Source organism: Sturnira hondurensis, unplaced genomic scaffold, assembly GCF_014824575.4.
Source record: "Sturnira hondurensis isolate 20B ecotype Veracruz unplaced genomic scaffold, ASM1482457v3 Scaffold0009719, whole genome shotgun sequence".
NCBI classification, from domain to species: domain Eukaryota; kingdom Metazoa; phylum Chordata; class Mammalia; order Chiroptera; family Phyllostomidae; genus Sturnira; species Sturnira hondurensis.
In genome coordinates, this window is record NW_028082350.1 from 13,269,803 (window position 1) to 13,335,300 (window position 65,498).

The 65,498-nt window shown below is 47.2% G+C and overlaps 2 protein-coding genes across 5 annotated transcripts; one reads left to right on the forward strand and one right to left on the reverse strand.

The window, feature by feature from the left end:
• Positions 1-273: 273 nt before the first annotated feature.
• Positions 274-15,940, reverse strand: SLC25A15 (solute carrier family 25 member 15). 4 transcript variants are annotated; one of them, XM_037057604.1, is made up of 8 exons: positions 13,366-13,377; positions 13,262-13,265; positions 11,041-11,165; positions 5,838-6,096; positions 5,341-5,478; positions 4,215-4,384; positions 3,124-3,282; positions 274-2,104 (listed from the first exon to the last, which is right to left on the reverse strand). In XM_037057604.1, the coding sequence occupies exons 3-8, from the start codon at positions 11,093-11,095 to the stop codon at positions 1,980-1,982; spliced, it is 906 nt and encodes a 301-aa protein (XP_036913499.1). In that variant the 5' UTR covers positions 11,096-11,165; positions 13,262-13,265; positions 13,366-13,377; the 3' UTR covers positions 274-1,979. The 4 variants fall into 4 exon arrangements, with proteins under 4 accessions (XP_036913499.1, XP_036913500.1, XP_036913498.1 ...); XM_037057605.1 differs by lacking the exons at positions 13,262-13,265; positions 13,366-13,377 and adding an exon at positions 15,917-15,940; XM_037057603.1 differs by lacking the exons at positions 13,262-13,265; positions 13,366-13,377 and adding an exon at positions 13,766-13,917.
• Positions 15,941-22,893: 6,953 nt separating this feature from the next.
• On the forward strand, positions 22,894-51,581 carry MRPS31 (mitochondrial ribosomal protein S31). The gene is made up of 7 exons (XM_037057602.1): positions 22,894-23,107; positions 25,161-25,445; positions 30,541-30,699; positions 33,099-33,239; positions 38,335-38,408; positions 42,974-43,117; positions 51,171-51,581. Exons 1-7 carry the CDS (start codon positions 22,980-22,982, stop codon positions 51,398-51,400), a joined length of 1,161 nt encoding a protein of 386 aa, XP_036913497.1. The 5' UTR covers positions 22,894-22,979; the 3' UTR covers positions 51,401-51,581.
• Positions 51,582-65,498: the final 13,917 nt, after the last annotated feature.

Consider the following 65,498-nt stretch of genomic DNA (forward strand, 5'->3'; position numbering starts at 1 on the left):
CTTTGTTGGGACCCAACGTGATTCTTTGAGCACAAGAGACTTACATCAGAATGTATTGGGATGGTACTGGTTTTCTTAAACAGACTTTACTAACCTGGGTGGAATAGAATTATCTAAAACTTAATAGCAAGAAGTTTTACCTATATGAAAAAACAGAATGGCAGCCGGCCAAATCCGACACATTGCCTCCGCAGCCTGGTGGAGGGAGACAGAACTTCCAGTGAGCAGACCACCATAACTGCAGTGCATGCAAAGAACTCCTCGTATACTCAAACATTAGGCAAATAATTTAATGATATAGAACACCAGAATTTCTCTAAACACAGTATTTCAAGTTATTCTATTTTTGTCTGGAGTACAGATCTGAAATGGTACAAATTAGATGCAAATACCGAGCCATGAGTTACACAGAATGACAAGTCGCCTCCCTCCCACCCCTCTGCCCTGCCTCAGGGAAGACACTTCGTTAACCCTTTGCGGGCAGACACAGGAGGTCCGCTGCTGCCAACTGTGCTGAGATGGGCGGCGGGCACCAGGCGGGGGGACCGCGGGCCGAGGCAGTTGGCTTCCTGCCGGAAGCCGGTCTCATTTCCTACTTTGCTTCATTTCTAGCCTGTGTGGATGAAGAACCACTTGGGGATGTAGCCCATCCCCCAGCCCTGGCGTCCATGGAATGAGGGTTTCTGATGTTGTGTTAGCACACATGCGGCACAGCTTTACTCAGGGTTACTGTTCTTGTTTCTCTGCATACGAAGTCACACCGCATCTACAGTCATCATTACAACTCACTGAGGGCCAGGACCGAGTGCAAGAGGCCCCATACTGTGAGAAGCATGATGAAGGAGTTAGGGACCCCCAAGGGAAGCTTGAGAGTGGGTCAGCCCTGACGTGACTCTTGGTGGCAGGCACGCACTATGTCTGGTTTGGTTCTGCGGGGAGGACTCCACCCACGAGCACTGCCGCTCCGTCACCAGACAGGGGACAAGGGCTGCTCTTGGCTTTGGCACTCGACTCCCTGGGTGGGTTTCCAACTGGTGGAGGCAATGAGTGAGTGATCCCCAGGGGCCCAACGGAATGCTCTGGCGTCCCGCCCAGGCCAGGACCCAGAGACAGAAGCCAAGGGCTGGTGTCGGCCGCAAGGTCTTCATAGAGCACAGCAGTGTGGCCCCTCTCGCCAGGCCCTTCCTTAACCGAGAGCCAGGCTGAGGAGAAGCTCTTTGGAGAGAAGGAAGCTGGCACAGGTAAAGGCCATGGGGCTTCGTGAGCCTGATGCCCGGGCCACAGCCCAACGGTATGTCAGAGAGCCGAAGAGGACCCCACCCAGAAAGTGAACGGCACAGTTTTGACAGCAGCGCTTCTTGGAAAAATCCAGGAGGCCTCCTCTGAAACGGGAATCAGAAACACAGAAGCTGCGTCAGGATGCAGGTACAGTCATCTCTTTAAAATCCAGCTAGCTATTTTGGTTTGCAAGCACCACAGGAACCCTTTTAAAATTTTTCACCACTTGATATAGAGCACATATGTGTTAGGCATATCAGAAGAGAGACCCTACATCTAGAAGGGATAATCATGGATAAACATCCTCATGAAACGCAGCTGCCTCTGGGTTTTTCTGGTGTGATCCGAGACTAAGCAGGAAACGAAACTGTGCCTCGTTCACGACACACAGCACCCAAACTGCGTGTGCGTGTCCAGTCGTGCAAAACCCCGACGCAGCTGTACTTATCTTTGCGGGTTAGGTACAGAGGCCAGACTCACCCCTAGGCCCTACCACGGACAAGAGCAGCAACTTTTCTATCTCAGTACAATTACGGGCAGAAATTAAATGGAAGTTTAACATTTAGGGCAAAGGAATGGAAGGCAACAACAGAACGCTCTGAAATCAAAACAACTGCACGTGGGTCGGGTACTCCAGGCGGCCCTGAGACGAACTGCAGTCCTCGAACACCTGGCCCCGGGTCTGGGCTCGCCAGGACGCTTCAGTCTGCGTCGAACTGGCTCATCATCAACTTCCTGCTGTACTCGTAGGCCAGGAACAGCGCCCCATTGGCCGGGAACGCTCGGATCATGGTGGGCTTCAGTCCAGAGTATAAGGCCAGTATCCCTAGGAGACAAGAGAGCGAGCGAACGCTGAGACCCCCTCCTTGGAGATGCCCCTCGAAGCTGCAGTTCCAAGTCCATACAGCGGCATCAAAGACCAACACGTGATGAGAGGGCTTGTGTCCACATCTCCCTGGACCGATGGGCTGAAACAGGCCACAGGAAACCAGGCAGTGTCAGGTCTCCGAGCAAAGCGGGTTGATGCTCAGCCAACACGCCCCCATCACGGCTTCTCCCACGAGGCACGGGGCCGGCGGGGTGCGCACACTGAAGTCAGAGACTGATTCTAATGTCAGTGTTGCCTGGGTGGTTAGGAAGCTCCCATCAGACAAGGGAGGTGGAAGAGCTCTGTAAAATTACGCAGGGAACGTAAACTTAAAGAAGGGTTAGTACAGCATTAGTAAGGTGCAAGGGGTCTGTGTTCTATTGGGGGCGCCGCACATGGAACGGTTTCTGCGCGCTCTTACGGTGCGCTCTCCTTCAAAACCAAGACAGAGCCTTCACAGCTCTCCACGCACTAGCAGCATGCAACGGACTTATAGGAACAGTACGTAGAAATCTTCGTCCTCCCACCCAACTCCAAAAACTGATAGGAAGTCACCTTCAGAAGTTGCTGAGTGCATTTTAATTCCTGCAGTCTCAGGACTGGGGATGTTGCCCACTCATTTAAACCCCTCGGGGTTCACTGAGGGTCACCCTCGGAAAAGACCCTTGTGACATAAAACCAGTGCTGCTAACGTCAAAACCTCTGTCCCCTTCAACAATACCCAGATTTCACGAAGTCCCTCCAGGCTCTTTAGAACTCAGAATCCTCACAGGTACCTGGCCCAGGGGTTAGGAATAGGAACTTTAAATGTTCTCAAGAACGATAAAAGCAAGCTAAAAAAGGGGTTGGAAACAGTGCACAGCCGGTGGCAGAAATGCCACAGAGACAGGGCCCGGGGCAGCACCACCCTCTGCCCGAGTGGAGCAACACGACCCACTGCCGCGTACACATGCCCCTGGTGCCGGCGGCGGACTCACCTTCGTTTTTCACGATGCTTATGCAGGTTCCAATAAATCCCCCCTGTTTTCCAGACATGGACAGAACTTGAATTCTAGACTTAATACAATCCACTGGGTAAACAGCAAGCCAGAGGCAGGCGCCACCAACTCCGCCACTCAACATCAGAGGGACAGGGCCTGGAGAAGAACATTGGCAAACGGCTGGTGAGACGATGCTGAAGGTCGAGGTAGTGGCTGCCGCCCGGTGCAGGTAAAAAGGCGAATGCCGGGGAGCACAGTCCTCTGAGGCACGCGTCAGAGCCTGAAGAGCACACGCCCACGCCCGTGTGGTGTGGTGCGCTGGTCAGCCCCACATCCCCGTCCTTGTCAGGACAGGAAGCCTTAGGGAGGGTTGCATACGGGTTGGTCACTGTGGCACCGTGGCCCTCTGGCCCCTAAGCAGTAGCAATGCCCTCCCAGGAGGAATGACACTACTACCACTGAAACACAGGTCGTCTTCCACGTTCTCACTCTCAAGTAGTTAAACATTTCACAGCCCAGCAGCCCCGACTCTTTCTTTACGAGGAAACCCAAGTTGTCCCATTAAACACAACAGTTAAGCCCGGGAACTTGACTAACCCCAGAATAGGTTAAGGAGAAAGTGATCCCCTGTGTGTGTGCCCAGCCTTGCTCGTTGTGTCCAGCAGGGAAACAGAACAAAGCTGGAGAGAACTATAAAAGTCCACTGCTCTCGAAACACTAGCAAGCTTTATCACCAAGTTTTAAGCTTATTGCGAGATGATTTATAGGTGATGTCCCCATTATGGCTGCTTTCCCACAGGGAAAGGAATTTCTGTATTTCCTCCCCCCTAAAATGGAGCCAGAACAAATTAACGGATGTTATTCCAGTGCAGAAGTTCGGGACATGGGGCTTCAGCCTGTCCTGAGACCATGACCAAGCCCGGGGACACCCAGCCAGCGCCAGCGCCACCCAGAGGAAGGCGCTTGCAATTGACGCGTTGCTTCCCAGGGTCCGGAAACCCCAGCACCAGGAGAGACGCACAGAACCGGAACCGAGCGACCACACCATGGGACGGCGGACACCCGCACACCCGATGCGAGCACGTTACCTAGTTCATCTTTTGATCTCCCTGATGCAAAAAACGATCGGCTCAGCTCATAGCCTCCGAAAAATAAGAAATAGCCCGGTACTTCTCGGAGTAAAGTGCTTGAGAGTCCATGGTAGAAGCCCAAGGGGCCGTCCTTTTTGAGGATGCTCTTCACGACAGACCAGACCGTGCTGGGAGGGACAGGGAGAGAGAGTGTTGAAGACCGCGAGGCCCCCCAGGCACCGGCCAGCGAGCCCTTCCAGCTGCAGGGAGGAAGCAGCTGACTCTAGGGAACAGAGATGCGGGGAACAAAAGGCTTCTGTGGGAAGGACGTATCCGGAGAAGCACAGATACAAATGTTTCGTATTAAGTCGTATCACCTAAACTATTCTGTAGGAGAGAAATTTTGTTAAAATGGTTAACACATTTTTTAGAAGACCTATCATCAACCACGTAAAAGAGCTAATACCCGTTTTTTCGACAGTGAGTAAGTTCAATCACAACAAAGAGTAACCAAATGCGGCAAAAATACATGGTATTCCACTGGCCCAGCCCCTTACGTAGCAAACACCCAATGGTAATGGGGAAAAGGGATTGAGGTGGAGAGTGATTTGGTCCTTGAAAAGAACTAGGCTTAGGAGGGTGTCCACGGGTCTTCAGAACTTGGGCCCAGACGGACGGGGGGTGGGGGTGGGGGTGGTTAAATGTAGTCACCGCTAGGACCCAGGCTGATCAGCCAGAACACCTATGTGGATCCCGGGAACGAGCATCAAAGAGTCACCTCCGGGTCCAAATGAGCCCTCGTGAAGGCTTAGCTCTCGGTCCCAAAGCTGCCAGCCATGTGCCTCCCAACACAGCTGGGGACCATGCCTTATCCATGCAGGCCAAAAGGGTGTAACCCTGGGCTTCTCCACTGCTGGGGTGTCACACGTCTGTCTGTCAGGTGGGATGGTAGGTTCAACATCACAGACAGTCCGTTCAGAAAACCATCCTCCAACTGGCGGGGGAAATGTTTTGGAAATGCCACAGTTTGCAGTAGATACATCTGCTTCACTGTCGACTACTTAGTTTTAGTACACTATAAAATTACAAAATGCTCAACACGCTAAGGCAGCAAGACCCACTGCCGGTGCCCGGGGACGCTTACTTCTGGCTGCTGGCAATCTTCCCCGACGTCTCCATCTCGTACATGGTCTGCAGCCGGCACTTCACCAGCTCCGTGGGGCAGAGCACCAGCGCGGCGAATGCAGAGGCGAAGGAACCCGCAGCCGCGTTCTGCAGGTCGCTGAAAGGACACAGCACGGGAGCGCGCGGATGAAAGGAGAGACTTCCAAGACTCTCCACTGGCCGACAAAGTAGAACCTACAGCTCGGGCCACACGTGGCACCTGTGGCTTTTGTCCAGCACTTGCGCCCACGTCCAAAGAGTGCTCCCACAGCATGCCAACCCTGGGGGGGCTCCCCCTCCACAGAGGGCCCACCCTCCCTCAACACGAGGCGAACGTGCATCCCGATCGAGCCACAAGGTGTTCATCATCATCGTCAGAAAGAAAGGGGTTCTTTTTAAGAAAGGAAACACTCTTCTTCACAACAGATCACGTGGATTTTGTGACCAGTGGAACAAGTGCCAGCGTCCCCGACTCACCTGAGCTTGGCCTGCTTGTCCAGACCCGCCACCTTCCGCACCGCCTGCTGGCAGAACCCATAGCACAGGAAGAGGACCGAGTTCTCGGCGATGTTGGCGATGAGCGCGGGGCCAGTCCCCTTGTAGAAGCCCTGGAAGCCCACCTGGGAGTAGGTCTTCAGGCAGCAGTCGGTGAGGCCCCTGTACAGGTCGGGGAACGTCTGCATCTTCACCTTCATGGTGTCGAAGGGCTGCCCGGTCAGCACACACGCTGTGCCCCCTGCAAACGGGACAGGAATCTTCTGTAGCGAGTGTCCGCAGCCACTTTAGGGCGCCACTTGACGCCCTAAATGGGGGCCCGGGGGCCTGCCCCAGCACGGAGGCTCTGCTTCAGCTTGTTCTCACCTCTCACTCCCTCCAACCTGCTAACCCCCTCAGGAAACAACCCGTGTGCCTGGCTCCCGGATCCAGCCCTGATGGGGCCACACGGTGGAGGGATGTCTGTGTGCTCCACAGGCAAGGCCACCGGATACAAAGTGGTGGCCTGTGCTCAGCAGCACTAGCAAGTGGGTCGGAGGGGTCGGGGCTGGAAGCCTGGCTTGGCTGTGAGGTCCTTGACATGTGATGGAACTTCCTGGAAGGCTTAACACAGGGGCTGCCACTGAGGTTCCTGCGTGAGCTATCAAAGGACCGGGAGGGAAATCAGGGGAGAGTCCCTCCCTTCTCTTGGCCTAATGCCTCCAGGTGCTGAGGACTAGCAGGACGATAACCGGCAACAGATAAAGAAAACGGAGTGGCTGATTAACCCCCAGGAGTTATAAATAGCTGACCGTATAGAAAAGTCACTCTTTGGACCCTGCCAATATGTAATTTGTCAACAGATAGGGAGTGAACTGAGATGTGTCTTTGTTTAGCAAAAACCACACATTTACTTGCTTTTACACTGTAAAAGTATCAAATACAGCAAATCTAAATTGCATTAGAGGACTTCAAGAGAAATTCTGCACGTAAGGAAAAGACAGACCTGAAACGACCCTACTCTATCCCCAGATGCTGGGCAGGGTCTGCCTTTTGGGGGCTGCCACTGGCTAATGTTTCCACCTCCCCTTGGGCCTGCAAGGCCACTGCGTCTGGGCAGTCCCCTGGTCATGCCAGGAACTGCAACCACTGGATGAGGTTACGAAAGCCCAGTCCGAATTGAAGAGAAAGGTTACGTGATGTATTTAAGAAACAAATGCACAGGCACAGACAGCGGTATGAAGGGTCACGAGGGAAACGGCGGCAGAGGCCGGAGAGCGTGAGGGAGGCCCAACAGGAGACCAGACTGTGGGTGGTGAGCGCACACGGCAACATGAAGGTGGTGTTCATAGAATCACATATCCAAAACCCCCATGAGGTCATTAACCAAGGTCATCCCAGTGTGCTTCTTAAAAATTTAAGAAATACAATTTCATAACTTCAACACTGTACATAGTGACTCCAACTCAGTTGTGGAAGGCAGAGATAGGGGAGGAGCTGCTAGGAATAATTCCAAGTTAATCATTAGCAAAGAAACGGACATTTCCAAAGAGTCTGAGCTGTTTGATCTCTTCTTTGAAGCAATCGCAAGTATGAGCTTCGTGGTCTTCCTAATACTGTTTGTTTCTGGTAGGAGAGCGGTAATACATGTCTGCTTTGTCTTATCAAATTACCCCCAATTCTGAACTGGTGGAATGTGATTTAGTAACACACTGTTGTAATTAGAGTTATTCTCTCCCGGGTACTGGTGGGCTGGAATAAAATACTACTGTACTTCTGTCAAAATACTTAAATTATTCCAAAAGAAGAGGTGAAGGTCAGAATTTTTAAAGTTGGTACGTAATTTAGACAACTTAGATGCAGACACACCGAATAAAGCATTTAATTTGGAGCATTACTATTTTAACTGGAAGTTTTCCCTATTTTAACACAACCATCCCGAATGGTTCAGATATGGCAGGTTACTATGATGTGCATTTGTTGCCTATCTGTAAGAGTTACATTTCTACCAAGAAGAGGGTAGGAGGCTAATGAATTTTCAGATGCCGGCTATGATTCTCTCCTTCCCTCCCGGGAGGTGAGCCAATTTCACAGGTAACTGACCACACACAAAGGAGACTGCCCAGGCTCCAGGGGGTGACAACTATTCTGAATTGCAGCACCAACCCCCGGGGGCCAGCAGGACCTCAGGCACCTACCAGTTAAGGAAGCTATCATTCATTTACAGGAATTAACTATTTCTCCATTTGCTTGGAGCTCAGACCTCTGATCACCTCATGTCCTTACCCACATGGAAACAGCCTTTGCCTTCCCCTGAGCCGTCAGGGCTGGCCCCTCATTTGACTCTGCCAGACTGGCACTCAAACCGGGTTGTACTCTCCACCTCACCGGGCTCGCTGCTGTGGATTTTCCGTGTTTGGTGTAGTCATGTCAGCAAATGACAAGGTGCTTGGGAAATCTACTGGGCACAGATGGTGTCGGCGGGGAAGGCCAGCTCACAGGGCGGGCAGAGCTGAAAATCGGGAAGCTGACCCTCATCCCGAATTACCTGGTGCACCGCACAGAGGCGAGGAGCTCAGCCCCCTCTGGAGGCAGCCGATAAACGTTCAGCCGAGCCACCCAGAGAGCTGTCTCCTTTTCAAAATACTCCCCCGGAGGAGGCTTTTTCTTGGTTCTTCACCGTGGCATTGGAGAGGAGACACTTTAACGATCTAAAATGCCACATTCCCCGATGGTGCCAGTTAAACACTGCAGTGGAGCAGCCACAGTGGGAGAGCACGTTTTATCCATCTTAACCGACGGCCGGGCTACCATAGGCTTCCGCTTAGTGAGGTCGAACCTCTGAGATGCAGGCCGCCAGGGTCCAGTCATGGTCCAGTTACCCATCTTCTCCAGCCCCTGCCCCATCCTGGCTGCCTGGGGCTCCCCAGCCTCTCCCGGACTCTCCCCTACAGTAGCTGCAGGCTCACAGTGATGGCTTTCCGGTAGACGACCCGGACTGAAAATCTCCTTGGTGGAGAGGTTTGCTTAAAAGAAAAAGGAGAGCCCTGGCCGGTGTAGCTCAGTGGATTGAGCGCGGGCTGCGAACCAAAGGGTCGCCAGTTCGATTCCCAGTCAGGGCACATGCCTGGGTTGCAGACCAGGTCCCCACTGGGGGCCATGTAGAAGGCAACCATACATTGATGTTTCTCTGACTCTCTCCCTCCCTTTCCTTGTCTAAAAATAAATAAAATCTTTTAAAAAATTAAAAAATAAAGTCTAAAAAAAAAAGAGAAAGGAGAGACACAGAAGAACCCGTGGATCTTGCACCCACATCACCTCAGGCCTCAAGTGGTCCATACAAGCCCTGTCCTTAGGTAGGCTGTGTCCCCAAAACCCTCGGGGGCCCCTGCTTCAGGCCAGCAGGAAAATCCCAAGGCCTAACCGCTTCCCCATGCAGAGAGCTGGGCAGCGAAGGCTCCAAACTAAGCCCCCTCCAGGGTTGCTGTTGGCCCCTTGAATTGTAGTAAAACCAAAAGGACGTCAGAGCGAGTCAAGGGATGCAGCAGCCTGGGTCTCGGCCTGGTGTTCGCCCCATCAAGCTGTGTGAACTTGAACAAAGCCCCCTGGGCCTCTTTTCCTCGCGTGTTCTCTGCAGGCCCTTCCAGCTCATCGTGGGAGGACTGAGACCCCCCCCACCCAGGAAGGACGGCCACTCCACCAGGAACTCCTCTGCTCAGGGCCCGAGGACCCCTACACACAGAGCACAGACCCCTTGCCGAGGAGCCCGGTGTTCTCGGAAGTCAGGCCACCTGGGGCCGTGCTGCCGCTGAGCCGGGTGAGCCTGTGTCTCCAGGGCAGGAGACAGGTACCAGGAAAAGCCCACGTCAGCTCAGATAAGAGCCTCATACATGTTCACAGTACTGCAAATGGCAGTGGCCGTGACACCCAATAGCACCACTACAATCTACAGCTTTAAGATGCATCGTAACTTACAACTGTGGGGCACAGACCCCTCCCTGGGAAAAGATGAGCTTTTCAACTCTATCACAGCAGGTCTGACATCTCTGATAGACTGAAGGACATCTAATCCCAAAGGCTGAGAACCTCTCATGCAGTGGAATGTCTGCCGACTGCCGAGACCCAATGGTCCCATTCGGGGCAGGCAGTGAAGTGGGGTGTGGGGCCTGAGGGGCTGCAGCTGGATTCCACAGCAGGGTGAGGGGCTGGCATACAGCGGGCAAAGGCTGTGGGGCGGAAACCAGGACCCCTTCGTTTCCCCTGCTCCTTGGGTGGGACACGCCTGTGGTCTCTGACTGGGAGCTGGCACCTGTGCCCTGCACTCCTGATAAGCCTCTGCAATGTGCTATCTCTAGCCTTCTGCATTAGCTCACCTTGGCCGACCTTCAGTTCATGGGGAAATACACTTTTTTCCCTGTGAACCCCAATTTCTTTTTTACAATGAAGCGAATGACAAGATGAGAGTAGGTGGCTGTCTGAATGTACTTGCTCTGTTGACCCACAAGCTCCCATGGCCTAAGAGGACACAGGAATCTGGAGAATGAGTTACCAGCCACCCACTTCCTGTGCTGACCTTTGCATCAGGCTGAGCAAAGGTCATCTTTCTGGAGAGTGGCTTGTCTGTCACAAGCTGTGCCCGGGAGCACTTACTTGTGCCCTGTGGGGCCAAAGTCTAGGCTGGGGCCAGGGCCCGGGCCACCACGCCCTGGCAAATCCTAGGGCCTCACATTAATGACCTTTCAGGGCTTTAAGATCCAATGAATGGCAGTCTCATTTACCAAAGACATTTCTAAAGGGGGTCCTCCTTTCTTTTCCTGACAGTAGTAAGGATAGTACCGGGATTCCCTGGAGAGATGGCATGGCGTTATTTTTACACAATGAGAGCTCTGAAGACTGCCAGGTTTGAGGAATCTGTCACTTGCATGTCCCAGTCATGTGACACCAGGTGACACAGGGGAAGGGACCTCCACTCTGAGGTGCGATGTTTCCCAGCCCTGACCTGGGGAGCTCCCCACCCTGCTCCCCAACGCACAGTTCTGCCGCGGTGGGAATGACGCTGCCTTCCGCTGTGCGGGGAACTCCGTCTTACACTTGCGCTCCCGAGCCTTGTTCTGAGTTAAGGCATGATGACTTGCACCACGCTTCGCTCCGACTCACGTGTGGAGAGTGCCTGCGGCAGAGCGGACGGAGCTTTCTCTGGGATTACCTGCGGCCCCAGCCGTGAGGTCGATGGTTGCTTGGATGGCAGGGTTGGACTTCATGTTTGCCCACTCCTCTGCTGGGCTCCGTCGCAGGCAACGCTCTGAAGCTTATGACAGCCACCTCATGTCCCTGGGTAGAGGCAAGAGTTCACCATCAGCCAGGCCTCTGCAGCCTCCCTGTCTCCAGGCCTGATGCCTGAACCCGAACTTGTGGGGGCTGAGACATCAGCTCCACTAGGCTCCAAAGGGGGCGGGCTCAAGATGCCAGCACAGCTTCTGATTGGCCTGTCTCTTTAACCCTCCCACTACCCCCTCACCAACAGTGCCCAGACCCAAAACCTTCCTTGTGTATCAATGCTACAGCCACTGGTGTGAGGCCCTTCATTCCGACCATCCCCAAACCCTTGGAAACAAACGCCAGAAGGGTGAGCCTGCCACAGACGTCCGAAGGCACATCCAACGAGCTTTCCAGGGGCCCGAGTGGGACCATCGCTCCAGCAGGCTCAGCTCTAAACGCAGACAGGGCCAGGGCTGAGTCCGCTAGAGAAGGCCACAAAACGACCGGTGTGGAAAAAACAGGAGGCCACCAGTGGCACAGGCCTGGGTCTGAGTGCCTACCGTCTCTGCCGCCAGCAGGGGGGCCCCCGTGGGCCCCCGAGATGGGAGTCCGCATCTATACAATGGCGAATAATGAAAGCATTATCGTTGTAATACCAGGGCAATCACAGATAGCCCTGGGGGTCAGATATGTTAGGGAATGGTGTCCATCACAAGTTCTTAGTAGAAAAACTGCAAAGCACAGCACCAAAAACACCGGTTGTGGTCATCACAGTCCCCCCCTCCCCACCCCCGGCCCTCTCCCAGAGCTTCTCTGCCATCAGGTGCACCTGAAGCACCTGGGGACCTTGTTGAAGGGCAGTCTGACTGGCAGGCTCAGGTGGCACCAGAAATGCTGCCGGTCTTCACAAGCCGATGAAGCCTGACCCCCCACCATGCTTTGAGAAGCAGCTCCCGCCCCACCGCAGCCCCGATTTGCTTGGTAAGAACCACCTGGGGCACCTGTTACGTGTCTAAATAATTAGGCCCCTCTCCTGGAAATCCTGATTCAGTGCAAACACCAGAGCCTACTCCTCTACCTTGGCCAAAAATCAACGACTGCTGAGGCATGGACTTCACAGAGACTACAAAGAGGAAGGGCGGCCCATTAACAGAGAGCACAGGCAGCAAACGCAAGGGCCATGGGCCGGATCTGGCCTTCCACCTTGTTTTATCTGGCCCAGCACCTCGTTTCTACCTGGGAGGCAGTGCCAAGTTCTTGCTTAACTGTTAAGTAGTTACGTTTATACAGTCTTAAAGTGACACTTGGCCCTTTGAAGGCAACTGCAAGGCTGCTGTGGCCCCCATGACAATCCGCTTGGCACCCCTGACAAGTTGCCAATGACCAGACATCAAGAATCTAACTTTCTTAAAAGAAAAAGTTAAAACCAGAACCATCCAAAACACAGTACTTGAGTACTTAAAGCCACCAAGTTGAAAACCCAAGACAAGGATTTTGCCTTGTGGACAGGCCTGGGCTGGCAGTGCCAGCCACGGAGGCGGTGGCTGTCCAGGATCTGGGGACTGGTGGGAGGTCCTGATCTACTGTCCCCCTTTTCCAGGTGGAAAAACTGAGGCCAGAGGAAGATGGACGGAGGTTGTGCCTCACGGAGGAGACACAAGGACAGGATACAGCCCGTGTGGCCTCTCAGCGCCTTCTTGCCTTCTTGCCTTCTGAAACGGGCATTTCTTTCTCAGCAGGGCGCAGTAGGTCCTACCATGCCATCCAGCGAACCCAACCCCTTTAGGTAAGCCGAACTTACACACATCAAATCCTACAAACTATTTGTAGAATTATTAGGGCAGTCAATAGTGATGGGAACTAACACACTAACTCATGAAGTTTGGGCTATTGATTCAAATAACGCGCAGCTCTGGATTGATGGAGACAATTGGCGTGGGGGATTCGACAGCCTTCAGTACCACCTGGAATCTAAAAAGCGAGCCCTCTCAGGATCCCTTTACCCCCCTTTAAAACAACACCAGGGTCCACTTCAGGAGACGCAACAGCGCTGACCACACAGCTCAGTGGTTCCCTAGGGAAATGAATTTCTCCGAAGGGAGAATCCGAGGAGGCCGCGTTCCACAGCAAGGTTCCACCTCCAGGGGAAACCTGGCCCAGCAGACGGCCGCCCTCCAGCAGCGACTGGAGCTGGGGCACAAGGGCGCTTGGACGCACACTGGCCGCGCCGCTAAGCGGCCAACGTGGCGCTCCTGTCCGCAAGCCTCGGCACCCTCGTCCGCAGGAGGAGCAGCTTAAGGACAAGACTTCCAACTTTGTCTGCCGAGCTCTGAACGCTCTCGAGCTCTGCCCAGCAACCCGCCGGAGTCTCCCATTCATCAGCGCCTCGGTCCGTCCCAGTGAACGGTCCCGAGGGCGCGGAGCCCCGAGGCCACATGACACGACCTAGGGCAAAGGAGGGCAACACTGGCCAGCAGGTGACCCCTGCGGGGAGGGGGCCGCGCACCGTGACAGAGTGTCCACCGAACCCGGACCAGCAAGCGGGCGGGGGGCACCCTTGCGTCCCCGGGCACGTGTGCTGTGCACTGTCGCCTCCCTGGCTGCCCCGGTAGGTCGCCCGCCCCCGGCCCCCTGCTGCCCGCCCGCTTGCACCAGGCCGGGGCTGCGCTCACCGCCGCCCGGCTGCGTCCTGCTCAGGCTCCGGCCTCCTGAAGTCGCCTCGGCCTCGGCCACGGGGGTGGCCGCTCCACCCCAACGTGGGCCACGGGCCGGCCTCCACCCCGCCCCCGAGCGGGACAGCCCCGGGGCGGGCGGCTCTCGGGGCTCCGAGCGGCGGGCGGGAGGGCGGAGTCGGCCCGGGAGGCGGAAGTGGGCGGTGCACTCAGCCGCATAGGCCGCGGGGCGGACGGGCACCGTGCGCCCGGGGTTCACGGCCGTCTGGGGTTCACGGCCGTCCGGGGTTCCTGGGGCCCTCCGGGAGGCTCCGCTGCAGGAGACCAAAGAGCCAGGGCTGGCGTCCGGGTCAGGAGGACCGACAGAAGGAAGTCCTTAGGCCGGTTCACCCGGCTGGGACTTGGGGCTCCCGAGCTTCACTTAAGTTATAATCGAGTGCGTAGTTACTGGAAAGGAAGTGATGAAAAAAAATCGCTATTGCTGGTAAAAAAAAAAAAATTTAAATAAAAAAGAATCCCAAACAGTGCCCATTCTGCCTTGCCCAAGGAAACCCTTTTCCACTGATGAAAACGGTAACCCCGAGTCAGCCTCTGATCTTTTAGGCCGGTTCAGTGGCTCTCTGGAAGTTCACAAAAAAGCGCGACTGGAGGAATCTGTGGTGCACCTGGAGTAAAGCAGTTTTCTCCAGGGACTCAGGGCACAGCTAACACCTCCTCACTGTCTGTAGTGAGATTGGACTGCTTTGGTTCGAGCTTCGTTCCTACTTAAGGTTTTCTTCCTTAAAACACGGCATCAATCCCCTCTGACAACTTTCTGCCCTGTGTGTGGTGTTGGACTATTGCCGATGTAAGAGTGATGTTTGGTGTGGGCCAGTGACTTAAATACTTACCTGCAGCACATCTGGGCACCCTCGTGAGAAACGGGGGCTCACATCAAAAGGGCCTAAGACTGTCATCCAGAGAGCAGCACTGGAGAACCCAAGCTTCTGGAACAACATGTAATCACAGAAACAAGCCAGGGGTGTTCTGAGGACTTGCCCGAAGCCACATGTAACACAACAAGTGGGGGGCAGGCCCAGGAGTGTAACCTCACTGTCGCAGTGACCTGGAGGACCTGACCTGGCCTGCCAAAGGAATGGCCGGACCCGGATCTGCTACAGACTGGAAGGAGCTCTGGACTTGGAGCCAGGAAGCTTTCATAAACATCTCCATGCGACCTCTAGTGAGCCATGGTCATCATGGGTGAAAGCCCTGGTCATCGCTGAGTGCCTCTCCTTCAAACCTCCTGCCCTGGCTGTGACTCACCAGGGGCTGCTTGTGACCACAGATTGCTGCTGCTGCTGCCGCCTCTGCGGAGCCCGTCTTACACTTTGCTTGCCTCCTTTTAGACCCACCCTCTTCTACCCTCACAAGGGCTGTTCCAAACCATCTTCGCTTCCCCAGGACTTCTACATTTCTTCTCTTTCTCACCTTTCCTTAACAACCTTTAGCTTCAATTTATTCTGTAAGAAGCAAGCAGGAAAATTTCCTGCAAAAATTTAACCCCTATTCTACAGAGGTTGCCTTTTTTTTTAAAGGGGGGGGGGGTGGGAAGGGAGGGAGAAACAGAGGGACACACTGATATTAGAGAGAAATATTTATTGGTTGCTTCTCATTCGCTTCCTGACCTGGGGCCAAATCTGGGACCAAACCCCCAACCTGGGACCAATCCAGGACCAAACCTGGATTTTAACTAATCCACGCATGTGCCCTAGGACTGGGGATTGAACCAGTGACCTATTGCTTTGTGAGACAAGGCCCAGCCCACTGAGCCACACCAGTCAGGGCCTCTGCTTTCGTTTTGGCTTGCTGTCCTACGAATGATGCTGGCAAAGAAGCAAGCTCAGAAGGGTCAAGCCACTTGCCTTGTGCTGTACGGGTGCTAAGGGAAGAGTTGGCTCATCCAAGTTCTTTCCCCTTCCAGGTCTTGTTCAGTTTTAGTTTTTCAACAAAGTTCATGTTCTTAACCACTGTGCTACACAGTAATACCTTCCAGAAGGCTTCCTCTTAAAAAGCAAGAAGGTCAAAGGAAATAGAAGTTCTGGCTCCCGGAAGAGATCTTCCTCCACATACCATTTTATAAAATCACCTCAGCAGCCTAACATCACTCACAGCAGTGGCTCTTTCCTTCGGGACTAGGGAGGCACGGGTACAGATGTCAGAAAGCTCACGCTCTTGCAAGGGCTCGGAGAACAGACTGGCTGGCACTGTGCAAGTGTCCGTGCAAACCGTGGCCTCAGGGCCATTCCCCAGGAATCTGCTGTCCTCTGGAGAATGGAATTTTAGAGTAATCACTGCTTTCCATGTGCGTAGGTGAAATAGTATTTTGGTCACACAGCTAACAAGTCAATGCCCTGACCTCTTTGCTCCAGGTAGCTGTTTCCTGCACTTGGAATTGCACAATCCAGGGTCATCGGTGCTCCTGGCTCTGTGATAAAGGGGCAGGTGTGACGTAGGACAGAGGTAAGGGGGCAGAGTGGCTACATGGAAGAGAGAGCCTTCGCTCTTGCAATGGAATTTCACAAGGCACTGGTTAATGATACTAAGAGGGGACCTCATTTCATCCCTGGAAGGGTTTGGCCCTGACGCCAGGATGTGTCTTAACAAAGTATTGATTGGAATTGCCAATAATTAAAAAACATAAATTCTATCTGATTCAAGGGTACTTTTAATTAAAGAGGAGGAACAATACTTTGATTACACAATTTTAACTCCCATCAATTATTCTTGGCAGCCAATGTAACTTTCCTTGACAACTCCCTCAAATCCTCTGGAACCAGAGTTTGTATTGTATTAGAAGTAAACAGAGATTTGGATGCTTGTCTTTGTGAAATAAGGGGGTAATCTGTGTCCCATGAAAGAGTTGGTAGGACAGTGTTTGAGAGGGGGGCAATTTCTGTTCCTTTTCCAGCCTTGTTGAGCAGTAACTGACATACCTCACTGTATCAAGTTAAAGGCATACAGCGTGAAGGTTTGATTTAGATAGTTGTGAAATGATCACCGCAGTGGGTTCAGCTAACCGCCATCTGTTCACATGGATACAATCAAAAGGAAAAAAAAGAAGACACCTTTTCCCCTCATGAGAGGTTTATTTGGACGTACTCTTTGACCAGCTGTCTTCTGTTATACAGCAGTGTTGGCTACAGCCGTCATGTTGTATGTTACATTGCTAGTCTTTACTCATCTCACAACTGAAGTCGGTACCTTCTGACTACTTTTTTTTTCTTTTTGGCCTAGTGATAGGGGTGGGGTGGGGCTCAGGGTTTGCAGCATGAGTGACAGCTTAGCAGGGAGATCCTGGCCTGATTCCCAATCTCCCAACGCCAAGCCCTGCAGGTCTGGAAAAGTCTGGAAAACAGTAATGTGGTGCGGAGGTAGTGAGCTGTGTGTACACTTAGGAAACTGGGCTACATTGGTAATGGTGACTATGGCTGGACTTGAGAATTGCATGTGGAGATTATTTTTACCGTATTATTACTTTTGAATGTCTCAATGGCTGCCTGGCTATATTCTTAAAGGTCCAGTTTAGCAGGTTTGGAGAGGGACCTGGGTATTTGTATTTTTGTGATGTTTTATACAAAAATTATCAGGGGTATCTTGCTCTGTGTTCTTAGACACTCAGCCATTTAGAAAGTGCTATTGGAAAGTTGATCATTCTGAGCAAGCACAGACTGATGTATGTAGCTAGCTGTTTTGCATGGTGGAAATGTAGCTCACCCTCCACGTGGAAAACCAGTGGGGAGTGAGTGGCACACAGGACTATGCCCACAGTGAGGTCTTCCCGTGGGGAATAAGGCCTGCATTGTACCTAGACTACTATGAGACTTGCTTTTGCTAAAACTCCCCTCACCCTGAATTGAGGCAGCAAGGGCTTAATGCAGCTTCCTAAAATCTGAGCTAAACTTCCCAAGTATGGAGTGTGACAGGTTCAACCACTTTTCCCGCTGGTCTACAACATCCTTCTCTTTGAAGTAATTAGCAACATTCTTTCATTTGTTATCTGTAAAAGGTAGTCCCTTGCAGTGAACCTGTGCACAGTAAATGAAGACTACCCTCCATGTAATGTACCCAGAAAAGCAATAAAAGCCTGTCCAGGCAGGGACTGGCTCGCTGGCCCTCTTGCCCTCTCAGAGAGTGGCCATGCTGTCCCTTTTTCTCCACAGGACTTCTGTAGTCTGTGTGTATTTGTTCTCTAGCAGCCACAACATACACAGATCCTGCCGGTCAGGATCCGCCACAGATGTAATGACTAAATAAAATACAAAAATAAAGGGATGTATCCATTCTTTGGAAAGCCCAGCATATTTGAGGCAAGAGAGCCTAAAGATTAGCACAAGCCCTGGCAACGGGTGCCAGAGGGGGGAATCCCAGCACCCCATCTTCCTGCTCGCTGAATAGAGTAAGTGTTCTGGACTGAGAATGGGGGGAAAGGGCGGTTCTACCAACCGATGCTCTAAGTACCATCCTGGCTGCGACCCGCCACCTTCAGTGTCTCTGCTTCACAGCAGCTATTTTTATGCTTCTACCTCTATGGGCCACGTGCTAACCCTCTCCTTATAGCAGGATTCTTTCTCTCTTGCTGCACACGGAATGCTAAAACATGGCATTCCCTCCATCCCCAAGCGAAGATCCATCAGGAAACATTTCTATTCCAAGCCTTGTACCATGTATACCCTTAGAATTTGGAGGTTAAAAGCAAAGCCTGATTACGCAAGTGGCATGCACTGCAGGGAGGAAAGACGGTCCACTGTGAATTACAGAGGCATTTGGGGGGTGGAAGAGCAACAGGGAAAGGGCACATGGCCCGGCCCAGAAAGCCAAGAAGGGCATCCGGAAGAGGTGATGGCTGCGTCTTCAAGTGGGAGTAGGAGTTCTGGAGGAGGGAACCAACGTTACAATCTCAAGGAGGGAAGGCAGTGTGGCCAAGTCAGGCACATGGCAGTGATTCAGTGCAGGGCAGGAGGTTGAATAGGGAAGGCTGGTGAAGGAGCAGGCTGATCTGTGGGGGCAGGGGTGGGATGGGGTGCACAGACCTTCCCCAGAGTGTTGACTTCATGCACAGGGCGGTAGAGGGAGCCATTGAATGAAGGAGACTTTCTTTGAGAGGAGAAAACAAAAACTTGTGCAACAGCACCACCTAATGGAATACAAAAGAAAAACCTTGACTTACCAACCTGTTAGATTGTTAAAAGCAAAACAGTACTTGAAGATCTCAATATATTAAATGTCCAGGCAAAGAAAGACTCTGTCAAGAGCAATAAATAAAATAACCAAGGTAAGAAGGGACTTCAAAAAGATTAAAAATCTCCAGAAAATAAATGTAAAGACATGGAAGACTGTGAATTAAGTGGCAGAACATTCAACTTTGCAGCGCTGTAAAAAAAAACAAAACTCAGTGAGATACAAGAAAACTCAGAAAAGCAGTTTAATGAGCTCAGAAACCAACAAACTAAAGGAGGACTTTACCAATGGGATTTAAACTACAAAAAAAAATCTGGAGCTGAAGAATTCAATAAATGAGACAAAGAATGAACTAGCAAGCTTAGGAAATAGAAAGGACCAGATGGAGGAGAGAGTTGGTGACACTGATGATAAAGCTCCAGGAATGACTCAGTGGAAGATGAGAGGGAATTGAGAGTAAAAGGTGAATGAAAGAACTATGAGGATTATCTATTTAAAAAGAGCAATATAAGGATATTGGATATATCAGGAGAAAAAAGAGTGGAAGAAAGAATGAGAGAACTTATTTGCACAAATAAGTGATGAGAACGCCCCAAAACAAAAATACAGAACTGAGACACATACCATAAAAAAGAGGAAACAGAGGGGGAAAAATTGTACAATACCACAAAAACTAAAATAGTAGGCAAACATAAGGCATGGGGACACAGAGCAACCAGAAAACAAAAAACAAAACCGCTACAGGACGTCCTCATATATCAATAACTACACTAAGTGTAAATGGACTAATCTCCTAATTACAAGGCCCAGAGTAATGGGATGGGTTAAAAATCAAGACCCAGCTACCCCTTGTTATATAGGGAGATGCACCCCAACTACAGAGACAGACACAGACTCGCAGTAAGGGGGCAGAAGACGATGTGCCAAGCAAATGGTCCCAGAGAAGCGTGGGTGTGGCCAGGGTTATGTCGGACCAAGTAGGTTTCAAGATAAATAAGAGACAAAGATTCACATTTTGTAATTATGAAGGAGACAATTCATGAAGACATAACACTTCATATATATAAACATCCACCCTGGATCTGTGTGTGCACACACACACACACACACACACACACACATACCTAAAGGGAGACACTGACAAAAATGCAATTATAGTAGGGGTACTAAATACCCCGTGGATAGCACTGCATAGGCTACCTAAACAGAAACAGCCTTAAATGACACATTAGACCAAATGGACATAACTGGTATTTACAGAGCTTTCCATCCCCGAAGTGAGCATTCTTCTCCAGTGCACATGGAACGTTCTCCAGGGGAGACCACACGTTGGGACACAAAACTAGTCTCAATAAACATAAGAAGACTGAAGTCATACCAAGCATAATTTTCTTTCTCTCTTTTTTTCCCTTAGGAGTCCTAGACCCACACCAGGCCCCCAGCCCAGGGTTCCTAGGCCAAGAAGATAAGTTCCCACAACTTCCGGCTGCAAAAACCAGCAGGGATTGAGTTGGTGGAAGAAACTTCTGGAGCCCCAAGCACTTCCTCTTAAAGAACTCACACATGAACTCACCTGCTCAGATTCACTCCCTCTGAGCTCCAGCACCAAGGTAGCTGCTTGAAAGGCATCAGTGGCATAAAGGGAGGAACTGAAGTGTCTGGCATCAAGGTGAGCAGAGGCCAGTGTCCCTTTGCTAAACCCATGCCCCACCGAGCCGGCAAGCCGGTGCCAAGTCTGAGACTCTGTCAACCTGGCTAACACTGTTTGACCCACCTTGGAGATCCCCAGAGACTCTGCCCCACCCAACTTACGGGCCCACCTCAGCTGCTTTTCCAACTGAATGGCTGGTCTTGGCTCAAGCTTCACAACTTCCTAAATCCTCCCAAATGAGCAACAGCCAGCCTCAGTGAGTCCCAGGCCCATCACTAGCAGCAGCCAGCCTAGATTCACACCTTGGCTTTGCCTGAGAATCTCCAAGCCCAGCACCCATGTTTTCAATCATAATAAAATGAAATAAGAAGAAAGCTGGAAAAACCACAAATATGTGCAGATTAAACAACATCTACTGAACAATGACTGGGTCAAAAAAAACAAATAAAAGGAGAAATCAAAAGATACATAGAGACAAATGAAAATGACAACCCAACACATCAAAGTTCGGGGGATGCAGCAAAAGCAATCCAAAGACGTTCACAGCATTGCAAGCCTACCTCAAGAAACAAGAAAAATCTCAAATAAACAATCTAACATTTCATCTTAAAGAACTAGAAGAAGTCCCAGTAAGGGCATATGCCTGGGTTGCAGGCCAGTTCCCAGCAGCGGCCAGTTCCCAGCAGGGCATGCATGAGAAGCAACCATACACTGATATTTCTCTCCCTCTCTCCTTCCCTTCTAAAGATAATAAAATTTTTTTAAAAAGAACTAGAAAAAGAAGAACAAATGAAGCCCTCAGGCAGTAGAAAGGAAATAGTAAAAATTATAATGGAATTAGACAAAATAGAGAAAAAGATTACAGAAAAAATAAATAAAATGGAGAGCTGATTCTTTGAAAAGACAAGTAAAATTGACAAAGCTAGACTCACTAAGGAAAAACAAAGAAAGACTCAAATAAATAAAATCGTAACTAAAAGGGGCCATACAGTAGAGCAAAGCTGCATTCGTCTCCACTTGTGACTCAGCTGGGCACGCATACAGGTCCGGCCCTTCTCATACAGCAGGAGGGCAATTTACAGGGTCTGCGCTTTGGAGTAGTGGGACCAGTACAACGGGGACAGGATCTTCCCCAGAGAAACTGTGAGTTTGAGGCAGAAATGTCAGTGTCCTGGGTTAACATTAAAAACAACAACAAACCCTTTTAAGGAATATATAAGAAATTGGAAAAGGACGAAGTAACTATTAAATGCGATTTCCACAAACTGTTTATTACATTGAGGATGGATTTTCCACTGGCTATCAAATATCAGACTAAGTATTCCTTGCTAATAATATTCCATGTCTTGATGTGGGTGATGATTTAAACGTGCCAATTAACTTTGTGGTAATTTGTTACGCACTTTTTCATCAACAAGTTCAACTTTTCTGTATGTAAGTTATACTTTAAATTAAGAAAGAGAGAGACAAAACTCCCCTGAGTATGCTGGGTTTAGCATGGTCGCAAAGGTTCTGTGAGGGTTAGTGGATCTCAGCAAGGTCTCAGCATAAAAGCCTGTTTTCAGCATAACAAAAAATTTACTATCAATCTTGATTCTTATTTGAAACTGCAGAGAAAATGTTGAGGTCAACCTTCACTCGCTAGTATGGCAATCTAAGTCCGCGGTGCCCACTGAACCCAGCATCTCTGGCAGGGCTCAGGCATTCCTGATTCGAGATCCTCAATCTATTGCTTCTGGGCCACGGCTCTCTGCCTTCGTCGGGTTCCTAAGGCGGGGGGGGCGGCGGGCAGCAGAAAGCCTTTTTACCGCTCCTTTTATCTTTAAAATCAGTTCTGAAAAACAAACATATATCTCATGTTTTGACTCTACCCCAAGTACAGAGACCGAAAAGAAATACTAATTGATCGGGCAGCAGGTCCCATTCGTAATTTTTTTAACCTCATTGGTGGCTCTGGATCACTCTGGGGCTAAGATGGGTGCTGTGGACCTTCTCCCCTCGACGCTGCACAGGAGGCTCCGCTCTCCGCCTCGCCGACCGGCCCCGTCGGCAGAGTCTGTCCGTTGATCACTCCCTCGCTCTGCCGGCTCTCTCATCCGGTTCCGGCCTCAACCAGCGTAGCCTCGCTGGACGTGGTCCACTGTCGATCCCCCTCTGGGTCAGAAATCGCCGGGAGAGGGAGCGCGGCCGAGGCCGGAACGCAGTTCCCGGGCCCTTGTTGCCCACCGGAAGGTACAGGGAGAGGAACGCGCCCGCCCGAGGAACGGAAGACAGGAATGGGGGGGGGGCGTGTTTGGCAGGGGACACGCCGGTACCGCTCGCCGTTCAGTCTGTTTCTGGGCAATGTTTCCAAGAGTGTCAGCGGTCCTGCCGCTTCGTCCCCGTCCCCGCCTCCCGCTGTGCTCCGGAGGCCCCGAGGCGGCGGCGGCGGCTGCGATTGCGCTTCTCCGTGCCCCGCACGGACCGGTCAGGTACCGCCTTCCGCCGCTGTTAGCCCCGCAGGGCTTCGGGCCATCCCCCGGCCTCCTCCCGCTCCTTCATTTGTCACTCTCCAGCTTCCTGAGGCCGGTGTTCCTCCCCGCGGGATCTTAGAAGCCATTGATTCAAATTCGAGGAAAGGGAAGTCCCAGAAAGATAAAAGAACTTGCCCAAGGTCGAAGCGCCCGTGGGAAACAGCTATGGTGACTTTCCTGGTCTACTTGTCCTGGCTCTTGCTACGACACGCCGCGCCTTAACCCTCTCGCCACTTCCTCCCCTCGTTTTATCCAAGCTCCAGAGGCGAAGTATTGTCTTTCCTTTTTTCCTCCCAGAATTGTGAGGCTACCCCTCCTGCCTTCATTTAGACTTAAGTTAATTATTGAAAGTACTTGCAGTGTGCCAGCATGAGACAGTCCTGCCATCACGGAGCTTACGGTTACCCCAAGGAGGCAGTGCACGTGGAGTTATAGCTGAGATAGCGTAGGGAGCACAGAATGCTCTATTAATTAAACACATACCGGTAGTTGCTGGGTGAGCAAAGAGGGGCACCGACTATTGTAGGAGACTTTCCGAGCGAGTATCCTTTCTGGGAGAGCAGTCTGAAATAAGGCGGACCAAGCCTAGGCAAGAAAAGGAGTTGTGGCGTACTTGGTGGCACTCGGTACTTTCTGAGAACCCTCATGATTGTGACACTTTAATTCTGTGGCACATATTTCGTGCAGTACGATTTGGGGCCACTGGGGTGAATAGGCACAACCTTGAGGCAGGTTGGAAGCAGTGGGGAGGAGGAGAAGGCGCCCGACGGAGGGGAGAAATAGCACTCGTAGAATTGATAGAATGCGACATACATAGGAGACAGGGGTAGTATAGTCAAAGCAGAGATTTCAGCTGGTTGCCCTGAAGGATTAGGGTACCGAGGAGAAGCTTTGATTGAGAAAGCTTTTAAAATATGCCATAGTTTTTAGAAAAAAATATGGCTATGGGAAGAAGCTCGTTACTACAGAAGAATGAAAAACAGAAAAGTCTGTCTGAGAAGGGGTTCCTGAATGTGGTCTTGAATGTGTTGTCTTGACGTGCTGATGAGATGCTGTCAGTAGAAACACGCCCAGGAGGGAGGTTAGGGCTGGAGTTTTCTTGTCTTAGTGGTAGGGAGTTTTTTCCTCTCCGTGATTTTCCTGGTACAAATACAATTTCCATGTTACTGTAGCATGGTCTTGGGAGGAAACATTGAAATACGGGTTACACGTGGCATTCATTCCCTTGATTGTCACCATTCTGTTATACCTTTAATTTAACTTTCACATGTGAAATAATAATTAGAGCATTTTCCTAAGTCAAGTAATACCAAATATTGAATACTATAATGTGGCTCCTTTGTACAGATTATGAGGATACTAGTTATACAATGAGTTTTTCATTCTGATTTTTAAGTGCCTGATGAATTAGCCTCTGACATTTTTATAAGAATCTCAAATAGTTTGTCTTAGCATTTTTGGAAGTAGCCATTTTCTTTTTCATGAAAAGCCCCTAACCTGGTGCTGCCATTAGCTGGCTTTGAGAGCTTGACACAGTATTTAACCCATCGTCCGATGCAGGGTCTTGAGATTGTTTTCATCAGAATCGCCTGGGGTCTGGGTTCAGTGATGATCCTTGGCCCCCATTCCAAACCTACCAACTAATAATCTCAGGAATCTAAGTTTTGTTCATTTGTTTTTAGAAAGAGGGGAAGGGAGGGAGAAGGAGAGGAAGGAAACATTGCTATGTGAGGGAAACATCAATCAGCTGCCTCCTGCATGCCTGCAAGTGGTGACCTGGCTGGCAATCCAAGGATGTGCCCTGATGGGGAACTGAACTGGCAACCTTTCAGCCCAACCCACTAAGCTACACCAGCCAGGGCTATACCTCAATTAAAAAAAAAAAAAAAGCGGGGGGAAAAGATGGGCTTGATTTAAAAAAATTTAAGAACACAGAGAAACAGTTCTGTGTCCTAGCTTTATTATTTGGATTGTGTTTTTTCTTTTTCTCTCTCTCTTGTTACCTTTCCAGGACGAAAAATAACACCCAAAGGTACTTTGGCACTAACAACAAGACCTGTAGCAAGAAAGATGGGCAATCCGTTCCAACCCAAGAGATTCCCAAGGAGACAAAGAGCCAAGGCAGCATGAAGGAGGATGGGAAGAAAGGCTTGTTAAACATCATTAAGGACATGAAAGTTGAGTTAAATACAGCGAATGTGCAGACCACAAAGCCACCCAGCAGAAAAGCGCTTAAACGTTTGGAGGCTACGACTGGCAGGCTTCAAAAAGCTATGGGAGATGACCCAAGGAAGAGGTAAATTAAATTACAGTTTGAATGTTCTCCTTTGAGAGTAATTTTGAAACTCCAGTTTTTTCTTTAGAAAACAAAAATTTTTTTAAAAATCATTAGTTTCATTCCCAAATGTTTCTTCAAATTCAAATTCGAGCGCTACTCTTCCCTAAATACACCTTTCCTTTAGTCTGGACCTGACATGTGCATTCCATTCTGCGCATCAGCATGTCCACCTTCTCAACCCAGCCACAGCTCCTGGCTCTGAAGAGCTTTCCCTGACCCAGCGGCCCGTCCCATGTCCCCGGTCCCCGATCTGGGCCTCTCTGTATCAAGTGTCATCCGAATACCAGCTGGTCTGTTAAAGCCTTTGTCTCTGCTTTCTTTCCTGTTGTCACTAACGTTTCTAAAAACAAAACGAAAAACCTTCTTTACTGGATCCTCTGCTCGTTTGAGTTCTCTTTCCTGCTGGACAGATTCCTCTTTCGAGCAGGACCTGCATGCCTCGCTGTTTTTCTTCCAGGACTTAGGACAGCCCGAGGGAATAAGTGGTAGACAATGCTGGCTGACTTGCTGTAAGCAGTGTCTCCAGGAACCACGTGCGTTCGTGGGGCTGCACGTGTGGAGGGTGCTCATTCCTCTGTAAAACAGAGACGTGAGGGCTGTTGCAGAAAAGCTATGAACTGTCTGCCAACAGGTCACCGTAAGTGCATTAGAAGCCGAATAGGTGACACCTGTGCCCTGGCCTTTTGTAAAAGGACACTCTTTAAAGTCAAACAACCATTGTTACGTATCATTTATGAGCTGTGCATCACTTAATGACCCCTGTTTATCATTTAATGGTCATTCATCTGTTTTGTCTGTGTGGGTTTTGCCCATTGTTCTGCTCTTTTGGCGAATTTTCTGAAGGCTAGACAAACCTGTGGGCTCACCAGACTTTTGACAGCGCAGGTGTGGGGTGGGGGGCGGTGGGCGGTGGGCAGCAACAGTTCCCATCCAGACTGGATCGCAGCTCTGCGCATCCTTGCAGAGTTTTTCATTTAAAAATATAAAGTAAAAACCATTTAGATTGGAAAACATGGAAGGTACTGAATTAATGGAGGCTAAGTATCAGTTTGTACACAGAGGCTCCAATAATGACTTGAGAAGAGCTGCTGCTGGTCTGTGTTTAAATGGGGGGATGTCTGTATACGATCTAGACAGCAGGAAGGGGTAATGGAGAATTCCACACATTCTCCCACATAGTCAGCAGCAGTGTTAACTGCCATCAACTGTCTCTTGAAGTTATTAACAGTTCATTTACATCCTGATTTGTGCGTAGCTTCGTGTCTCAGAAGAGCTTGTTATGAAATTTCCATTTAAAAAATTCTACCTAGCATGGAATTTTAGCATATTGTTTACAACTGTTTTATGTGGCTTCCCTTGACCAATGATCTTCAGTGCTCTGAGCCTCTGTGGTGTCCTTGAAATATTGTAATTACTTGTGCTTATTGAGAGTATTGTATTTCACTAAGTGTGAGTGCAGTCAGTGACACTCTAGCATTCGTGGTGGTGTTTCAGTGGCAGCATTTTGTGGTGGTGACAAAGAACGTCTTACACGAATGACATCATTGATTTAAGTCATAAGGTCTATAGCTTTAAGATCCCCATCACTGATTTCTCTTTAATAAACAGGAAGAATAAACAGGTAGATTCCTGTTTCCCAGAATGACTTAATTATTATTTTCAGAATTTTTATGGAATCTCTTGTTTTCTACATTATGTCACGTATTAAAAACACCTCTGGAAAGTATAATTGGGTGGTAGAGAGGAGGCTGATTCAAACAGTGAGTGCCCATAGTAGGTACCTCCTCCTCCTCTTTTAGAAACAACATAAAAATACATGTGTTACAGACTAATGAACGCCCAAACATATGTACTTACCTGGAGTGAGTTGTTTGTTAGCCTCAGACCTGTGTATGACCCATTCTTATTATAGTTACACAGTTCAATTAACTGGTACTGAAATAGTTAAAATGAGTTGAATGCTATGCAAACATTCAGTAAAGGTAATTTTCGAAATTGCTTTCCAATTAGATATGAATGAAACAAGCACAATAATTTAGGAAAATTCTACACTGGTTGCTTTGTAAGCTTTTTGAAGTTCTTGCTCCACGTTTCTACTTAAAGAAACCGAAATTGGGAACACTGGAGAATGTACAATGTGTGTGGTGTGTATGTAAATGCTCTGTCTTGGAACTGCTATCAGTGGCCCTGTCGTCAAAGAAGAGGCTTGGTCTTACATCAGCAGACTGGTGAATGAGGTACATTTGTTCTTAAAAATCTATCTTTTGATGATTCCTACTCTCCCGCCAGGGGGTCCTAGATGTGCAGAATGGGGCTAATTTATCACCTTTGGTCACGATGCACGGGCAGTGTTGCTTCGTGCACAGTCTGCTTGCATTTCTTTATTTGTGTCGTATTGAACCACCATTGATAGAGCCACAATGGCAGCATAACAGCTGCCCAAGAATTTAGTGGCGTAAGAACGTGTTTGTTATGCTGTGGATTCTGTGGGTCGGCAGTTTGGACAAGGCAAGGTGGAGCTTTCTTCATAGTGTCCGGGGCTTCGGTTAGAAGGTCCGGAGTCTGGGGGCGGGAGTCCCCTGAAGTTAGCTCGCTCTGGGGTCTGGAAGTTGATGCTGGCTTTCAGCTGAGACCGTGACTGGGTTGACAGCAGGAGCACCTTCACGTGGCTTCACTGTGGGGTCTGGCTTTCTTACTGCGTGTTGCCTGGCTTCCCAGAGTGAGTGTCCCAAGAGAATGGGACCAAGGAGGAATTTGTGTAGTTTTTGTGACCTAACCCTGGAATCAGACTGGATACTATTGCTGCTGTCTGTGTTAGCTAATTATTGATGAGACCAGGGAGAGCAAAGGGAGTTAAATGGAGAACATGAGCCTGTTGCTTTACCAGGAAGCCACACTTTAACACCCCAGGGAATCGGAGCACTGTGTTCCACCAGGGGAATCAGTATTCCTCCCTTCACCCCTCCAGCCTGGGGTCGTTGAGGGGCACAGGGGCTGGGGCTGGACCATACAAGCCCATCACTCTAACTAGGGGATGTAGACTCATCCAAAGCCCGCAGGAGCCTGGGAAATTGGTCATTTTGCAAAAGCACTTGGTCCAGCCCAAGCTAATGGAATCCCAGGGAGACACAGAAGTGCATATGCGCGCTTGCTCTTTCTACCAGACAAATATTGCTGGAACTAGAATTGTCGGGCCAAAGGATGTGTATATTTTCGGGTTTGTGATACACACCACCAAACTGCCAAAAGTCACACCAATGTACATGTCCACTAAATAGTATCTTTCATGTCATCAGGGTCCCTTTTCTGAAATTTTGTGTGTCACCCAGTTTATGTTAAAGAAGTTCAGAAGTACAGAAGGGTGTAAAGTGAAAAAATACGTATTCATGAAATAGTCTGAATTATGGAATAGAACAGATTGTTAAAAGATATTTAAAAAATTCTCATCACTTGTTAAAATCTATGTAGAAATATCCCTGTATTTGGACAACAGAGGCTCCCCCACAACTTTTACTAAGTATAACACTTCAAATTATAAGCCCAAGAGTTAGGACTGCATAAAGAACCCTGTCATAAAAGGTATGGCTGTGGGAATGAACACACTTCTAGAGTCTTTTCCACTCTGGTCCAACACACAGGGCTGGCAGAAGTCACGCCTGCTCGAGTGGGGTTGGTAGGGCAATAGTACGGGTGTGGTCGTGTATAGTTTTAATGCGAACATGTGCCCTAAAATGTCGTGTGGTGTGCTTGGTGTGATGGTGTTGTTACAGAATTGCCTGCTTATGGTTTGTAATAAAACGGGGCAATGTTTGAGCTGCACCTTACATAGTAAAATGTGAGAATATACTTCGAAATAGTTGATGAAAGAAGCACAGTGACGTGAAGTAAGATTTAAGCTTTATTCTCAGGTAACTTTTCATCTAACTGTTCTATTTCCTCCTCTTTATTTTATTTTCCTTCAATTCCAATGAGGTTTTAGATCTCCTGTATCTTAGTAAAGTCCTGCAGGACTTCACCCGGCAACCTCCGGGCGGGCCTGGCTTGTGTAGTGGACGGGGTCGTGGTATAGAAGGCAGGGCAGAGCCCAGCATTCATGTGGACCCCTTCATCGAAGTTCTCAGTGAGTTAAAAAATACAGATAATTTCTTTTTATCTCTGGCCTATCATACTGTTAACTTAGCCTAATTTACTGGGGAGTGGCACTTTTTTAGTCTTTTGTCACGGGGAATTTAAATCACACAAAGGAAACAAACTCAGGTAATGAACCCCTTTGTGCCTGTCACCCAGCTTCAGCAGTCAGTGCCATTCTTGTGTCATTGGTACCTTCGCCCACGTCCGGTCTCCCACTTGACAGTACAGTGAAGCGCAGGGTTTTAACGGACACGTCTGCCCCTGCCACTCACACATTGACCCAGATGCAGAGCATGTTCCGTTGTCATGTGCCCGACTGCTGTCCTGAGGCGGCCACGGTTCTGGTTTTTTCACCCTAGATCAATTTGGCCTGTTCTAGAATGTGATATAAAGGGAATCGTACACCACATACTCTTTTGTATCCTACTTCTTTTATGCAGTTTCATTTGTGGTGTGAGCTAAGTACCATTTCGTTGTATGGATGCGCATGTACCACAGTTTGTTTTCCTGATGGTAGATGTTTGGGTTGTTTCCAATTTTAGGCTATTGTGAATAAAGCTTCTGTGAACAGGGATAGCCACTTTTATATTTGCTTGTTACATGTATATATAGAAGTAAAATGACACCTAGTTAAAAACCTACCAATTTATAACTTTTAAGGCTGATCCCTATCCACCTTAATATAGTTTTCTGAGTTAATTTTGTGCTTCAACAAGTATGCATTAACTTTAACCTTTGACATTTAAGTTTACATGAAACCGATACTTAATATTTAAGAACTCTTGATTTTGTCAGAAAATGAAAGGTACATTTTTGAACAAAAAACCATTTTCTCTGAAAATACCCTTTTACTTTCCGCTAAACTGGTGGTATGACAAGTAACGCCTCTGTTTCCATCTCATTTGTTTCTCTTCTTCTTCAGAAGTGACTCACTGAGCCCGGAGTTGGTGGCGGCGGCCTCTGCTGTCGCCGAGTCTCTCCCTTCTGACAAGCAGGCAACCAAGTCAGAGTTGCTGCGGCAGCTGCGACAGCACGAGGAGCTCTCGCGGGCGCAGAGAGACGGAGGAAGACCCAAAATCAGGTGGGTGACCCGGACGTGTGTGGGCAAGCCGGTGTCTCAGAAGGAACGAGCTGTTTCTCTGTGACTGATGAGTAACGGGAGGTCTGTCCAGAAGGGATCCAGCCAGGTAATATGAGAAATAGAGACACCGATGGAAGAGAATACAAGATACAAGAGACATTGTACACAGGACAGTCTCAGTCCCCTTCACAGGAGGCACCTTGGGGCCTCACGCAGTTCTCCCGGTCGCTGTCGGCTGCCCCATCGTGCTTTTCTGAATCTCATCGATGGGCTGAGAGTCTTCTTTTTCTTTTTTTAAAAAATTTTATTGTGTTTTTTTACATTACCTTTTGGACCCCGTATATCTCCTCCCCTCAGCAGTCACCACACTGTTGTCCGTGAGTCCTTTCTCCTTTTTGCTCGATCCCTCCGCCACCACTAACTAGTCCTGTTCTTCGTCTGTGAGTCTGTCCCCATTTCCTTTGTTCAGTTTGTTCATTAGATTCCACATAGGAGTGAAATCACATGGTATTTGTCTTTCTCTGACTGGCCTATTTCATTTAGCATAATGTCCTCCAGGTCCATCCATAGTGTTGCAAAGGGTAAAATTTTCTTCTTTTTTATAGCCGAGTAGTACTCCATCATGTAAATGTCCTCATAGTTGTTTTATCCACTCATCTGTTGATGGACACTTGGGCTACTTCCATATCTTGGCGATTATAAATAACACTGCAGTGAACATAGGGGTGCTTATGTTCTTTTGAATTAGTGTTTTGGGTTGCTTCATTTGTATTCCTAGAAGTGGGATCACTGGGTCAGAGGCAGATCTATTTTCCATTTTTCGAGGTGTCTCCAAACTGCTTCCCACAGTGGCTGCACCAGTCTGCATTCCCACCACCAGTTCAAAAGGGTTCCTCTTTCTCCACATCCTCGCCAGCACTTGTTGTTTGTTCTTCCCTTTCAAAGGTGGTTTTAGTTTTGGGAAAAATTAGAAGTCGCAGGGTGCCAAATCTGGGGAGTAGGGGGCCTGAGTCACCTGAGTGATTTGGTGTTTCACCAAAAAACTCTGCACGATATCCGATGCAGCATGTGGTCATAATGAAGCTGCCAATCACCAGTTGCCTGTAGCTTTGGGCTTCTGAATCATCCCAATAGTTTCTGAGGAGGATTGTTAAGCTTAACGTAAGATTTAAAGTAGATTTGTTGCTCTACACAGTCATTTGGAATGTGACAGCCACACAGTACACACGCTCACTCAATCTACTGCCCCCACTGACTAGTACAGTGAAGTCGTCATTGTTCACGCATGTGCATTTCAGTCCACTCTCCTTGGCTGCCAGGTTGCACCGATGTCACGGAAACCATTCTCATTATATTAACAATGGCTGGACTTTTTCTGGATAGACCTCATATATATAATGTATTTCATTTATATGCAAAATATAAGATATGCCTCATAAGTGGAATAGTGGTAATTTGTTTAAAAAAACTCATGTCTTAAGTAAGATTACAGTTTTTAGAAGAGCAATTGAGTGGTAAAGTTTTCTTTTGAGAAGTTACACAATTTCTTATCTCTGAAAAAGAAATAAATTTTATAATATTATTAAAAGTTAATAAATAACAGAATGAGACCGTTTCTCTGAGACGGTCAATTTTTTTCAGTTAAATAATTTTCTAGTTTTATGCACAATATGATCATCTTCAGGCCTGTTCCCATTTTCTCTCTTATCACTGTGTCAGCTGACACCTTTCCCCCTCCCTTCCCCTCCCCTCCCCTCCCCTCCTTCCCCCTCCCCTCCCCTCTTTCCCCCTCCCCTCCCCTCTTTCCCCCTCCCCTCCCCCCTCCTTCCCCCTCCCCTCCCCTCCCCTCCCCACCCCTCCCCACCCTGTCCTTCATCCATGGTGTCCAACTGCTGCTGAAAGCAGTTGGGCGGCGCTGCTTTGTTCGGGAGCAGCCTGAGTCAGCAGTTCTCAGTGAGCCTGCGTGCCAGCTTTGTCTCGGGAAGTGAGAGAGAATGCACACCACTGGACTGTCGTTCAAATCGCTCATTTCATTTACATTTGAACAAGTGCAAGGCAACAAATATGGCTAGATTTCCACTTTAATTTACTTTCTCATCGTATGTGATACATATACAGGTGTTGATGGTAGGTCACCTGCTCTAGATGTTAGACAGTTTTACATAACTGACACTTTGTGTTTTAAATGAATGCATCCGAAGAACATCTTTAAGGTAGAGGGAAACAAAAATCTTAGTATCTGGAATTTGAATGTTAATATGTGACATAACCTTTTATATATGTAAGTTTTTGTGCCGTATTATTGCTTAGAAGTGAAATAAAAATTAAATTCTATGAATCACGTTTTCTACTATTCTGCAGCAAAATTGTGTAATACACTTGGCTTTTTCCTATTTCAGTTTCAGTAGCATCATATCAGATATGAAAGTTGCCAAGTCTCCCACACCTGGAGTTAGTACGAGGCCGGTTCACCAGATTCAGTTTGATGAAGGATCTGACGGTTTTGCTGGCTGGGAGGAGGCCACCGACCATAGAAAAAGGTACAGAAACCTTGCAGTCCGTCGGGTTTTGTTTGTTTCACGGTAGATTGACTTTACTGCTGACAGGTGTCTGAGCAGTATGGACACACTTACGTCTGTCTCCTTACCCCCGTGCACCGTTTCCTAGTCAAGGACAGGTGTTCTGAGTTCAGCGTTCCGATGCTTTTCTGTAGCACGAATCAGAATGGGCTCTGTCTTACCTTTACCCACGGGGAATGGAGGCCTCCTGACTTAGAACAGATGGAGCTGGGAGAGGTCTGACTTGGCAGGTGCATTATTTTTCATTCTGATATGTACCTACCAATATATGTTCATACACTGTTTTTATCTCTCCATATAATCATCTTTGTTCATACCTTAGAGAAATATCCCACCATCAAAGAAAGAAAGATCCATTATAATCCCTTAAAATGGAGATTATTCATGGCAATTTGAATTTAGTAGTTTGTAGTTCTTACTGGTACTAAGCATTGCCTTACATATTTTATAATAGAAAGCTGTCTGTATGTGCATAATGTTTCTGTTCTCTCTCGAACCCATAAAGAGGTCGTTGGGGAGGGGGAACCAGGTACTTGGCATGGTCTGACAAAAATTAACTCCACTCTGTAGCAGAGGTGCTCGCAGATGGAATGTCTTTGATTTCTACTTTATGGATTTTAAGTATAATCTCAGCAGGTTGAGTCGGCTCCTTCCAGGTATCACCTTACCAATTTGTACAAGAAGGTTAGAAAAGATGGCTAGAAGTTAACAATGGAAGTTCAGGGGCCTACAGGGTCTTTGGAAGATTGTTCGATTGTGAATTTAAAGTGATTTTATAGCTATGATACATTATTGATTAAAGTAGAATGTGTATTAGAGTTTTACTTAAGGTTCCTCAAGATTCAATTTAAATTGAATCTTCCTCAAATCAGTCTTTGAGATGACTCCATGTAACTACAGTGGAAGAGTGCTCCATCATAGTTTGACGTTCAATGGTATTAGCTGTCATTAGAAATGATAAGGCAGCAAGGGAGACTCTAACAAGGGAGGGAAGGATGGGTGTGCACGTATGACTCTTGTAGAGGTGACCGAAGGACTCTGGAGGACAGGCAGGCAGTGGTGAGACACCAGGTCTCCCCTGCTCTGCCTTAGCTCAGCCGGAGACAGCCCAGGACTGGACTGATCATTCCTGGGCCGCGACCACAGGTGCCCGTCACAGAGCACTGGCTGTGCGGTCACACCAGCCTTCCTCAGAACACGGGCACTGTGCCACTGACTAATTCTGCGACTGGGGACTTCCAGAGCCCCCGGTCTGCTGCCCCAACTCTAAGATGCTGAAAGTGGAGCCCAACTGAAGTGTCTTTCTTGAAGCACAGGAAAGACGTGTGTGTAAACTATACATAGTAGATGCAAATATCCACTTCCTTCCCTTCCTCTTTACTACATTGTGCTTTTAAATGTTTATTTTATTTTTAGAGAGAGGGGAAGGGAAGGAGAAAGAGTGGGAGAGAAACATCAGTGTGTGGTTGCCTCTCATGTGTCCCCTACTGGGGACCTGGCCTGAAACCCAGGCATGTGCCCTGACTGGGAATCGAACCGCAATCCTTTGCTTCACAGGCCCATGCTCAATCCACTGAGCTACACCAGCCAGGGCCTACATTGTGCTTTTAAATTCTGTACATCACTGCATCATTCCCTCTTTACTGTGCATCCCTTCAACCTATCACCTGTCCACTGGGCTTGGAGCAGAGGGACTGCTGGGTGGGGAGAGGGAGGCAAGACGTGGATGGACGTCCTGGAGCATAAAAGCTTTGTGCACAGATACTTGGGGACTTCCCAGAGGAAGTGTGTAATGTGAGATCACCTTGTCCAGTTTTAATGTGGCATTTGCATTTTTCAGTTTAATTTAGTAGAAAAAAGTAATTCGATCCAGAAAAATAATTAAAAAATTATCTTAAAAGCTAGCCCTCCCTTAATAAACCAGTTTTTAAAAAATTCTCTTTTTATAAATATTTTAATTTACTTTTGGAAAGAGGGCAAGGGAGGGAGAAAGAGAGGGAGAGGGAGAGGGAGTGTGTGTTTGCCTCTTGAACACCCCCCACTGAAGGCCTGGCCCACAACCCAGGCATGTGTCCTGACTGGGAATCGAACTGGCAACACTTTGGTTCACAGGCCAACACTCAATCCACTTAGCCACACCAGGCAGGGCCCTTTATAAACCAGTTTTAATCTACCAGTAAATGTACTCAAGTGTGAATATGAATTGAAGCATAAAGCAGTTGATTAAAATATACAGGGAAAAGTTACCTATTAACTCTCCAACATTAATTTCACTAGTTAAAAATAGTTATGTAAAGAAAGTTAATCATTACTTTAAAATTACAGAACAATTGCTATATAAAATGGGACTGTTTTGATTTTTCTGTGCTATCATTTATAATTTGTAATTAAACATGCAGTGTTTTCTGCCTTTAAACGAAGACAGATACTGATTTTAACACTTTCACTTTCTTATTTTTGCCCCTCTTTGGGGCCACCCCACTGGGGACTCTCTGCACTTCCTGGACTCGTATGTCTGCTTCCTTTGCCAGGATGGGGAGGGGTCGTCGTTGTCCTGTCCCCAGTAGGTTTTCAGTCCCGTGCTCTCTCCCTTCCCATGTGGTTATGCTTGATGTTGTCCCAGGGGTCACTCACACTGTCCTGGTTTTTTAAATTCTCTTTTCCTTTATGCCCTTCTGACTGGACGCCACCTTATCTTCTCAATCACTGATTCCATCCTCTGTTTCATCTGATTTGCTGTTGATTCCATCTAATGTAGTCTTCATTTCAGTTGTGTTCTTTATTTCTGACTGGTTTTTTTTTTTTTTAAATAGCTTCCGTCATTTTTGGTAAGTTCTCACTGAGTTCATTGACTCTTCCCCTGAGTTCCCTGAGCATCCCTATAACCAGTGCTTTGAACTCAGTATCTGGTAGTTTGCTTTCGTCCATTTTGTTTAGTTCTTTGGAGTTTTGTTCTCTTTCATTTGGGCCGTGTTCCTTTGTCTTCTCGTTTTGGCTGCCTCCCGGGGTTTGCTTCTGTGTGCTCGGTGGAGCTGCTCCGACTCCCAGGCTTCATGGGGTGGCCTTGGGCAATAGGTGTCCTGTGCGGCCCCGTGGCCCAGTCTCCTTGGTCACCTGAGCTGGGTACTCAGAATGTTCCTTTTGTGGGTCGTGTGCCCTCCTGTTGTAGTTAAGCCTTGATTGCTGCTGGCAGGCACTTCAGGGGTGGTGGGACTGACCCTCAGGCTGACTGGCTGTGACTGCAGAGGACGAGCTGTTTGGGGACCCCACGGAGTGGGGTTTGCTGTAGTAGGGTCTGGCGCCTGCCGAGTCCACCCTTTGGCGTGTCCTTTGTGGAACTCATTGGGTGGTGCTCTGGAGTGGTCTGAGGCCAGCCACCCGGTGTGTTGGCTTTGGGGCCTCTTGGATGGGGCTCCGGTGCAGGCCCAGGCCAGCTGCTCCCTATGCCCAGCCCCTAAGCCACGTGGTCAGACCTACAAAGGGAGTGAGGGTAGCTGCCCGTCTGGGTCTTGGAGGTACCAGGGAGAGGCTGTGCTGTGCACCGGGGCCAGAAGCCAGCTGCCACTAGTGCTGGGCTGCAGGCCGCCCAGCAAGGGATACAGGGTACACTGAGGCTGGCTGCTACTTGTTTGGGGTTTGTTGAGACCTTTCAGAGATTTTAGGGAAATCCACAGTGAGGGCTGAGGCCAGCTGCTTGTGAGGAACAGCCACTGACAGGGTCCGCCCTATCTGCAAGCTGGGTAGGGCGGGTTCTCGGGGCTCACCCAGGGGAGTGAATTTGATGGGGGCTCAGGTGTGGTGCCAGCCTGTGCGTGCAGGCTGGTGGGGGAGGGCTCTGCAAAGGGGCAGTGGCCAGTGCTGGAGCTCAAAGCCAGTGAGTCCCTCAGTGAATACATCTGGGCCCTGGCTGGTGTGGCTCAGTCAACTTTGAGTGTCGGCCTGCAAACCAGAAGGTCTCTGGTTCAATTCCCAGTCAGGGCACATGCCTGGGTTGTGGGCCAGGTCCCAGACTGGGGGTGTTCTAGAGGCAACGGGTCGATGTTTCTCTTGCACGTGGATGTTTCTCTCCCTCTCTTTCTCCCTCCCTTCCCTTTTCTCTAAAATGAAATAAATAAAATATTTAAAAATGATAAGAGGAGTGCCTGGGACTCCAGAAGCCCCCCTCTCACCTGGACAGACTCCTTGCTGATTTTCGCAGCCTCTTCCTGGCACTGGTGATCCAGGCTGGGACCCTTTGCCCCCCACCCCCCTGCGTCTGAGATAGCCCTCCTGAGTCTTAACTGACACAGGTGGACACGGGACCAGTTGTTTCGCGTCTCCACCCCTCCTGCCAGTTGGTATCTCTGAGGCTGCTTTGCTGTCTCCGTAGTGGTAGGAGTTTGTTCTGTGAGTCTCAGGTGGTTCTCAGAGGCAGCTGTTCTGTACCATAGTTGTCATTTTGATGTGGTCTTTTAAGACGTTATTTAGTTATTTTTAGAGAGAGGGGAAAGGAGGGAGAAAGAGAGGGAGAGAAACATCAGTGTGGTTGCCTCTTGAGTACCCCCAACTGGGGACCTGGCCCACAACCCAGTCATGTGCCCTGACTGGGAATCAAACCAGCGACTCTTTGGTTCACAGGCCCGCACTCAGTCCACTGAGCCACACTGGCCAGGGCTACTTTGTCATCTTGACGGAAAGTCTTGGATTCATTCCTAACAACTTCTAATTTACCATATTTGAATAGTTTCCCACAACATTGAGTTTTCTAAAACATTAATATAAGGTGGAGCAAATAAAAATTATGGCAAATGAGGCTAATCTTTTCGATTAGGTATTTTGGAAATTAGACTGCTTTAACTGCCTTGTTATATTATGATACCAAAATTTAAGTGCATTTGTTCCTGTTTTTGGCTGTCAGTCCTGAAGATGTGGCAGTTGGGTTAAAATGTCTGGTGTCAGTGGAATTGTTTTTAATATTCACATTGTACAGTTTATATAAAATTTTCCTCATGAACAGTTTTTATTGACAATGAATAATAATTCACTAAATAAATTATTTTTTCTTTTTTGGTTTTAGGAGAAATATATTCAAGGGGAAGAGACTTAATATTTTTGATCTTAAGACAGCTACTCAAGAGGTACCTAAAACAGGTTCGTCAATTAAAAAAAGAACATTATGTAGAAAAATTCCGTCTTTCAAAAACATCCTTATTGTCTGATTGCATAATAATCGGGGACTTTAATAATCGGCCCTGCCATTAGCCTGCAACCTGCTTAGGAATGTGCTTGTGGACATTGCTAGTCTTGGCCAGGTTTTCCTCTTGCAATGCTGCGTTCAGTGAGAGGGTGGGAGGGAGGGACTCACTGCCAGCCTGTGAGTAGCAGATGGCCTGCTAATTTGGGGTCAAGGCTAATGACCTCCTGCTGTGGGCAGCTGCCTCTGCACCAGTTCAGAAAGGTGCGCTGAGGTTTCTGCCCTGAGGCGGCTCAGGCTCTTGGAGAGGTGACAGGCATCTGTAGAAGTCACTGTAGTAACTGCTTGGGAGCGGGGAAGAGCATTCAGGAAATGCAGTCTGCAGACTCGCGGTGTGTTTTTTCTTGACACAGTCTGTTCTTGAGTCCTTCTCCTTTCTTCTTTGGGCAAGAAGTCCATCCTTCTTGCCACTTTAAGATTTACCACTTTAAGTCTCATTAAATGAGAAGAGTATCCTTTTACTTGGCATTAAATTGGACTTATAAAATAAATAAACTAATATAAATGGTCTCCAGCTTATAAGTGACTTCCGTTTCTAAAGATTGTAAGTTAGCTTTTTGGTTCTTGGTATAAATAATTATATATTTGATATTTAAGTTCCTAGGCTGGCCTCCACTGACTCATTTAAACTTTCTATCACTTTATTCAGTTAGTCATGATATTAGTGGCAAGAACTCCTTGACCTTTGTCTCCCCAGCGGCACCCAGCCAGGTGGTTTACAGGTAATAGGAAGGAGTCATCTTAAAACTTAAGTCCTTCTTTGAACAGATTGAACTAAACATATATGTCCATTGAGGAAAGGAGTTGAATCGGGCAGCGTTTGTTCATTTATGCGGAGGCAAAGCTAAGGGGATGGACAAGCCCCTTGTGCCGTGCAGGCTGCGTCCTGTCCTGTGTGACAGACAGGACAGGCGTGGGCGTGGGCACAGACCGCCTCTCCCCCGTGGGACTGGCGGCTGGGCACCCTGACCCGGATGGAGAACGGGTCCGCAGCTGCTGTTGTCTGTCTCAGGAGCGGCCGGAAGGAGCACTTGGGTTTTCAAGAGCCAGCTTGCTGTTTTCAGAATCAGAAATCTTATTTTTAAAACTGAAATTAGCTAGCGAGGAAGTACCGAGGTTGCCCGTGTTTTATGAATCAGTATAAAATAATTATACTCTAATAAGGAAAGTAATGCTCAAATTTATGTCAGTTTACTTGAAGGATACTCTTTTAATAGGCCTTACCTGAAGGAATCTGAAGAATATCATTTGCTCCCAGTTAAGTGCATTCAGTAATCTTTTACTGACCAAATAAATGAGTTCTTCTGTCCCCTGAGTCCCACCTTCTGCCCCTCACTGAGTTCCTGCGAGTCCTGCAGAGGGCAGAGTCATAGACCCTGTTGCTGCTTCTGGAGGAATGCAGAGCTGTGGGCTGTGTAGCTTCATGGGAAGAGGTGTGGTGTGGGGTGTCTGGATTATCCAGCTTCAGGTTCTGCCACACCAAGCTCTCCGAGCTTCCCTTCCCCCGCCTGTAAAACGGGGTGAGTACCCACATCTCCAGGAGTAAGTGAGGTGGTGCAGCTAAGGTGTCGGGCCCGGGCCACAGTGCACATTCGTGACACCAGTTATTAACACTGAGAATAATGATGATGCTGACGGCGGTCATCACGGGAAAGATACAGGTTGATCGGTGTCCACTGAGTGAACTGAAAGAATGGGACCCCGATAATTAAGTTAGTTTACTGTTGTGGTCACTCTGTAAACGTGGCTTATCAGCCTATCTCGATCTTTTCTCTGAGTGAGGTGCTCCAGGCCAGCACACCTCAGACCCAGCAGTCAGTGTGTGGTCGGGCATGGTCGGGCGGGAACTTTCCTATGTGTCTTTGTGTGGACGTGTGTTTTCTTTCAGGAGTGAAATGGTTGCCTGATAAATATGTCATTCACTTGTTAAGAAACTTCCAACCTAGTTTCCAAGTGGTTGCACCAATTTGCTTCACATTGGCAGTGACGGGTACAAATGTGACCCCTTCCTGAAAGCTGTCTTACGTTTCCGAAACAAGGGATTGACACGTGATGTGGTGGGCTTGTGAGCTGGTGGTGTAGGCACTGCCTTGCTCAGGAGGGGCCGGTTGTGAGGATTTTTTAAAAAATATATTTTATTGATTATACCATTACAGTTCTATTCCCCCCCCTTCATTCCCCTCCACCTGCACACTCCCTCCCCCACCATTCTCCCCCCCTTAGTTTATAACCACGTGTCTCAAGTTCTTTAGATTCTATATTTCCCCCACTATTCTCACCCTCCCCCCCTATCTATTTTCTACCTACTGTCTATGCTATTTTCTGTACCTTCTCCCCCCTTCTCCTCCTCCCACCCCCCTGTTTCTAACCCTCCATGTGTTCTTCATTTCTATGGTTCCACTCCTGATCTAGCTGTCCTCTTGGTTTGCTTTTGTTTTAGGTGTGGTTGTTAATAACTGTGTGTTTGCTGTCCTTTCACTGTTCATATTTTTCATCTTCTTTTTCTTATATAAGTCCCTTTAGCATTTCATATAATAAGGGCTTGGTGATGATGAACTCCTTGAACTTGACCTTATCTGAGAAGCACTTTATCTGTCCTTCCATTCTAAATGAAAGTTTTGCTGGATAAAGCAATCTTGGCTGTAGGTCTTTGGATTTCATGACTTGGAATACTTCTTTCCAGCCCCTTCTTGCCTGTAAGGTCTCTTTTGAGAAATCCGCTGACAGTCTGATGGGTACTCCTTTGTAGGTGACTGTCCCCTTATCTCTTGCTGCTTCTAGGATTCTCTCCTTCATTTTAGTCTTGGCTAATGTAATTATGATGTGCCTTGGTGTGTTCCTTCTTGGGTCCAACTTCTTTGGGACTCTCTGAGCTTCCTGGATTTCCTGGAAGTCTATTTCCTTTGCCAGACTGGGGAAGTTCTCCTTTATTATTTGTTCAAATAAGTTTTCCACTCGTGGCTGTTTCTTTCCCCCTTCTGGTACCCCTATAATCCGGATGTTGGAACGTTTAAAGATGTCCTGGAGGTTCCTAAGCCTCTCCTCATTTTTTTGAATTCTCGTTTCTTCATTCCTTTCTGGTCGGATGTTTCGTTCTTCCTTCTGGTCCATTCCATTGATTTGAGTCCCAGTTTCCTTTCCATCGCTATTGGTTTCCTGGACATCTCCCTTCATTTCAATTAGTTTAGCCTTCATATGTTCCTCTAATTTGTGACTATAATCAACCAGTTCTGTGAGCATCCTGATAAACAGTGTCCTGAATTGTGCTTCTGAGAGGCTGGCAATTTCTTGGTCGCTTAGAGTTATTGGCTCTGGGACTTTGAGTTCTTCTTGCACCATCTTTTGGGCTGTTCGTGGCTGTTCGTGCCTGTTCTGTAGCAGGATCGGAGCCCTAAAGTGTTCACTAGAGCAGGGCAACTAAGTCGCTGGGTTGTGACGTTGTATGTGGGGGCGGGGGTCAAAGAGGAACTGTGTATCCCATCTGCCGCCTGCCGCCTCGGCCCCCACCGGCGCTGCAGCCGCCACTGTCATCAGGCGCATGCGTTTCGTTCCACTGCACTCGAGTGTGCCACCGCCGTCAGCCCTCCACCATTGGGTTCACCCCCTGGGGCCTGCGTGGTCCATCTCACTGTGCGCGAATGTGCGACCGCGGTCAGTCTGCCCCACACCCCATCTGGTTCCGGGCTACCTGCATGCCTAGGTTGGGGGATCTGTCCTGCCAGACGATCTGTCCTGCTGGACCCAGCTCTGCTGCTGGCTCCGCCCCTCTTACCGTCCCGGTTGAACGGTTCATAGTTGTGGACTTCCATATAATTCAATTTCCTGGTCTTTGGGTGTGTCTTTGTTCTCCAAACCTTTGTTGTATTCAAACTTGGCTGTGGGAGAAGGCACAGTGTTTCCACCTATGCCTCCATCTTGGCGGAAGTCCGGTTGTGAGGATTAAATGAACTTAAGTGCAGAAGGTAGCAAGCACAGAGGAAGTGCTAGTGCCCATCAGTAGTGGTGTCTGTTGTTACAGTCATGCTAACTTTTCTTTGGTCTTTCCTAGTAGTACGTTAGGGACTTAACAGACTAAAACCAAAGGTAAACAGGTTGGACGTTAAAGATCAAAGTCATATGTTGTCTAAAATGTATTTACCTTCATAAAGTATCTTTAAACAAAATACTATTTCTTTTTGCCTTCCCAGTAGAGGAAGCAGTGAGACTTTAGGGGTTGGTTACCAAGCATTGTAGTAAAAGTTTAGGCTTGCGATTTTTGAAATTGTAGTCTCTGTATATCATATATATACATATATGTTTCAGTTTAGCTCTCAGAGAGTGACCTTTCATTGTATATAGTATTTGATTATGAGCTTCAAGGTTTGAGAATGTATTGCCAACTCAGAATTGATTATACGTTTTTAAAAAGAAAGATGTCGACATTGATGTGCGCTCATTTCACGTATGTACTTTTTATGTACAGAAACAGCACCTTCACTCTGGGATGTGGAATTTGCTAAGCAGTTAGCTGCAGTAAATGAACAGCCCTTTCAGAATGGCTTTGAAGAGATGATCCAGTGGACAAAAGAGGGGAAACTGTGGGCGTTCCCAATTAACAACGAAGCAGGTAAGTCTTCCCTTCAGAGGTTTGTAAAATTCACTGATGTGGATTAGATCTGGCAGAGGTTCAGTTACAGAGCCTAGATATTTACGTGAATTTCACACTGTGTGTAATTATCTTTGTGGTGCCCTAAAAGAAACTGGACGGTATTTTTTAAAAGCCTGTTGGAATTTCTCCTCATTCTAGATGTCTGTAAGGAAATGAGCAAGTAAAATTACATGGCAGAAACACATCATGAATTTCTGTGCCTTGAAAGTGTTGGGTGACAGCCCTCCGGCTGTTGAGCAGATCACCTGGTAAATCTCTGAATACACTAAATGCTCATGTCAGATTATACTTTAATTTTGGAGGCCATTACAACTCTTCAAGTCTGATGCTGGTGTCTTTTATTTATAAGGCCATTATATCAATGAGGTGCAGGCTTCTTGTATTCAAAGCCACTCAGAGTACAAACATTAGGAGGCGTTGACATTCTTTGGAGCTCTTTGGCAGTACATAGATGCTTCGAACTGTTAATAAAATATCCTCTACTTCCCTGGAGATTTTTCTAGAGATGGTATCTCTGCCTCAGTTGAAAGGAAAGCAGTTGTACCATGCTGTTTATTTTTTATCGCACCCGTGTTGTCATCAGCTAAACATTCTCATTGAATTTTATAGGCGTATTTTCAATGAAAAGAGATTCATTTGCTCTTACGTTAAGATTAGCTAGAAGTTGCAAACACCTCATTAATTCTTGGGGAAATGGACTTCGTAGTTTTATGTTTTCACCATAATATTTTCATTTTTTATAATTTAATTTTTTGGATTAATAAGTAGAATGGAAGCTTAAATATCAGAAATATTTAGTCCTATATTTTCATAAAGTCTTACAGTTTCTATACTCTGTCAAGTGTCAAGGTAAAGTTAAAGAAAAAGAGAGAAGAAAGACACAGGGGCTTTGCAGTTGTGCGAACCTGGGCACAGATGCTGGCTCTGTCACTTACTAGCCAGCGGCATTTCGGGAAGCCATTTAACCTTTTGAGCCTCAGTTTCCTCATCTGTAAAGTTAAAGATGCCTCATTGGAAAAGTGTAAGAATTAGGTAAGATACAGTCGTTGAGTTGCTCAACACAGTTCTTGGCATGTAACTCGTATGCATATGTACGACTGTTTGTTCTTTCCCTCCTGCATAATCATAGAATTTTAAGAGTAGCAAAAAACTAGCAAAATACAAATGTTTGATATTAAGGGAAATTTTCTTTAGTGAAACTCGAGTGTCCTACATCTTCATGGTGAAACACACGCTTTAAAACCCAGCTCTGAGGTAGAATAATGTGTGACTTTATTGAGGAGGGACAGTGAGTGGCGGTTAGGAGTTCAGGTTCCTGAGTGAGTGGCAACGTAGTCTCTCCAAGCCTTGCCGCCCTCGTGTATGAAAGGATGGGAAGGATAACAGGGCTTGTCTGGGGGGTTCTTCATAGAAATGAGTGAGATCACACAAGTAAATCATCATCACCGTCAGCATCTTGGTTTCACTGCAGTGTTGGGAGGGGTCGCTGCGTTTCTGCTCTGCACTGTAACATTTCAACGTCTGTCAACGTCAGCAAGGACGTGATATACTTTCTAGGACCCACCAGTGTCATAGGAAAGCTTGACTTGGTGATACACTGTCATCAACAGTAAAATGCTTCAGTTCATTGAAGTTTTGAGTGCCCAAACTCCAGAGGACTTTTTCTTAAATTTGACCTGGTTTGAGAAAGTTTAATTTCTAAGAAAAGGAAAAAACACATGTTTTGGTCAGGTCGTGAAGTTAACTGTGACAAGTGTCCACATACACTGTACGTGTAGTTGATGCTTTAGGTCCGAAGGGGAGGTGGCTCATTTACAGCTCCTGATGGGAGCTGTCACCTGAATGAAAAGCAGGAAAGGATGGGGGAGGCCCTGCTCACTGTCCTCCCCGCCCCCAGCACAGCTTGGGGGGCGGGGTGGGGGGGGTGTTACCTCTGAGCCCTGGGAGAGGTTGGATGAGGACCTGAAGCCCCAACAGTCCTGTAGCATTCTTCTTTATTTGCTGTTCTCGGGTGCTGCGATGAACAAAATGTCATGCTCTCTCTACCGACGAAGATTTCCTTTGGTGCTTTTGGGGAAGGATGTTTAGTTTTATTTCTGGGGCCAGCCAGTCGGCTTTGGAACACTGACAGTGACAAATGACGTGTCCTGTTTTACAGTTTCCTTCCCAGTGTTGTTTTCCCATTATATAAAAGTAGGATTTGTTGTTTTGCCACTTAAAATGCATAAATTATTTTTCTCATTCAAATTAGGATTTTTGTTTTGTTTTGTTTGAGTTTTTGTTTTAAGAAATGGTTTGTCCCTACTATTGTGCTTTGCCACCATGAGAGTTATAAAAGCTATTAGATTGAATTGTACCCACAAAGTGACTTTGACTTTAACTAAATCTAATCCATTTTTGCCATTATCTAGTTCACCAGTCTTGCTTTTAAATATGCATTAGCCATATATAGATGTTGTCTACCAAATTAAGGGTGTTTTGGAAATGCTCTCCGAGAGTAAAAACGTTCAGTCGTGTATGTTAATCACACGTTTGTTCTTGTTCTTCAGTTGGTAGAACTTTTTGCTTCTGCGCCATGCTTCACTAAGCTTTCTGAAATGTGCACTGTAATGTGAGCTAGCAGGAATAGTTAGGGGAGCTCAAAATTCCCATAAAGCTCTAAGGAGGGCTCTGTTGTTACCGGGGAGGGAAAGTGCAGAGGAATTTGGGGTGAGTACAAGGATTGCTCGGCAGGTGTTACCTGAAGCAATCCAGTGGCTGTTCAGAGATTCGGGCCTGTGGACAAGCCCTCAAGCACGGACGGGAGAAGTGCCCGTTCTGACAACCACCGGGAGCGGGCACAGCGTCCGGTGGCAGGGCTGGTCTGCTGCGTGCTGTTGTGGCCCTGTGCACCACAGCCGTCCGCTGCCGTTGACTCGGTTTACCCCGATTTGTTGTGCTGTGTCTTGAACCGTAAGCGGTGATGTTTAAAGCAGAATTAGACACAGAGTCAACCTGTCATCTCAGTTGACTGCGTAACATACGTGATTTCCCCCGATATTTAACTTTCAATTCCTTCTTATTTTTCTCTTTATTGTTTTGTTTATTTAAAAAATTTTAAGTTTCATAAATATATGAAAGTTTACTTGCAAACAAGTCCAATAACATGAGAGAATAGGGAGCATGCTTTACCTTGCTTCTCTCCCTTTCTCGGAAGCACACAGCGTCGGGAGCCCCCGACCAGCGCCGTCTCAGCCCACGCTCCACAGCGCCCCCACCCCACCGCCCCCTTCTCTTCTGGCCTGGGCCGCACCACGTTGCACTCGTGCGGCGTCATTTTTTACTTAGCAGTGTGTCTGGGAATCGTTGCCTCTTCAGCACACAGATCATAGTAACAGTTCTGTAGTATGCCATTGTATGAATGCAGGGTAAATATTTTGTCATTTTCCTGTTGACGGATGGAGCTGTAGTTCTGAATCCTTTTATATGTATCCTTCTGTGTCTGTTGGTATACTTTTAATTCCTGGAGGATCAAATGATAGGTCTATTTTAGGTTGCAATAAATATCGATATGTTCTTTGCTAAAAACAGCCCATTTCTTCACGCTGTACCTGATACTGATGGTTTATTCCTCTTTCAGATGTTCAGGGCGGACAGTGACATCAGGGGTGTTTTTATTTGCATTTCCCTGGTTGCTAACCAGATTGCGCACCTCTTTGTATGTTTAGTGGCTGTTTTGTATTTGCTCTGTGACTTGCCTCGTCATGTCCTTTGACTTTTTCGTTTGGATTGTTTTATCAGTTTGTAAGAATTTGATACATTACAGGCTTTAATGCTTCATCTGTTACATAATCGGAAATATTGTCTTCCAATCTTTCTCCTTTCTTATAAAATTCATTTGGGTTTTAAAAAATACCTCTTTGCAGTTTTCTAAATTTTTTAAAAGATTTTTTAAAATTTATTTTTGGAGAGGGGAAGGGAGAGAGATAGGGAAACATCAAGTTAGTGTTAAGTTTCAGAGTGATCCTTGGTAAGGGATTTTATTTGTTTAAAATCAGGTTTCTCAGCATCATTGGGTCCTTTATCCTGGAAATTTTATTTTTCCAATTTTCTTGTTTTTAATTTGCCTTTATTATTTGACAATATAGGCTTTCCAGTCTCTTTCTTCTCTTTCTCTTTTTGTTCTAGCTTCTGGGAAAATTCCACAATGTTATCTTAGAACCTTTCTCTTGGGTTTTTGTCTCTGCCGTCATATTTTTAACATCTAAACTGTAATTTTAAAAAATTGTTATTCTTGGCTTAGATTTTTAAAAGATTTTATTTGTTTATTTTTAGAGAGACAGAAAGGAAGGGAGAAAAACATCAGCATGTAGATGCCTCTCCTGCGCCCCCTACTGGGGGACCTGGTCTGCATCCTAGGCATGTGCCCTGACTGGAAATCGAACCGGAGACCCTTTGGTTTGCAGGTCAGCACTCATTCCACTGAGCCACACCAGCCAGGGCAATATTCAGTTTTTGTTTTATTTTTTTCCTGCTACCCACGTTCTTTTAGTTTACTCAAAGTTGTCGTCATCGTCTGTTTTGGAGTTTGTATTAGGTTAACACTAGCTGGGCTTCGCTGTGATACCATATACGGTCATATACAGACTGGTACAGCGGGGAGTTATCCTATGTAACGGTTGGAGTTCCCGATCAGAACTGAGCTGCGCAGGTTTCTCCGTCCAGGTTTCTCCCTCCTCGGTTACCCTCCCACCCGAGAGCACCTTCTCCTTGGGTGTGTAGTTCAGGAGGGTTCCCAGGGCCCTGTGCTCAGGCTCACAGGCAGGGGGACAGGCTACGGGAGAAGCAGCTCCCCTCTCTTAAGGGCCCTGGCATGATCATACCACCGGTTGTTTCTGCTCAAATCCCATTGGTGAAATGTAGTCGTGTGGCCAGGCCTCACCCAAAGGGGGCTGCCGTAGGTGATGTTGGTGGACATACACATGCAGCTTTTTCATTCTTGTCCTGTGATAAAAAGGTCAAAGGGATTTAAAACGCTGGGTCCCAGTTTCCGCCAAGGTGTTTGTCACTTATATTGGCGGCTTTCCTAAAGTGCCTGCTGTCGAGGCACTTGTGTTCACACTTTAGAGGAAGGCATATGAAGCTGCTCATTGGGTTGGTGTGCACGGCGGGCTTGCCGACGGCAGGCTGCATTTCAGGGGGATCTGGAAGGAGCCCACTTGGAGATGGTCACAGTGCCCGCCGCACTGGTGGGTTCTTCTCGTTGAGCCCCCCAGCTCTCCAGAGGCCTCCCTTGAGCTGCATGGAGGAGGGGCTGGGGGAGCCTCTCACCAGTCAGGTACAGGCTTCTCTGTAGTTCCTCGCTGATCCATTCAGTGACTTAGTTCTTTTTCCATTTTAATTTCTCCGTAAAGTAAACTGCCCATCTCCTTTGGGACTGTGCAGCAGCGTCACCCATGGGTGCAGGTGGGGATGGGGTGTGGGGGATAGAGCCCTAAACCCGTTTCCATTAATCATCTGGTTTTGTCCCTCCTTCAGTGGTGGGACAAATTTCAGTGGTGCGGTGGTCCCCACCTATTGGCGGGGGGTGCATTCCAAGGCCCAGGTGGATGCTTGAAACCACAGATAGTACTACACCCATTATCCTGTATTTTTGCATGTACATATACACCTGTGATAAAGTTTAATTTATGAACTGGGCATAGTAAGAATTAACAACAGTAACTAATAATAAAATACAATAGTTATAAGAGTAGACTGTAGTAAAAGTTACGTGAGTGCCGTCTGTCTGGTTCTGTGAGCTGACACGGCACCTGCGTGATGAGAGGGAGAGCTTTATCCAAGTCAGTATCAGGGCACATGGGCTTTCTTTAACCTGTGCACATGGCGGGTTACATGGACTTTCAGGTACCCAACCACCCTTGCATGTATGAAGTAAATCCCACTTGACTTTAGGGTATATCTTTTTATACATTATTAAATTTGTTTGCAGAATTTTGAAAAAAGTTTTTGCCTCTAAATTCATGAGAGATATTGGTTCAAATTGTCTTCTTTCTCTCTCTCTCCTTTCTTTTCTTTTTTTGCTTCATGTCTTTGTTTTTTATAACAAGGTCATACTGGCTTCATAACATGAGTTAGGAAGTATCCCTTCCTCCAGTTTGTGGAAGAGATTGTGTAAATTGGTGTTAATTTTTCTTTAAATGTTTGATAAAATTCTCAAGTGAACTGATCTGGGCTTATAGATTCTTTGAGAGTTTTTAAATTACACAATCCTTTTCTTTAATAATTATAAGACTTATCTATTTTTTTGGACGGTTGTTTTGGTAGTTTAATGGATTTTATTTTCAGTTGTCCTTTTTCTCTCAGATTGTTGAATTTGCGAGTGTCAGGTCCTGGTGGTGCCCCTTTACTCTTCCTCTAATGGGGTCTGGCTTTATAATAATAACCCCCTTTCCATTCCAACGTTGGTGGTTGGCACCTTCTCTGCTTTCTTCTTTATAGGACCTGGTAGCGATTTATCGATGTTACTGATTTTTTTTAAAGAACCAGGTATCAATTTCATTATTATCCTATTTTCAATTTATTGATTCCTGCTTATCATTTATTTATTCTTTCCTTCCTTTTGCTTGCTTTAGGATTACTTTGCCCCTCTTCCTGGGTCCCTGGGGCACTTAGAGGGTGGGCCACTTCCCCTCCCCCTCTCATGTGTGCTGGTGGCGCCGTGTTCCCCGCTCACCATGGCCTCAGTGGTGGCCTGCACATTCGGACGTGTTGTGTTTTCATTTTTGTTCTCTGTGCGTTTTTAAAATTTCCTTTGAGATGTCCTCCATGGCCCATGGATTATTTATAAGTATATTAATTTCCAACTGTTTGAAGATTCTCCTGTTGTCTTTCTGTCACTCACTCTGGTTTGATTCTGTTAGGATCAGAGCACCCACCTGTGCTCAGTGATGGCACCTGTGTTGCAGCTGGTCTGGGACCCTGGCAGTGCTTTCCTGGGTGCAGGCTGCGTAGATGCCCCACAGGCATCTCTGTTCCGCCGTCGCTCGGCGGAGCGTTCTGTGCACACCAGTTTGATCCTGATGGTGGTGATTCCTCTGTATCTTTGCTAGTTTTCTGCCTGCTGATTTTCTCAGTTGCTAACGGTGGGATATTGAAATACCCAAGTATAATTGTGGATTTCTAAATTTCTTCTTTATTTCCATCATTTTTTCTTTCATGCATCTAGAAACCTTATTGTTTGGTATGTACATAATTCAGATGCTGTCTCATCTTGGTGGATTTATCTTTTTATTATGTGATGTTCCTCTTTCACTAAAATAATTTTTTTGCTCTAAAGTCTACTTTATCTAATATTCATATGCCCACTCATGCTTTCTTTTTTTAAAATTAATGTTAGCAAGATACATCTTTCTCCATCCATTTACTTTCACCCTGCCTATTGGAGTGAACTTCTTGTAGATAGCATATATCGACTTTGCCAACCTGTGTCTTTTGATTGCCATATTGTAAAGTAACTATTGATTTGTTAGTACTTAAGTCTCCAGTTTTATTATTTGTTTTCTGTTCCTTTTCTCTATTTCTCATTCCTTCTCTCCTCAGCTTCCTGTGGGCTGCTGGAACATATTTTAGGACTCCATTCTGTTTCGTTGATGTATTTTTAAGCATAGTTTGCATAGTTTCCTTACTGGTTGTTTTAGACATTAAAATATTAGCAGGGATTGCTGCTGTACTTTGAGCATTTGCACTGTGTTGAGCTTTGTGAAAGAACTTTATAAGCTTTGTGTCTACTTAATCTTTACAACAAACTTATGAAGCAGATGCTCTTTTAACCTTGATCTTAGGCCTGAGGCAACTGATGCTCAGAGAAGTTAATTAAACTCCCAGGGATGCAGTTACTGAATTGGTGGGCAAACCTGGGGTTCGACTCCAAAGTTCATGCCTTTCATTGTAATACCATATTACATTAGTGTTAATTTTATGATGTAGGTTTTACACTCAGAACTATAATATGTTTTGTCCCATTTTTTAGGTTTTGATGATGATGGTTCCGAATTCCATGAACATATATTTCTAGATAAATACCTGGAAGATTTTCCAAAACAAGGACCGATTCGCCACTTCATGGAGCTGGTGACCTGTGGCCTTTCCAAAAACCCACATCTGAGTGTTAAACAGAAAGTGGAACATATTGAGTGGTTTAAGAATTATTTTAATGAAAAAAAGGATATTCTAAAAGAAAGTGGCATACAGCTTAATTGAAGAACATGGACAGTTTTATTTCAAGATGTTTGAGATTAGAACTAAATAAAATAATTTTACTAGAAGTTTACCTATATGGTATTAATTATTGCATGTGATTTGAATGGTATAAATGTCAAATTATTTAAAAATGTACAGCCCTGGTTGGTGTAGCTCAGTGGATTGAGCGTGGGCCTCTGAACCAAAGGGTCGCGGTTCAATTCCCAGTCAGGGCACATGCCTGGGTTGTGGGCTGGGTCCGTAGTAGGAGGTGCATAAGAGGCAACTATGCCTTGCTGTTTCTCTCCCTTTCTCCCTCCCTTTCTTTCTGTCTAGAAATGAATGAATAAAATCTTTTTAAAAAGTCACCTTGTAGAAATTGAAGGGCTTATTCTAATTTCTTCTTGCACATTAGATCTTAATGCCAAAGTTGGAACTATTTAGATTATATTATGGTGTTTCGCATTGTGATTCAAATTCACACAGAGTTTGGGTCTAGAAAGAAATCCTCAAAACAACAGTTTTTAGTGACGCCAGGCCAGTGGTGCCTCAGGCCCCTGGCACAAGCCACCAAACCCACCAGGCCTCAAACAGTAAGACACGTAACAACACAAAGCGCCGTGAATGCACATTAGCAGAGACAGCACACAACCTCACGAGCCTTGGGAAGCCTTCCAGTCTCGGACTTACCATACTGAGGACATAAAATATGTGTAACAGTGAAATCACAGCAGGAGATTGTCCTAACAGATTTGAAAAAAATTAAAATTCGTGACGGAGTTTCACAATAGGTTGAACACAGAAACATAGATCTAAAGAAATTGCACATATGCAGCAAAGAGAAGCAAAGAGAAAAATATGAAAGGAGTAATAATTCATGTAAGAAAGTAATCACATTTCTACGGTGTTCTTCCTGTATTTGTCTGTCCTGTCCTCTTTCCTCTGTGCTTTGGAGTGAGAAACTTCTTTGCATATCTCCGCGTCACTACGAACTGTGGCGGTGAGAATGTGATGTAATCTCGCAGCCAGTTCCCCTCCCCCTGGAAATGACCTCGTGACTCCCATCTCGCAAGGTTTACAGGTAGGCGTTAGCCTTGGGTGGTGCGGGTTCTGCAGTACCTGGCACATACTATATTCTGCAAAGATGACATCAGTTTTCTTCACGCTCCTCCCAGGCCCCCAGTGTCAGGATTTTGTTCACAATTCAACATTTATTTTGGGGGTGGCAGCCAGCTCCTTTCACAGTTTCAGATCTAGTTATCATTACCTTGAAACAGAATATTTAATGTTTATGAGGCATTTTTCTCATCCTCCAAAATCCATACAGTCATTTCATCGCTGATGCAGGGGACTCCTGCTTCCGCAGGTGGGAATGGAGACAGGGAGGTGTTGGGACAGGAGGGTTTGTCCTTGGACGGCTCTGGGCTGTCTTACCCCCGACGGCTTAAATTCTCTCCCACCGAGAGGGAGCCCAGCTCCGTCCAAATGAACAGGTGCCCTTAGTGAAGGTTTTACCCTGGTCTGCCCGGCTATCTCTTTGGGGGTCCCCAAGAAGCAGGATAAAAATTGCTATTCCCATTGACTAGTAGGGGGGCACTGCTTTTACAGCATGTGAATGGTTGGCACACCTTCCACTCACTCCGTCACACGTTGGGCATTCCCAGCGCTCTGCCGCAGCCTGGCATTTGCTGGTCTTGAGATGTCATCTGAAATGTCACTTCTCCAGAAAAGCCTTCTCTCCGATTTGTTCAGTGGGTCCTCCCCTCTTACTGTTGATCACCCCTGTTTTCCTTCCAGTATTTTCCTACGCTGATCTCCCTAAGGGTGTTGCAGGGAGAGGGAGGGTCATGTCAGCTTCTGTCACCTGTGGGAAGCCATGTGCTCAAGGCCTAGCACATTGCTGGCTCCCAAATGGGCACTCAGTGAAACCGGTTGTGTGAGTAGAAGATGGAAGGAATAAAACATGCTTGTGGGAAAGAGAAAGTTAACGATTCCATTGCAATACACCCTGACCAGTGTCGGGGGGGAAAGTGGGCTGAGGTGGAAAAGACGGGCATCACTCGGGACACGTCGCCGACAGCTTCCTGCAGGAGAGGTGTCTCAGGCCGCACGGTCTGCGGACGGCCGGGCGGATCTGCCTGCTTCCAAGGGGCAGAATTAGAGGGCCATCTGTCCCCCCATAGAGATAAGCCGCATACTCCAAAACTGGCTTTGTTGGCAATAAAAATGATACTCTGGTCTCTGCATGCCACACTCTTCACTGTCTGTCTCGTAAATGGTTCAGAACTTGGGAAGGGGAGAGGCACATTTATCACCCTTTCTCATGCTTTTAAAGCTGGTTACTTAATTCTTATGTCCTCCTTTGGTCTGCTCCTCTTGCCATTTATAAAAATAGATTAAACCGACATGATCCCATCTTAGGGAAATACTACTTTTCTTTTTAGGAAAAGGAAACAGAAAAAAAGTAAATGACTAACGTATTTAATCACAGCGCAAAGTTAGAAATCTCACTCTTTGTGGTTGCCAACACATGAGTAAATGGCCACAAATTAGATAAAAATTCCTTCATGGTTGTCTTCCTGGGATTCAGTAGATTAGTATAATTACACTTAATATGTCTGAAAGGAAAGGTATGCGTCATTGTGGCATGTAAAATATGATCAGGTCACCATGCCCGAAAGGCGGAAACAGCCCCGATGTCTGTCAACAGATGAACGGACAAACAAAATGGGTCATGTACGTCAATGGGGTGTCATTCAGCCTTAAGGAAGGAAGTCCTGACACATGCCATGGAGTGGAGGGACCTTGAGGACATTATGCTGAGTGCAGTACGCCAGTCAGTCACAAAAGGACCTGTCACAGGATTCCCCTTCCATGATGTGCCTGAACAGTGGAATTCACGGAGGTGAAGGGTAGAAGGGTGTCCGTCGGGCGGAGGGGAGGAGGGCGCGGGGAGTTACTGGTTAATGGGGACAGTGTCTGTTGGGGAAGATGCAAACATCCTGGGGGTGGACGGTGGCGATGGCTGCGCAGTAACATTGATGGACTTAGTGCCACTGACCTGGGACAGAAAGAGTTAAATGGTGACTCTCACGTTCTGTATACCTTAATCCAGCGCCTTAGACCGCTTGGCCACACTACCTTTATGTTCTGTATACCTTATTACCAGGACACCTTTTAAAAAATATGACGAAGGGCACATGGTGTGTATAATGAAGATACGCCAGCCATTGGAAGGAGAAATGCTCTGTTCTCAAGCCCAACGGAGGGCCCTGTACCACCCCAGGAAAGAGCAGATGCCAGGCAAGGGCCCAGGAAAGCTGGGTGGGGGGGCGGTTCAGTGGCTGAGGTCGGTGGTGTGGCGGGTTCCCTTCTTGCTACAAATAATTACTGTGGCGTTCACGATGGCTCCCATTGTCACGGCCACTACGGACAGGGTGAAGTTCACAGCAACGGTGCTCTGTGCTTCCCAGGTACTTCCAGAACATTCTCCAAGGCAGGCATGATTCCTCCCACAGGAACTGAATACATTTCCTGAGGTTGCAAATACACAGTGCAGCCAGGACTTGAACCCTAGATTGGGTTCCAGGACTTGAACCCTAGATTGGGTTTGGCAACTCCAAAACCAAGTGTTCTTTATCCATACCACTGGAGAACAGTTTACGAACAATTGTATGATAGTTGGGGGTGAATGGAGTCAGAATTTCTTCATCTGGGTTCAGTGAAGTATACTCACAGGACGATCAGAAACATGGGAGCTCTGGAGTGATAGTTAACAATCAGATGAAAAATCGTTACAGTTTCAGAGCGGAGGAGGGTGGGAAACTTGGTGAAAAAGGCAAAGAGATTAGGCAAAAAACACAAACCAAAGAAACCTCATAGACACAGACAATAGCATGGTGATGACCGGAGGGAAAGGGGGTGGGGGAGGTAGAAGGAAGTAAAGGGGGAATGAATGGTGATGGAAGGGGACTTGACTTGGGGTGGTGAACACACAATGTAATATACAGATGGTGTGTTATAGAATTGTACACTTGAAACCTATATAATTGTATTAACCAGTGTCACCCCAGTAAATACAATAAATTTTGTAAAAGACTTTATTTATTTATCTTTAGAGAGGAAGGGAAGGAGAGAGGGAGAGAAATATCAATGTATGGTTGCCTCTCATGTGTCCCCTGCTGAGAACTGGCCTGCAACCCAGGCATGTGCCCTGACTGGGAATCGAACCAAGATCCTTTGGTTCTCAGGCCCCTGCTCAATCCACTGAGCTACACCAGCCAGGGCACAAAAAAATTTTTTTAAAAGAATATAAAAATTATTAGAGTTTAAAGAGTGGAATAACAAGGCAATCAAAGAGTTTTGGGGGCTAATTCAGCAGAGCTATTTGGGACTGATTTCTGGTCAGGGCACATGCCTGAGTTTGGACCAGGTCAGGTCTCCAGTAGGGGGCATGTGAGAGGCAACCACATTTTGAAGTTTCTCTCTCTTTCTCCGTCCCTTCTCCTTTCTCTAAAATAAATAAATAAAATTTTCTTAAAAAGGGCTGGTAAGTAAAACATAGCAACTGAGAAACTGAGAAGTCATTTTTTGAGTGTCATTATGAGCATAAGGAAAATTGTTCTGTTAGACCAGGGGCGTCCAAACTTTTGGTGTCTCTGGGCCACAATGAAAGAAGAGTTGACTTGGGCCACACATTAAATACATAAACACCAATGAAAACTGATGACCTAAAAAAAAGGTTCATGCATAAGTTTTGTGAGATCCGCCACCACAGGTAAGCAAAAAAAGTTCTCACATAATAACCCTAATTATGCAGCAGCCCTTTCCATAATCTTTTCAAATCATCAATCAGGTCCCAAGTTTGTGATCACTGATATAGAAAATGTGTGTACCTAAGTAATAAGACTAAGTAATGTTTTTAGTAAATTTATGATTTTGTGTTGGGCCACATTCACAGCCATTCTGGGCTGTGTGTGGCCCATGGCTTGTAGATTGGATGCCCTCTGCTAGACTCTAGGTTAGGTTGTAATAAATAATACAGGGACTGGTGATTTAGAGAGGCCACTGACTTCCGACTTTGAGTATACCTCCATCCCCTACCCCAAGAGCATCACCAAGAGGGATTGGGAAAAGAAAGGTCAAGAAAGTAGTCAGGTAGGCCGTATTTGTGGCTGCTAAAAAATCCTTACATGGGAAGGGAGTTTGAAATGTCCTCAAATGAAGCGTTTGATTTCGATGGACTGAATTTCACCATCTGAAGACAGCTCACTGCTGACTCATCAGCGTGTAGAAATGACAGATCTGAATGGGATTACGATCTTCATCGAACTTTCTGAGATGTTCAAAATTAAGAATCCGGTGACTTCTGCCGTGGAAACTGACTTTGGTTAATGAACACATTAACACAGGAAGCTACAGCACAAACTGGCATTTACAGTGTCTGGTCACCTCTACACCAGATCAGTCAGCAGAACATGGAGGGGGAGGCCGAGCTGATAGGAGCCAGAAGTTACAGAGCATGACCCATGGAATTCTGAAACTGAGAAAGACAAATAAACATCTCGTTCTAACTCTCTCGTTTTATAGCCGTAGAACACTGAGGACTAAGGAAGTGCCTTGCTTAGGGTTTTACAGTTTCTTAGAGGCCAGACGGGGACTAGGACCCGAGACATCGGACCAGCGACCCTCCCACGTTATACCTAGAGAAGGTAAAACGGAAGGTTTGGAGTGGAAGATCCCAGGCACTGGGAAGAGGCTCCATACGGCCAATGGAGGCATTAAACGAAAACTCTCTGAACGTCTAGATCTCTCCTCTCAAAATAGGGAGAGACACCTGGTGCTATCGATTCACCTGCCTGAAGAAATCTCACCTGGGAGCTTGGTACCTGCTCTGGACTTGTCTTCTGCATGTGGCCAGCAGCTGCCGGCCTGCGATCTCTCCTCACATCTCCCTAAGTCCTTTCTCCTCTGGTAGTTCTACTTCTTCTTGTGGCTCATGCTTCCTCCTCCTTAGTTTACTTCATCCTTTGGGGAGGCACACCCTGCAACAAGTGTCTGAGACAGGGAGTATGGTTAGTTCTTGCTATAATATGCGACTTCATAACCAGCCACAAAACTTTGAGCAGGCATCAAGCCTTCAACTTGATTCAGCTGGTCTTCTTTTCAGCTACTAATCCTGACTGTTACGAGAATCACCTGGGACGATTGTTAAAGACAGCTCCCTGGGACCCTCCCCAGACTTTCTGATTAGAGTTTCCAGGGCGGGGACCTGGAAATTTCTTTAACAAAGTGACTCAGGTGACTTTTTAAAAGATTTTATTTAATTTATAGAGAGAGGAGAAGGAAGGGAGAACGAGACGGAGAGAAACATTGATCAGTTGCCTCTCCCACTCTCCCACATGGGGACCTGGCCTGCAACCCAGGCGTGTGCCCTAATAGCGCATTGAGCCAGCAGCCTCTTGGCTTGAAGGCTGGTGCTCAGTCCACTGAGTCCCACCTGCCAGGGATGCTCAGGAGATTTTATCATTCCGCAACTATGATGAGCACTGCTGTAGATGTCGGTTCTGTAAACCCAGGTCTTCGCAATTTGCCCCAGGTAGGCATATTGGAGCTTTAAAACAAGGAGTCTGACTGCCCCCGTTCAAAACTGCGTAAGCCATCATGTGTCTGTAAGTGTGGCCCCCGAAAAAGAAGATACCTACTAAAAATGGCCCCCCCCTGCTGGGCTCAAATCAAGACAAGACAGAGCCTAGCAGTCATTTCTACACAAGTGCCTCTCATGTAAACTGCACTTCAGGGAGAAGTCCACACTGAACCGCTTGCCTCTGCACTGCATCTCTGCCACAGGGAGCCACCAGCTGAGCAGTCCTTATAAAGCAGTTCCCGGAATCCTATTTCAGCCAATCGGACTGAGGCTTTTCCCATCCAACAGGAGCTGTGCAGCTATCAGCTTCTTCACTGACCATTCAGACTCCATCCTGATGAATCAGGACAATGCCTTTTGGACCAATCAAACTGAGAAGATTTGGAGACCTCATTTACATGAGAATGGACCAATCAAAAAACCAGAGGCAGGGGCTTCCTTTTGTATAAGTCAGCTCCCCTCAGTCACTAAGGGTACCTTTCCCCTTTCATTAAAAATTATTTTTAATTTATTGATTTGAGAGAGAGAGAGAGAGATCAATTTGTTTTTCTACTTACTGATACATTCATTGGTTGAGTCCTGTATGTGTCCTGACTGGGGATTGAACCTGCAACCTTGAGGTATCTGGACGACACTCTAACTGAGCTGCCTGGTCAGAGCGAGGCATTTCTCCTTCCCCTTTGCACTGAAGACTTTGTTCCCCTGCTGGAGCTGACTAAATCTGAAACCCCAGAGATGTCTTACCACAGCGGAGTGGAGCTGGCCAGTACAGGCCAGAGCAGAGCTGTCACAGCCCAGAGGGGCCTGGCCCCGGGGTGCTTCCCAGCACTCCTGTTTTCACAGCTGTGCTGTGTCACCAGTGAACTATTTGCCCCGAATAAAGTTTCCTTCTTCGCCACCACACTCCAGACTGGGGATTCCTGTTGGTTTTCAGTTGGCACCGAGGACCATGGGTTGACATGAGTCTCAATCTATTTTTATTCTTCCTTTGAGGTGTTTTAATTAAACCATGGAATACAGATGCATATGAGCTCCTCCTTGGTAAGAGTGACTTACATTTTCATAGACTGAATTATTAGAAAAAAAAACTTGTCCTGTCACTTCTCTTCTGCTGGAGCATGAGCCGAGACGTAGAGTTGAGTCAAATTGATAATGTGCTTTTGACCTTATGAGAAATGAGCCCTCGAGGCAAGCACGGGTTTTCAAGCTGCCTAGTTCCTGCGAAATTATAATGGGTAGGTTTGGTTTCAGAAGAACTCAGTTAAGGCAATCCCCCCCCTGCCGACAGTATGACTAATAATGGCCGTTATTAAAATTGAAGCTAAAATACCTAGAATTAAGATTTTGGCAGAACGCACTGACATTCCTAAGTTTTGGACATTTTAAATACATGCCTTGATGAAACAAACGTTCACTTCTCACTTAGATTTTAAAAGTAAGAGGTGGAAAGAAACGACAGGAAATAAAAGTTATACGCCAAATATACTTTAAAAGCTTGATCTCTTACGAATCTTAAAATTAGGATAAGGGGAAGAAAGAATGCATTAAACAGCGAGATTGAAAACAGCTTTGAAAATCCTTGAACTAACAGAAGAGTGTTTCAGACAATATAAATTTCCTGGGAAGCTTGGCTTATTGCCAGGACTTTGGGAATATTTTTCCCAGTTAAGACCAACCTTTCAAATCTGGCACAAGATGGTGAGCGAAATGATTCCACGTGGCCCATTTTGACATGAATCTATCTCTAGTTTCCCTCTGGCTTTCCGAAAGCGGATCTGCCCATCACTGCCCGCAGTTGGAACCCCGAGTCCGAGAGCACAGTCTGTCTTCCCCACGGTGGCCAGCCTGGGGACTGTCAGGCTCCCTGCTTGGGTGCTCACTTGCATTTTCTCCCCTTTGTTCTGGCTAAGAGTGGACAGGGAGCTCTCGGCCACGTGGGATCCCTTTTGCCCTGGTTGGCTGTACATCCTACCCAAATACAACAGGGAAAAAACGGTTTCCGTGAGCACATCGATGTTGCGAAGTTACGTTACCGTCTACAGCAGGGCTTGCTTTATCAGGGACGAAAGCAGTCTTCCCCCACACCATCATTCCCTTCCGTCTCTTACCCCGTCTCCCCTGCCGCCTCACCTCTCTGCTCAGTTCCCACCTTGTCAGTGGTCCTTTCGGGCATGTGTCTCACCCGTGGCATGGAGTGTTTGCCTATTGCCCTCACAGAGATTCTGGTTTTTATCACAATGGCTATTTGTCAGTCCACTTCTGTAATTATTACTGTTGTTTATGCAAATCCAAGGCATAAATATCCTGAAAGATCCACCCATTCCCAAAGCCTCCTTCCTCCCTTCTTCTCAAGTGAAACAAATCTGCTGTTTTTAAACTAATAAAAAACATGTTTCAAAGAGGCTGTGAAGATTCAAAGAAAATTCTCTCTTATGTATATTTATTTACTAGGTAAATATGATTGTGTTCCACAATGCCACTGATAGTTTTTTTCCCATCAAAATGAAATACAAATTATATAGAATAAAAAATGTTGAGGTCAAGATGTGTAATGCTTAAATATACATATATAATGAATAATGAAAATGGTGCAGTATTTATATTACTTTATTTTTTAAAAAATTATTTTATTTATTTGAGAGCGGGAGACACATTAATTTGTTGTTCCACTTATCTATGCATTCACTGGTTGCTTCTTGTACGTGCCTGATCAGGGGTCGAACCCGCAACCTTGGCGTATCCGGATGATAACTGAGCCACCCAGACAGAGCTTATATTACTTTTAAGATACTATAAAAATTAGACTTTTTAAAAGGCTCATCAAAAACTTGTTTTTGTTTTTTTTACTTTTCTGACTATTCTCTGTAAGTGAACCTCTTTTGCAAATGGACCACTAATGTCACATACCAGTAGAGGGCACCAAAACATTAAAAATTAATCAAAGTAGTTGTGACAAATGAATTTTTGGCAACTTTTCTCTTGCCCCTCAGCATTAATCAGAAAATGATGGAAGACACTAACAAGGGAAAGAAACAGTTCAATTAGAAAATCAAAGCTAAAGCCTTGGCCAGCTAGCTGTGTTGGTTAGGGGTGTGCCCTAATACTCTCAGGCTGAGGGTTTGATTCCTGGTTGGGGTCTAAACAAGAAGCACCCAATGGCCCTGGCTGGTGAGGCTCAGTGGATTGAGTGCAGGCTGCAAACCAAAGGGTCTCTGGTTCGAATCCCAGTCAGGGCACATGTCTGGGTTGCAGGCCAGGTCCCCAGTGGTGGCTGTGTGAGAGGCAACCGCACATTGGTGTTTCTCTCCCTGTCTCCCTCCATTCCCCTCTCTCTAAAAATAAATAAAATCTTTTTAAAAAGAAGCAACCAATGAATGCATAAGTAAGTGGAACAACAAATTGGTGTGTCTCTCTCAAATCAATCAGTAAAAAATACATTAAAAAAGATCAAAGCTAACACATTACCATGACTAAGTTTGTAGAGAGAGAAACATCTTCTGTGTAAAAACCACGGGACAGCTATGTTTAAGATGTTTCGTATTGGTGACTGTCTCAGGGACACAAAACTTCGTGCCAGCTCTCTGACACCCCATAACAACTGTGGACAATTATAACTGGGAATCCCTCAAACTGAAACAAATGGCAAAACTCCATTGCACATGGTCACCTCTGCGCTTCGATGGTCTAGAATATGTAACTTCCAAGTCCTCGATTTAATAGCTTTCAGAATGATGCCATTTGGGGAATGGAGCCGTCCACTCGGAGCGTGCCAAGAGCATCTGGTGAGGAAGGGCCAGACGACATCCTCAGCTGTCGGTGCCCCGTTCCCACGGGCAGGCTGGGACTGCCGGGCGTGCTCTTTACCAGCAGCCCCGGGAGTGCTCTGTCCCCAGGCGCGTTTATTTCCATGAGAATGAGAGGGAAAGGCAAGCCCGCACTTCCCTTGGCCCCTGCCGCCCACCTGGAGCACCTGTACTGAATTTAGCCGGGCCTGCGGCCTTCTGTCATTTATTTTACACATTTTAGGAGTGCAGAAAGCGTCAGCACAGGAAAAAAGTTCCTATGGCTCCGAATATGTTAAGATTTGATATGGAACAACACAGGACCCAGCCCAGGCAGGGCCCAGTGGCTGGCCGCTCTGTCCATGCCAAGCTGTTGAATGCTCTGTGCGAGCCAATTCAGCGGCGCCGGCAGGAGAGGACCTGGGTGTAGATCCAGATGCGGAGGCAGCTGTGGTCACCTGCGCTGAAAGGAGTGTGCGCCTGCGTGAGCGGGGAATGCTCCCTTCGAAAGCAGCTCCATCAAAGAGCGTTTCTCTCCCCATCGAGAGGCCTGGACTAGTATCAAGGCTAGGAAGGGGTTCTCTCTTCCTTCTTTTCTTTTCTTTTTTATATTGTATCTATGTGCAAAGATGGATGTTAGCTAAACCTGTTATGGTAATCATGTCACAATATATGTAAATCAAACCAGCCTGCTGTATGCCTTAAACTTACCCAGTGACGTATGCCAATTATTTTTCAACTGGAAGAAAAAAAAAAAAGACGGGTAAGGCAATTAATGGTTGCGTCAGCCCAGGCAAGTGTATAGCAGAGGCATGGGCCACACCAATGAAACCGAGTCGCAGAGACGGGGGCAATTCCGAAAGGCCGGAGCAGAGCGAGGCCTGCAGGAAGCCGCCAAGGGTACCGGGAGCGCCTGTGCTACAATCTGGGCGGACAGGCTCCTACACCATCACGTCCGCCGCCAGCTCCGGTGAAGGCTGGTCTGTCACCAGGCTCCTCCGCAGCCCCGCTGTACCTGAGGATCCCAAAAGCATTTGGGTTGCTGGGTGTGGGACAGAGGAGTCCTGCAGGAGAGCACCCCTAGGATCTGGCCTGTGTTTCTCTTATTCCATTGGCTGGCCCTCCTCACAATTGCTTTTCGTGTGGACTCTGCTCCTACAGAAAGTGGTGTTTTCTCAGTGCTCTCCAGGACCCTAGGGGAGGGGGGAGAGAGGTGCTGCAGGTGCCAGGGAAGGGTGGGCAGAGACTCTGCTTCCCTCCCATTCCTCCCTGTTCACTGGACGGTTGGCTGACGGCAGTGGGTGATGGACTTGCGTGCATGGGCATGGTTGAGCCCTCCCGCAGTGCAGATGGAAGGCCAGGTGGACAGGAGTACAGACCCAGGCTGGAGCTAGGGCCGAGGCGGACTGCCTCTCAGCCCACGGAGAGGCCCCCTATGGCAGGAAGGCATCTCAGACCCTGTTCGGTGCCTGCAGGGCCTGGGGCTAATCCCACCTGCAAGCACTATCCTAGAATGACTTCAGGTGATGCACGCACAACAGGTAGGCCTTCCCCTTCTCACCATTCAGATAAGGAAACTGCCTGGAGGAATACAGCGCCCTGCAGTGTGTTGGGCTGGTGAACCAGAGGATCGTGCCTGCTAACGTCACAAACCAAAGGGCTTACAGGTTCAGAGTGGAGACCCTGGACCACACTGCTGAGCTGGTGTCCCAGCCCCCACCCTTGCTGGCTAAGTGACTCCACCTCGCCTCCCTGCTCTCCCACGTCCTCATCTGCACACAAGGAGCCCCGCCCCGTGCAGAAGGTTTTGGGAAGGTGAGAGGAGAGTTTGTGTACTAACAGTGCTGAGAGGTACCGCTGACGCAGAGTGAGTACCAGGTACGTGTTCTACCGGCATGGGGGCCACGATGCCTGTTCACAAACCACGCATCTGCACAGATGGATCTGGTTGAGACTTTGGCTCCTAAATTAGTGCTTTATTTGCTTAACTGCTTTTCTGGGTCGGGGCCCCTTTCGTTTCTCAACGGAATGTTCAAAATCTAACCTAACCTCTGAAAAAACTTTGAAAAATCCTTTAGTCAGTAGATCGGTGTGCCAGGGCTGCTGTAACAAAATACCACAGACTGGGAGGCTTAGACAACAGAAATAATTTTCTCACAGTTCTGGAGGCTAGAAGTCCAAGATCAAGGTGGTTTTTTTTCCCTCCTCTTGGCTGGCAGATGGCCTCCTCCTTGCTGTGTTCTCACGCCACCTTCCCTCTCTGTGTGTGCTCTCGCCCCGGGTAGCTCTGTTCTTTCAAATTTTCTTTCCTTAGAAGGACACCAGTGGGGTTGGATTAGGGCCCACCCTAGCCTAACCGCCCCCTTTTAACTTACACCTTTAGAAAGACCCTATTTCCAGATACAGTCACATTTTGAATTTGTGGGGTTTTACTATATGAATTGGGTGGGTGGGTTGGGGACACAGTTCAGTCCATAAAAGTCAGGTCCCCAGTCAAAACAATCTAGGTGTACTAACATTCAGGAAGGAATGCCACGGGTATCATTTCAAGGGACAAGCCGAGGGCTTGGGAGCAGTCTGCCCGTGGGTACGGGTGGGATTGCTGTCCTATGACTATGTGTTCATACATGTGGGCACCAGAGCGCAGCCAGGGTTTTACATTGAGTAGGATGACCTACCCCCCGCTGCTGCTCTCAGCAGCTTAGAGAAGAGGGAAAGTGGTAAAGGGCAGTGGAGGGACCTGAGTGTGGGCCCGGGACGGCTGCTCCAGGCCCGCTGATGCCCCCCTCCCCCTTCCCCGCCTGGGACCAACTCCAGAACCGCTTGTGAACCTTCTGTGAAACAAGTATTGTATCCATTACGAGGACTTTGATAATCTCTCCATCATGACCTATTTAAAAATATATTTTTCCATTTCGCCCCTTTTACTGCTCGCAATGGAAAAGAATGTATTAGTAAGGGTAGCTCAGAAGGTCCTTGCTAATAAAAAAACTTTCACAGTTTTAAATGTTTTTTTTTTTTTGGTACCATTTACATCACAAATTCTTGCCTTGATTGTGTCATTTTGGCACTTTTTTTGTTGTTTTCATTTCAGGTCCTCCTGATTTCTAATTTAAGAGGTTCCCATGGTTCTCATCAGTTTTTGTTTATTAGCGACTAAATTTGTCATGCATTTTAATTGGGCTGTGAAAATAAGGTGAATTTATGATCTTTTAATAGAATCCTGGTGTGTCCACACAGAAACGTGAGGGCATGGGCGTATGAGTGAGCACACACTAATTGACACACGGTTTCGCAGTGCAGCTGCCAAGAATAACTAATCTAGGAATAACTGTGGCGTCTGATAATACAGGTGGTTTCATTTTAGAAATAATTTATCACCGTGAACAGATATAAAGTCTTTTTTATTTTTCCAAAGACTTTATTTATTTATCTTAGAGAGAAGGGAAGAGAGGGAGAAAGACAGGGAGGAAAACATGTGAGAGAGAAACGTCGATCAGTGGTCTCTCCTGCGCGCCCGCCACCCAGGCCTGCGCCCTGCCTGGGAATGGAACCAGCGACCTCTTGCTCTGTGGGACAAGACCCAGCCAACTGAGCCACACCAGTCAGGGCTCCTTTTTAATTTTAACAGTGAACACTAAAATTAAGCTTCTGCCTCCTTCCTAAATAGGTATTTAAATAGTTTCTAAAA

Bases quoted from the DNA above. Each gene is read 5' to 3' on its own strand.
- SLC25A15 (XM_037057605.1), bottom strand. From the start codon at position 11,095: ATGAAGTCCAACCCTGCCATCCAAGCAACCATCGACCTCACGGCTGGG. The intron at 6,097-11,040 runs GTAATCCCAGAG...TCCCGTTTGCAG, and splicing joins CCTCACGGCTGGGGCCGCAG to GGGGCACAGCGTGTGTGCTG. The intron at 3,283-4,214 runs GTAACGTGCTCG...GTTCTTCTCCAG, and splicing joins GAGATCAAAAGATGAACTAG to GCCCTGTCCCTCTGATGTTG.
- MRPS31 (XM_037057602.1), top strand. From the start codon at position 22,980: ATGTTTCCAAGAGTGTCAGCGGTCCTGCCGCTTCGTCCCCGTCCCCGC. The intron at 23,108-25,160 runs GTACCGCCTTCC...TTACCTTTCCAG, and splicing joins GCCCCGCACGGACCGGTCAG to GACGAAAAATAACACCCAAA. The intron at 30,700-33,098 runs GTGGGTGACCCG...TTCCTATTTCAG, and splicing joins GGAGGAAGACCCAAAATCAG to TTTCAGTAGCATCATATCAG.